Below are 71,562 nucleotides of genomic sequence, written 5' to 3'. Positions count from 1 at the left end.
AGGGGACTGGTGCCTGTGTTCTGGTGGATGAGGCTGGATCTTGTCTTTCTGTTGGGCAGTACTGCATCCGGTGCTGTGTTTTGGGGTGTCTGTGAATTTAGTATGATTTTAGGTAGCCTCTCTGCTAATGCGTGGGTTTGTGTTCCTGTCTTGCTAGTTGTTTGACATTTGGTGTCCAGCACTGGAGGTTGCTGGTCGTTGAGTGGAGCTGGGTCTTAGCATTGAGATGGAGATCTCTGGGAGAGCTGCCGCCAATTGATATTATGTGGGGCTGGGAGGTCTCTGGTGGTCCAATGTCCTGAACTTGGCTGTCCCACCTCAGAGGCTCAGGCCTGACACCCGGCTGCAGCACCAAGACCCTGTCAGCTACACAGCCAGGTACGTGGGGAGTTTCTTGCCTTTTGGGAAGTCTGAGATCTTCTGCCAGCACTCCATAGGTGTTTTGTAGGAGTTGTTCCACGTGTAGATGTATTTCTGGGGAGGAAGATGAACTCCACGTCTTACTCCTCTGCCATCTTGAAGGTCCCCCACATTTGTCTTTATATTATTGAATTGTAAGACTTCTTTATATATTCTAGGCGCAGATCCCTTATCAGGCAAGTGATTTGCAAGTATTTTCTCCCATTCTGTGGGTTATCTTTTCACTTCCTTGACTGCACCATTTGAAGCAACAAAGTGTTTAATTTTGATGAAATCAAATTTATCTATATTTTTATTTGTTGTTTATTCCTTTGGAATTGTATATAAGAAATCATTGTCTACTTCAAGGCCATGAAAATTTACTTATGTCTTCTTCTGTAATTTTAGTTCTCACTTTTTGGCCTGTAACCCATTTTGAGTTAATTTTGGGGTATGGTGTGAGATAATGGTCCAATGTCATTTTTTTGCATGTGGATATCTAGTTATCCAGGTACTATTTCTTGAAAAAACTAGTGTTTTCCCCTTGAATTATCTTGGCATCTGTGATGAAAATCAATGGACCATAAATGTGGAGGTTTATTTCTGTACTTTCAGTTCTATTCCACTGATCTATATGTCTGTCCTTGTGCCAGTACCACACTGTGTTAATTACTGTAGCTCTGTAGTAAATTTGGAAATGGATAAATGTGAGTGCTACAACTTTGTTCTTCTTTTTCAAGATCACTTTGACCATTCTCGGTCACTGGCCCTGCATTTCCATATGAAGTTTAGAATGCATTTGTTTTTATCTACAAAAACAAAAAACAAGACCAAACAAAAAACCACAAGGGCATCTGAGATCTTAAGTAGGATTGTGATGAATCTGAAGATCAATTTTGGGAGTATGCCATCTTAACGGTATTAACTCTTCCAGTTGATGAACCCGGGATGCCTTTCCATCTATTTAGATCTATACCCCTTTTGTTAAATTTATTCCTAAGTATTTTATACTTGTTGATGCTATTGTAAATGGAATTATTTTCATTTTTAAAAAATATTTATTTATATCTTGGAAGTGTGGAATCTTAACCAGTGGACAACCAGGGAAGTCCCTGTCTGGTTGTTTTTTAAATTATTTTATTTATTTATTTATTTATTTGCATCAGTCTTAGTTGCAGCAGGTGGGCTTCTTAATTGTGGCTTGCTGGCTCCTTTATTTGCAGCATGCAGCATGTGAACTCTTAGTTGCAGCATGCATGTGGGATCTAGTTCCTTGACCAGGGATCAAACCCGGGCCCCCTGCATTGGGAGCATGGAGTCTTAACCACTACACCACCAGGGAAGTCCCATGGAATTATTTTCTTAATTTTATTTTTTGGATTGATCATTGTTACTGTATAGAAATACAATTTAATGTAGACATACAATTTGTATATTGATGTTTTACCTGCAATATCACTTATTAGTTCTAATAGTAGTTTTGTGGATTCCTTGGGTTTTCTATATACAAAATTATAACATCTGCAAATAGAGATAGTTTTACTTCTTCCTTCCAATCTGGATACGTTTTATTTCCTTTTCTCACCTAATTGCTCTTGCTTAAACCTTCATGTTGAACGGAAGTGGTGAGAATAGACATCCTTGTCTTGTTCCTGATCCTAGAGAGAGTTTTCAATTTTTGCCATTAAGTATAATGTTAGCTATGTGTGTTACATAGCTGTCTTTTTTCAGGTTGAGGAAGGTCCCTTCCATTCCTAGTATGTTGAATGTTTTTTTCATGGAATGTATTAGATTTTGTCAAATGCTTTTTCAGCATCTATTGAGATGATCATGTAGCTTATGTACTTTATTCTATTATTGTAGTCCATGAAATTAATTTGTTTTCATGTGTTAAATCAGGCTTGCATTCCTGGGATAGATCCCACTTGGTAATGATCCCTTTTAAATTATTGGATTTGGTTTGCTAATATTTTATTGATGATTTTTGCTTTTATATTTATAAGATATATTGGTCTACCATTTTCTTTCTTTTCTTTTCTTTCTTTCTATCTTTCTGTCTGTCTGTCTGTCTTTCATTCTCTTTCTCTTTTCGTATTGTCTTTGGTTTCCTTATCAATGAAATACTGACCCTCATAGAATGAGTTGAAAGTGTTCCTTTCTCATCTACTTTTGGAAAGAGTGTATGAATGATTCATGTTAAGAATTCTTTAAGCCTTTGGTGTAATTTGTCATTGAAGCCAATTTAGGCTAGGGTTTTCCTTTGTAAGTAGTTGCTGGGTTTTTTTTGTTGTATTGTGTTGTGGGTTTTTTTGTTTTGTTTTGTTTTTGAGCTGATTCAATCTCTTGTTATAGGTCTATTCAGATTTTCTAATTCTTCATGAGTTAGTTTTGGTAGTTTGTGTCTTTCTGGAAATTTGTGCATCTCATTTAGATTATCTAACTTTGTGGCATACAATTGTATTCCCTTATAATCCTTTATATTTCTGTAAGGTTGGTAATGATGTTCCCTCTTTCATTTCATTTTCAGTTTATTTTATTTTATTTTATTTTTGCGGTACGCGGGCCTCCCACTGTTGTGGCCTCTCCCGTTGCAGAGCACAGGCTCCGGATGAGCAGGTTCAGCGGCCATGGCTCACGGGCCCAGCCGCTCTGCGGCATGTGGGATCCTCCCGGACCAGGGCACGAACCTGTGTCCCCTGCATCGGCAGGCGGACTCTCAACCACTGCACCACCAGGGAAGCCCCATTTTCATTTTATTAATTGGAGTCTTCTCTCTTTTTTCCCCCTTGGTAAGTCTAATGAAAGATTTGCCAATTTTGTTAATCTTTTCAAAAAACCAATTTTTAGTTTTGTTTATTTTCTCTAATACTTTTCTATTTTCTATTTCATTACTTTCCACTCTATCTTTATTATTTCTTTCCTTCTGTTTCCTTTGGGTTTAGTTTTATCTTCTTTTTCTAGTTTCTAAGGTGAAAAGATAGGGTATTGATTTGAGATCTTTTTTACATGTGTAAGTTTCCCTCTAAACACTACTATAGCTGCATCCTTAAGTTTCGGTATGTTATGTTTTCATTTTTATTCACCTCAAAGTATTTCTAAAGTCCTCTGTAACTTCTTTGACCCAGTGGTAATTTAGGAGTTTGTTGTTTAATTTCCACGTATTTAAGAGTTTCCCAAATTTCTTTCTGTTATTGCTTTCTAATTTCATTCTATTGTGGCTAGAGAATATACTTAGTATAATTTCAGTCCTTCTAAATTTATTGTGGCCTTGCCTTATGGCCTAGCATATGGTTATCCTGGAGAATATTCCATGTGCACTTTAGAAAAATATGTGTTCTGTGCTTGTTGGATGGCATGCTCTACAGAAATCTGTTAATTTTTTCAAGTCATTCTCACCAGCACATGGTATTGCCTGACTTTAGAGTTTTTGCCAGTCTGATGATGTGAAGTAACATCTCAGTGATGCTCTATCTGGTTCTTTTCTGATTGCTGGTTAGGTTGAACTTTATCTCGTCATATGGTTATTAGCCACTCAGGATTCCTCTTCTGTGACATATGCATATCTATTGTCCTTTTTTTCTATCTTTTTATTGCTAACTTGCACTAATTCCATTAAATTCAAGCAAGATCCTATTTAAATTTAACCAAAAAAAAATAAAGAAAAGAAAAAGCATGTATGAAATTATACCATTGTGCAAAATTATTTTTCTCCCATTGCCTAACTGTCTCTCCTTCTGGTTGTCAATGTGCATAAAGAGATAACCAGAATGATATTCCCCAAGTGTTGGCCACGGTTATTCTGGATGATGGAATTTGGGAAATTCTGTTTATGTTTTATTTGTTATTTATTTTATTCTCTTAATTTTTTATGTTCCTTGAGTTTTTATTATATTTTTTGTCTTTTTCAATGACCTTACTGAGATATAATTTATATACTGTAAAGTTCACTCATTTCCAGTCTATACTTCAATGCATTTTAGTATATTGACAGAACTGTAAACTATCACAACAATCTAATTTTAAAACATTTCCATCATCTTAAAAAGAAATCTTAAGCCCATTTATAGTCACTCCCAATTTCCCCTTCCTACCCTATGAAAACACGAATCTACTTTCTGTCTCTAAATATTTTCCTTTTTTGGACTTTTTGTGAAAGTGAAATCATACAATATGTGGTATTTTGTGTCTGTCTTCTTTCACTGAACATGTTTTTGAGGTTCACCTATGTTGTAGCATGTACTGGTACTTTGGTCCTTTTTATTGCGAAGTAGTATTTCATTGTATGGATATATACTGTACTATTTATCCATTCACAAGGTTTTTCAATGATTTTTTCAGCTTTAATGAAGTATAATTGACAAATGAAATAGTATATATTTAAAGTGTACAATATGATGATTTGACATATATATAGTTTGTGAAATGATTATCACACTCAGGTTAATTAATATATTCATCACCTCACCTTTTTAAAAAAAATTCATCAGCTGATGGAAATTGGGTTGTTTCCATTTTTTGAGTATTGTAAATAATATTGCTATGTGTATCTCTGTAAACACGTTTTTGTATGGATAGATATTTTTACTTCTCTTGGATAAATACCTAGGAGTTAAATTGCTGGGTCATATGATAAGTCTATATTTAACTTTTTTTTGTTGTTTTTAAAGAGGCATTGGGGCAGCACATAGTATTTTTGTTTGTTTGTTTGTTTTTTTGGCTGCGTTGGGTCTTTGTTGCTGTACACAGACTTTCTCTAGTTGCTGAGAGCTGGGGCTACTTTTCATTGTGGTGCATGTGCCTCTCATTGCAGTGGCTTCTCTTGTGTGGAGCACGGGCTCTAGTTGTGCAGGCTTCAGTAGTTGTGGCACACGGGCTTATTTGCTCCACGGAATGTGGTATCTTCCTGGATCAGGGATCGAATTGTGTCCCCTGCATTGGCAGGTGGATTCTTAACCACTACACCATGAGGGAAGTCCTATATTTAACTTTTTAAGAAACTGTCAAAATGTTTTCCCAAAGTAAGTGCACCATTTTACATTTCCACCCGCAAGTTATAAATGTTTTGATTTCTCCACATTCTTGTCAACACTTGTGATTGTCCATCATTTTTATTATAGCTATTCCAGTGGTTGTGAAGTTGTATTTCATTATGATTTTGATTTGCATTTCTTAATGACTAATGATATTGAGTCTTCTCCTGTGCTTATTGACCACTTGTAAATCTTTTTTTCAATATGTATTATCTTTATAACAAACAAAACTATCATTTAAAAACACTTGGTATCTAGCATTGGACATAATCATCTGGATGACGTCTGACCAGCGTAGAATACAGTAAGTGTGGATGCCTATGACTTACGAGCTGCACTTTTACTAATGCAGGCAAATATTGAGCAACTTTTGTAGAAGGCACATCATATTATAGCCTCAAATTAAGCCTGCACTTAACTAAATTCCCCAGATCCTGTTCTCACTGATTATCGTGGAGCTGGGTTTCTCCCATTCTCTATTTGAGTAATTGATTTTATTGAGCTTAAATGCTGGAGCTGACATTTATCCCTGTTGAATTTTATCTTGTCAGTGTAGACCTAATGTTGCCACCTGTAAAAACATTTTATATTGTCTGTCAGATGACAGACTTTACTTACCTGGCAACCTCATTTTTTATGTCAAAATATCTAAAAACGGGGGATTTAAAAAAATCATTACATTTTTGTCTTTTCAGAATCAAAATGAATTCATACCTTCCATAAGCAATATGAAGACTCAATTCCAGTGCATGAAATTTGTTAAACAAAATAAGTACCTCAAAAATAAAACTAGGGCTTCCCTGGTGGTGCAGTGGTTGAGAGTCCGCCTGCTGATGCAGGGGACACGGGTTCGTGCCCCGGTCCGGGAAGATCCCACATGCCGCGGAGCGGCTGGGCCCGTGAGCCATGGCCGCTAAGCCTGCGCATCCAGAGCCTGTGCTCCGCAACGGGAGAGGCCACGAGAGTGAGAGGCCCGCGTACCGAAAAATAAAAAAATAAAAATAATATAGGAGATTAATAAAAATCTACATTTTTATTTTTTATCAACACAGGAACATATCTCTAATATATGAAAAGTTGTTAAAAGTAAGCACTGACATTCAACTTTGTTTCATAGTAGTAGCCACTTTTAATGAATTTATGTTTTTTAAAAATATTTTATTTATTTATTTATTTATTGGCTGTGTTGCATCTTCGTTGTGGCGTGTGGGCTTCTCTCTAGTTGTGGAGTGCAGGTTTTCTCTCTCTAGTTGTGGCGCACGGGCTCCAGGGCACGTGGGCTCTGTAGTTGTGGTGCGCGGCTTCCAGAGCACATGGGCTTTCTTGTTGAGGCACGCAAGCTCAGTAGTTTTGGCACGTAGGCTTAGTTGCCCCGCGGCATGTGGGATCTTAGTTCCACGACTGGGGTCGAACCCGCAACCCCTGCATTGGGATGTGGTTTCTTTACCACTGGACCACCAGGGAAGTACCTGAATTTATGTTTTTAAAAATGAGATTGATGAGAAAGATATATAATGTCACTGAAGTGCAAACATTTCATATATAGGGTATTCTATTATATTTTGAGTCTTTCTGATTTCATTTTTAGTGGGAATTTTTTTTCTGGAAACGCTGGAAGTAATTTGTTGCCACTTTATGCATTAATTGCTTTACCCCTAACCCACTCACATCTCACATCTTCCTTGAAAAGTCTTTTGGGTCTTCCCAAACCACTCTGATCTTTTCCCTCTCTGCAGTTCCTATGCAGAATAGAATTCCTCATTCTCCTCAGTCCAAAGCATATCCTTCATGGTTTATCTTTGTTTATTTTCTCCCTTTCACTCTCATCTTCAATTTCCACTTCCTTCCCTTCTCCAGCACCCCTCTGATGCATTTAATGTGTGTCCTTCCAGTCTGACTCGTATATGTTTGTTTAGATAAATATGCATCCATAAAAACCTGTTTATATGTCTGTTTTAAAATTACATAAATAATATTGTGCTACAAATCTTATTTTAGTTCTTACTTTAATCCTTGAACATGTTTTTGAGAGATATCCATGTGCTACATGTAAATCTAGTATAACACTTCTGCCTGTTGCATACTATTCTATCAAATGCACATACAAAGTGTACTTACCTGTATTCTTCATGATGGACCCTCAGGTTGCCTCCAAAACACTTCCATGAACGTCTATGTAAATTGACTGTACTTGCAGTGGTCTCTATGCTGGTCAGAGAAACTGTCCATAGAGAGAAAGTTGCAGTTTCTCCTTATGGACTGTTTCTCTGAGGTATGTACCCAGGAGGGAGATTGCTGAGTCATAGGATCATGCCTACATAACTTCAATAACAATTGCCAGATTGTTCCTTACAAGAGCTGCAGTGGTTGACCTTCCCACACCAGTGGTGCAAAGGTTTGTTTCAAGTCATTCTCACCAGCACCTGGTATTGTCAGACTTTAGAGTTTTTGCCAGTCTGATGATGTGAAGTAACATCTCAGTGATGGTCAGTCTGGTTCTTCTCTGATTGCTGGTCAGGTTGAACATTTATCTCCTTGTATGGTTATTAGCCACTCAGGATTCCTCTTCTGTGACATGCCTTTGCATATCCATTGTCCTTTTTTTCTACCTTTTGTTTGCTGACTTGCACTAATTCCCTGTACATGCTGGCCGTTAATACCTTAAAGATTTTAGGTATTGCAAATATCTTCTACGCTGTCACCAGCCACCTGTCACTGTTAACTTTGTCTATGAAGTCCTTCATTGAACTCGTCTTTCATTTTTTATTATTGTCATATTCATCAATTTATTTATTGTCACCTCAAACGTATGAGGTTTTCTTTAGCAATGTCTCTACCATCCAAGGGCTAACAGATATTCCCCAATATTTTCTTCTATTAGCTTTATAGTTTTACTTTCACATTTTGAGGGCTTTTTAAAATGGGTCAAGTTAGGGATTCAAGTTTATTTTTCTCCATATAGTAAGATCATTTTCTCCCAAATTTTCTAAATAGTCTATGCTCTTACCACACACTTGTCTTTATCATATATTTCTCATAGATGCATAGTTTCATTTTGAGACTCTTCATTCTTTCCATTGATCTATTTTCTTGTTCTGCACCTAAATCTTATAACTTTAGTTACTATGTCTTTCTCAAATGTCTCATTTTCAAGTAGAATTGTTCCTTCCCTTTGTCCTTCTTTTCCAAAGTTGCTTAGTTACTCAAGATCCTTACTCTTCAATATAAAATTTAAAATCAGTTTATCATAATCCCAGAATTCCTGCTGTGATTTTGATTGGACTTACAGTATATGTAAATTATATCATATATTGATAGATATAATTTTATAAATTAATATTATATTTTCTATTTATACTCCTGTGGTCTCTTCAAGGTCGTATTTGAGGAGAGGCAGCCAATAGCTGAGGGAATATTTAATATATTCAAATACACATTAAATGTCTCTAACCTAATGTTTCATTGGTGGCTAGTGGCCCCAATGAGATCATAATCTTCATTAAGATGGATACCTGCCCATTTCACTTCACATTACTTTCCTCAAGATCTAGCTCAGTGCTGTGTATATATGCACATAGACAGAAGGAGACAGCTTCAGCCTGAGGGGCACACAGTGGACTTGGAATCCAAAGGCTTGAGTGTAATCCTTTCTCTATCTCTGACTTTGAAGTAGTCCCTAATCCCTCTGAGTCTCTCCTTCCCCATTCCTAGCACAGGACTAATGAAGTTATTACAAAAATTCAAAGAAGAAATAGATGTATCTTGCACAGAATTTGGCATGTAGAGGCAATACCTGCTATTTGAATCTAAAGGCAAAAAATACTTAAATCAGCTGTAGCCAAAAGGAGAGCAATGACAGGAAAGAATTATGAACTCCAAAAACTGTTCCCAACAATTAAAAATTCCTACCACATTTACACCAGCCAAGGACATCAACGACAATTTATAATTGTGTCTCCAGAAACAAAATGCTTTCATCAGAGGTTTTTAAAATTTGTGGCTAAAAGGAGAAGCTTCCATCCCATGAAGACGACCACTGGCCCTGGGCTTTCTAAAGAAGTCCAGAAAACACTTGCTCTGAAAATCTGGTCTTTTAGGTGTAGGAGGAAGCTGCTGTGGGTGATGAGATACTCTTCTGCAAAGAGATAGTTTGAGCAGAATCCCAAATACCTAGAGTTATCTGTATTCAAATGCAGATGTTGCAGGTGTTTAGAGCATAGTTGAAACAAATAGGAATCCCTCTTTTTGCTTTGTTATTGTTCATCTTTTCCACTAGGCTAGAAACTCCACAAGAGCAGGGACCTGGTCTGTCTTGTTAGTGTGCTTAGACCTGGTGCCATGCAGAGTGGACTCTCAATGAATGCTTTTTGAATGAATGAAGGGAGGCCCAGATCTATCAGAAATGGAGCGATAGCTCCTTCTTGTTTCCTCACATCACACACGGGCATCAGCTGACCTTTGTGGCAGGAAGTGGAGTTGCTGGATGGAACTTGCTATAATAAGCAACTACTCAGTTAAGTGCTATCTCAAGAAGCACTTTGAATTGCTCTGCCTGGAATTCTAGCATTAAGAAGGATGAACACACGTTGGCCCTGACTTGACTTTAACCCCTGGGTTCCTGGGAATCCACACATTCCTGAGTTTATCTTTCAGTAATCTGAGATGTAGAGCCTATGGCAATGGTCTTGAATGAATGAGTAATGCAACAAGTTACAAAGTTCTTAAAAGAAAGTTTGAGGATATGTCCTTATTCTCTTGGGCTTCTCCAGCCTCTATTCATTGCATATGGTGGGGGTTGGGGGTGGGGGGAGGAGGGATTTATATAAAGCAATAATCAGTTATTCTTTTTTTCCTTTGTTCCTACCCCTCTCACTTTATTTTTTGAGAGAAAGAATGAAGAGCATAGGACTGGAAAGGTGGCAGATTTCTAATGAAATCACAATATTTTTCTAAAAGAAAATGATAACACTACAACCATAAGGCAAACCAGTAGGGGGTATTAAAGAAAAAATTACCACTCAGAAGTCAATGGAAATGTAGTTATAGGAAACTATTGCGTGTTCTCTGTGTCCTTTGTAAGTGAATTGACCTTTAAAAATAAAATTGCTCTTGATTGTGTTTTATAAATCTCATTTTCTGTGCTTCTGAGATTGTTTCCAACTGTTATCTGGATATTTTTGAAATCTCCAAATATACTGTTATAAATAATAGTAACCAAAATTTCTTAGATTATTAACTTTCCCTTATATTTTTAAAATATTCATGTTGTATATCTCACCATGAATAAGCAAATCATGCTATTGCCATAAAATGGAATATTATGCAGCCATTAAATAGTACTTTTAAAGAAAATTTTAAGATTATGGTAATGTTCATTATATAATCTTATATTAAAAAACAGGATAGAAAACTGCATATAGAGAATGTTCTTCATTTGTGTTTTGTTTAAAATAGTGATTGTGGGATTATGAGTGTGAGTATGGGTGAGTTTTATTTTCTTGATTATATAAATATTTCTCTGTAATGTCCATATTCTGTTCAATAAATGTCAGTCTTATAATCAGAAAAAAATTATTAAAATGCTCAGATATCTTTTCAATAGAATTTAATTTGTCTTTAAAGTATCTCTAGAGGTAGGTAAGGAATAGACACAATTTTTCTATTTTAAAGTGGATATACTGAGGTGTCATGAAGTGCCCTGCTTCAGATCACATAATTCATGACAGAGAACTGGAATCTAAAAGAGAAGCCAGGACTTCCCTGGTGGTGCAGTGTTCAAGAATCCGCCTGCCAATGCAGGGGACACAGGATTGATCCATTGTCCGGGAGGATTCCACATGCCGCAGAGCAGCTAAGCCCGTGCACCACAACTACTGAAGCCCGCATGCCTAGAGCCTGAGCTCCAAAAAAAGAGAAGCCACTGCAAGTGAGAAGCGCACTCACCGCAGCGAAGAGTGGCCCCCGCTCGCTGCAACTAGAGAGAGCCTGCACGCAGCAACGAAGACCCAACGCAGCCAAAAACTTTTTTTTAATTAAAAAAATAACAGAGAAGCCAATCTCTTGAGTTTGTATAAGCTCCAGGGCTGGTCTCTCCTCGGAGTCTCTTGGTGGCTGGCTCTGGGGGACTGCCTTCCTCTCTGCACTGACAGCACCTGGAGGAGACCCCGAAGCTGAGCAGAGGCTCCCCTTCCCTGGGTCAGCCCTCTCCAGCCTTTTGCCAAGGGAAGGGAAGAATCCTGAAATGTATCTCTGGATTACCACAATTTCCAAATAACTGGATCTACCTGGTTGAGATCATTTCAGATATAAATGCTATCATCAGCAAAGGCCAACATTCCATGTTTTAAATTCCTGGAAGCCCAACTTTAGAATCATTGTGCTCTTGTCACCTTGAACACCTCCTAAGAACAGGGACTGTGTGTATTCTCTTCCAGAGTCTCCTAGGCAAATTCCTCATACAGTGATATTACACTTGCCGTGGAATCTTTCTAAATACTCATTAACTCATTGACCATCAGCCTTAGAACATTGTACCTTGAGGGCACGAGATCACATTCAGACTTGGTGGACCGTAGGTGCAATACGCAATGTCTTATTACCATGTGCGATGACTCATTCATCAGTGTGGGATCTCTAAATTTCCACTTGGAGAAGCAATAAATCTTATGATTTGCTTTCAGGTGGCTCTTTTTTTTTTTTTTTTTTTTTTTTTTCCTGAAGTGCCAAATGCCAGCTATTTCTTTCCTTTGGTTATTGATCTTGATGAACAAACGAAATATATTGATTACCTGGGCTCACCTATAAAGATTTGGCTTCAACTGGGTGCCAGCAGGGCCCAGGCACTGGTTTGCTTGTTTTTTAAATCTTCCTTGATAATTCTAATGCTCATCCAGGGTTGAGCACTACTAATTTAAACTCTGAATCTTTGCCTCTATGATATATTTAGTATCTCTGATTTATCTGATGCCAAGTCTTTGGTCAAGAATTCAACATCCAATTAGAACACAGATTCCGTGGGTAAGATCAGATTTAGGACTTTCCATGTGGTTTCCAGAAATGTACTGCAGCAACAACCAAGTAATTTTGGATATTTTATATTTGTCTAACACCCCGGTACCTTCAAAAGAAGCACCTGGGAGAGGCGTGTTTTCTTAAATCTGTAGCTCAGTTTAGGGAGAATGACTTCTTTGCAATAGTGAGTCTTCCAATCCATGAACATTATTTATTCCTGCATTTATTTAGGTCTTGTATCAGTCAGAGTCCAGTGAATTGCTGAAAACCAGACCAGTACTTTGAACAGAAACATTTTAATATAAAAAATCTCTCACAGCTAGTAAAAAGGTGAATAACTACTCAAAAGGGTAGAAGATGCATCTAAGGGGTACAGAAGGAGCCACTGCAGAGAGCAGCTGTGACCTCTGGGGCAGAGGGATAGCGAATGTGAAGGTACTTGGAAACTTAAAAGGACCCCCTTAAGGGCTTCCCTGGTGGCGCAGTGGTTGAGGGTCCGCCTGCCGATGCAGGGGACGCAGGTTCGTGCCCCGGTCCGGGAGGATCCCACATGCCACGGAGCGGCTGAGCCCGTGAGCCATGGCCGCTGAGCCTGCGCGTCCGGAGCCTGTGCTCCGCCACGGGAGAGGCCACAACAGTGAGAGGCCCGCGTACCGCACAAAAAAAAAAAAAGGACCCCTCCCTTAAAAGAGGCTGAGATTCAGACTTCTTTGGAGGTGTGGCTGCCATAGAAACCTGCAGTCCACCAGTGATGGAAAAACAGGAGGGTCTGAGCTACAGCTGAGTTTTAGGAATAGCCTGCCACGGAGTGGAGGGGAAAGTTGCTAGAGGCGTGGGCTGAACAGCTGGTCTCAGGACTTCTGTTATGATGGTAGAAGTGGTGGTAATGGGTAACAGTCACTCATTCCCAACCTTAGGGTGAAAATGTTCAATACTTCACCAGATCTGTTTTCTTGATGTTTTTAGAGGCTGTGGGCAACACCCAGGCAGAATCACAATATGTTTCTACCACAAAAAGGCAACCTTTTATTATCAGTGGGGTATGATTTATGGTAAGAAGGGCAGCTTTAAATAGGAAAATAAGGTTACCAAAGAAATCTCTGATCCCTGCGTTGAAAAAGGTAGGAATTTTGCTGCTACACCAGCAACTCTTGCCCCCAGGGTACTGGGGCTCATAGGTCCCACCAGCCCCCCTGCAACAGGATCTAGAATCAGTACTTCACCATCCACCAGCACTATTCTAAAGTGTGGGGATCTGATTTTCTGTACATCAAGCATGATCCAGATGCAGGTAGATGGAGTTCTTCTGATTAGAATTTTCAGAGGAGCCAGGAGGAGAGGCTGCTCTGTGGAAAGGCAGGGCTGTGGGTAGCTGGCTGTTGTAGCAGCAGAGAGAGAAACAAGAGTGGGCGAAGGAACAAGGAGATCTGAGACACTGTCCATTTGGCAAGAAACAGGAGAGTAAAGAGACAATAATGCCTTAGAGGCTATAAAATGTTAGTGATTCTAGATCGATATCAAAAGAACCCTATCAGACAGAAGCTAGTTTTGAAGAGGAAATTGGAGCTTAGCTGCTTCAGGACAGGATATGGTGGATGAAATAATCTTATGGCAGCTTTTCAAATTTAGGCAAGCGCCCCTTTATTGGATTAAGAAAAGAGATCTAAGCCAGACCAAGGGAGCAGAACGGAGCCTGCTGGGAGTTGGACCAGGCTACTGGAGGCTGCTCTGGCTGCCTCGGACTCCCCCCTCGGCCTCCACTGTCTGCCCAAGCCTTACCCCAGCTCCACGCCCAGGCCCTTGCCCCCATGCTACTGCCCTCCATGTTCTTTTCAGCATGCTCCTCCATCAGTTGGCAGAAGGAAGAGAAAAGTCTGCGGATGTTGGAGCCAAGAGGGCCATGGAGTGGAGCTGGTCACCCAGCAGCTCGAGGAAACCCCACACAGGTGTGATGCAGAGTCCAGGAAACTGTCATCGGACACAGAGCGGGCTTCCCAGGAAAGGAGCTAGAGGCGTCTCGTCCTGAGCCTGGAACCCCTGCAAGAGATTTTAATTTAATTTTACCTTGACACCGTTCAAGGCTTCCTTGAATTTTCTCAAATTCAAAACAATAATGTGTGTATTTGTGTGTGTGTGTGTGTGTGTGTGTGTATTCAGACATAGCTCCATTGAGACATGAGTGAAAAGAGGTCGAGCGAGATTTTTAAGATGAACCTATATGAGTACCCAGAGCAACATGGAAAATTCTATTTTCAAAAAGTTGATCCTTTAAATTGCATGTTTTGGATAACCCTCAGTTCTTGGTTTGGAAGCGAAACATCTCTGTCCTTAAGTAGATGTTTCCGAGTTGTCCTAAAGCTAAGGAAACGGCACGATGTAGTGGAAAGAGAAGCGGCTGGGGTCTCGATTTGACATTAAGCAGGTGGTTTGTGACCCTGGGAAAATCACATGCAGCCTCACAGACTCAATTCCTCTGTAAAAGAGGAGAGCAGAACAGGTTATCTGTGGTGTAGAATTCTCATTTCATAAGCTCAATGTCCCTTGTAAAACCCAAATTGCCTGCGAGTGAGATTTCTGTCCAATGCAGAGCTCCCCTCCCAACTCAAGCATCCCATGTTGCCTGAGCACAGGCTCCTAATTGTACTCAGTTCTAGACATTTCAGATCCAGGGAAATGGACTTGAAGGAAAGTACAAGGACTTGCTCAAGACCACCCAAGTTCCCAGCATTCTGTTTCCTTTTATATCTTGTCCTCGCCAACCATCCTGCTTGACACCAGCTCTGCTGTGCACGAAACCAGAAGGTGAGGCTGCGAGTTCTATGCAAAGCTAGTGACTCTCTTCCTGCCATGCGGGCATCTCAGGTCAGGGAATGGGACTGCAACCCCATTCGTGCTGCTTGATGGTTCCTCCCTTTGGGGAACAGGGGTGGCTGGCAACCGTGAAGCCTGCTGAGAAGGGCAGGACATGGCATCCAACCCATAGATGGACACCTGGTATTCCTCCCAGGCTGCCCACCCCTCTTTCCACTATTTGAGGAGTTGGAAACACTCAGACTCCTGAATCCTCTAAGAGAGCAAGGTGATTTCAGTCGTACATATTTCTATCACGCGGTTGTCCAAACAGGAAGACAAAGAAACCTGGCTTTTCATTTTTCGTTTTCTTAAGGCAGCATATGACCAGGAATGGATGAGACCAACATGACTGCTTTCATTCTAAATGTCTGCATTTAGAACCTACCTAAGAAATCTACCATGCATTGAGGTAACCTGAGAGAAAACTGCTTTCGCTATTCAGGAATTAAGGTTTCTGTATTGTGCATGGACCACGAGCTTGCGTTTAGAAGTCAATGCAAGACTTCGGCTGACACTTGCATACCTGTCAGGAGCCACTGATGAGAACCCGGTGGGCTGCTTCAAGCAGAAGTCAATTACCCAGATGGCAACTGTTTCTTAATTCAAAACTTTAACATCACCTTTTTTTTTTTTTTCTTCCATTATGAAAAAAGCAAAGGGGAAAGAGAATACATTGAGTTTGAGCACTCTGGTTGATAAGGTTAAAGGCATGAGAGGGAAGTGGGTCCCTGGGCCCACCTAGCTCCCTGCAGCTCCAGTCTGCAGCATGGTGCCTGGAAGACTCAGCTGCTTTTTCCAGGATCGGGAGTGATGGCCCTGAAACACAGCATTCTCTTGGGCCTGTTCTTAGGAAGAGGAAGAACTCTCCCTTGCCGACTAGCAACTGCATTAGCAGATGGTATCTATCTTTCTTTCTTCCTTCCTTCCTTCCTTTCTTTCTTTTGTTTTTTTAAGTAAAAAGGAAAAAATAAGAAAAGGCTTTGATGGTTTTAAGTTGCACTTCCAAGTGCTTTCTTAAATGCTTTCTTTTTCCCAAGGAGGTTGTGCTGTATCAGCCCCTGCAGTCCAGAACACGGATAGTCAAGCTTCTTATTCTGAAGGTGAAAATTTCTCCATGAGGCCAGTGCTGCAACGCTTTAGTGCAGGGCTTATTTCCCTGGTCCTCACCTGTGGTTTGGTGATAACTAGACCAATTCAGATAGGTGGAGTGTTGCCCTAACCTTGCTTACCTAGCTCCTGCACTCTGTACTCTGGTTTCTGCTACAAGCTGGCTGTGTGTCCGCAGACAGGCCCGCTGTTGGATACAGGAGGTTGGTGGGGGCAGAGGAAAGCCAACAAAAAGCAGATTCTGTTCTCACTCCCTCCTCCTCTAGACAAATTTTCATGGATGCTTTCATCCTTCCTTGAACCTTGTTTCTCCCAGGCTGAATAGGAATTTGAAATCAAGACAAGATCATTCCTTACACTTTTTGAACAGTTACTATGCAACAGGCCTGATGTTTCCTTAAGAGTATCATGTCAGTTGACTCTCACGGCAGCCCGGTGATATGGTTACAGATAAAATAGACTCAAAAGCTTCATGTGAGGAGGAAGATGCAATTGCTTGAAGGAATTATTCGATTGGGAGCCTGTTATTGGATCAGCTGTTTTGGGTCCACCCCCTTTAGCATCGTTGCCACCCCTACCCACCACCTCCGTCATCACCACCCCACCAGCATCTCCACCCTGTCTCTACTGCCATGCCCACTACCAGATGCGAAGTGTCAAAGCGACAGAGAGTTGTCAAAGAAATAAAGAGCTGAAATTTGTTGACACGGGGACGTCTTTTATTTGAACTGTCTCGACCATGGAAGCCAAATTATTCATTCATTTGCCCTCTTACTCTATCATCACTATCCTTTAGATTGCTGGTTCTTATATGTGAGATGGGGAGCCAGGCAGCTTAAATTTTCTTTAGTCAGTGGAACTGCATCTAGAACTGGTCTCTTAGGGAGACGCAAGAGGGACGAGATATGGGAACATATTTATATGTATAACTGATTCACTTTGTTATAAAGCAGAAACTAACACACCATTGTAAAGCAATTATACTCCAATAAAGATGTTAAAAAAAAAAAAAGAACTGGCCTCTGGGAGAAGTGGAAGCCAACCAAGTCCTTCGTCTATTTGGAATTCGGCATAGCAAAAAAATATTAGGAAAACTGGGTAAACTGCTGGTACCATCCCTGCAGATTGAATCATCTTCCAAGGTCAGAGACTTGTATACTAACAGATTGTTAAAATTATGTCCAAATCCCAGTTTTCCACTGTGTCCAGCAACTTGAAATCCTCTGTTTGGGAGAAGCGGTGAATGATTGGGATTATAATGGGGATCAAGACATGCATGTGTGTACACAAAAAAGGAAGAAAATAAAATTAACATGCCATCTCAAAGCTATATGGGGAAACGTGGATGTCTTGAGATTCTGAATTCAGTAATACCATCAGAAGAGATTTGGTAAATGCACTGATTGGGAAAGCTTATCCCACGGTTCTGGTACTACCAGCGGAATATTTCCAAAGCGCACATCTGATCATGCCACCTCCCTGCTTAAGATCCTGCAGTGTCTCCCTGTGGGCTACAGGATAAAGTCCAAGCCCTTAGAATGGGCATCCAAGTCCTCCACAATCTGGACCCTGCTCGCCTCTCCAGGCTCATCTCCTGCTGCATTCTCTCTCACAGCCTACGCTCTAGCGATTTTAAACTACCGGCCAGTCTTCCAACAGACTAAGTTTGCTTAGGTGCTGAGAGTCTTAACCCATGCTGCTGCTTTTGCTTGCAACCAACCCCTGCTACACAAACACATACACACGTGCACCCGCACGAGGCTCCACTTAATGAACTCCCACCATCTTTCAAGATCCAGCCAAGGGAGCCTTTCCAGCTCCTCAGGCAGAACGGACCACTTCTTCCTTTATGCCCCCATGATACGCTGCATAGATATAGCACCTCTCACTGTGCTGCTAATATCTCTTTGCGTGTCTTTCTCTATGCCAAATGGTGAACTCTATGAGGGTAGAGAATGCGTCTTCGTTGTCGTTTTATGCCAGCAGCAAACACCATGTTAGGCTCAGAGTAGATGCGCAGTAATGGCTATTCTTGGGGGTTTTCTGTTTTGTTTTGTTTTTTGTTTTGTTTGTTTTTTGCACGAACTAGCTCTTACTTCTGTTAAACAGTGTAGAGTGCCAGAGGTAGGGGCTGGAGAAGGGAAGAAAGAGAGGGGACTTTCTTAGGGGCTTATCAGTAAGAGTTCACATGTAGAGGTTACCCATCAACCAAATGGCAGACTCCAGAGTAAAACCTAAGCTGTTAGAAATGAATTGAGCTGGTTACTATTTTTGTACCTGACCTATTTTGGGGTTACTTTCTGCAAAAACTCCCAGACTCTTGTAAATGAACCAAACCACTTTTGGATGGTTTTGTATTCTCTCCTATTATGGTGGCTTTTCACTCCGCTGAAGGGAAAATCTGCACAGTCCCTGAAACCCAATTTTAGTGCAAAGTCATCTAGGGAAGAGTGCTGTTCTCAGTGGAACCAGCTTTCACAGAACTTTCTCGATTGTTTTTCCATGCAGGATTTAAAGGCCAAGAATAGCAAATCTATCTACCCCAATGGTAGCACTCATTTCCTTAGTGCTCATGCTGTATTCCCCTGAGAACAAGAAGGGTTCGATGACACTTATCTGCTGCCTCTTCTCTGCCTTCGGCTTGCCCGTGCTGGCTTGTAAGCCTGCCTGAAGCCACGTCTCTACTGCCTGGACACAGATAGGACTCTGGCAATAGACTATTTTAAGCTCCAGATCCCTTGTTTGTTGCCATTTAATTTTTGTTTGCAATGCCCCAGTGGTTGTTGATTTATAGAGAACAAGGGATGAGTTTTTACATGGGTTTTACAAGGGATGAGTTTTTACATTCCAGGATATTGTAAAATTTAATAATGTTTTGAACTGGGGTGAGGGGAGTAGCAGTGTACTGTGGGGAGAGTGCTAGAAAAGAAGACTCAACGTGACTCTGAATTTCAGGACTCAGTGTAGAACACCTGGGGAACAACTTCATAATTGTTTCATTTACAAAGACTGCTATTAATAAGAGCAAATTATTTAAGTGGCAGTTGTATTAAAGGAATGCTGAGGAAAAGACTGATGAGGACTTGACTCTGTGTGTTTAATAACAGCCTCCAAGACAGGGACCAAGAAAACGTTGACTTTTCTAAATAACCAGAGGCAAAACCTAAGGGCTTCAAAAATCATTAACAGAAGAAAATATGTTTACAAGCATACTAAAGAGCTCTGATAGGGAGTTAAGAGATGACTGGAAAACAGAGTCAGGGAGGAAAAGTTTCAGGGGTCAGAATTCTTTAGCTGACAGATTTCTGATGGTCAGTGGTCTGCCTAGAACTGTGCTTTTAAAGCAGGAGGTAAGATGTCTGCTGCTAGACAGGAAAAAAGAGATTTGCAATGGCGAGATAGACGTTGGCTAGGAGGAACTTTGGAATGGTGTCAAGGGTTGGCTTTAATACAGTGATAGTGGCAGCTAAGTGGCTTTCTGGGGTACCAAGGGAATGGTAAAAGATAAAGATGCATGCTTAAGATTGTTTCCATGCAACCTTTAGTGCAAGCTGGGCCAAAGAGACTTCTGTCCTTCCAGATCCCCAGCTCATTGATCTCGCAAATGTTTGCTTCCAATGGAAAATGCTAACTTCACGTAGGTTCCAACTCTTATTCTAAAGCCCTTAATTGCAATGGCATGTTTATTCATTTCAGCAAGTACTTACTCAAAGTGCTAGCACACTTGGCTCAAAATACTGACTTGCATCATATTTTTCAGACATCTGCTGACTATTCACAATGACTGGGCCAGCCCTCCATGGTGTGTCAAATCCTCCTCAAAGCCGTCCACACTTGGCAGCCTTGAGGGCTGTAAATGCTGAGTCTCTGGACCAATCAGTTTAATTGTTTCCCAAGCTAGGAGTTTAATAAGAGCTGATAGAGTAAGAGGTAGATAGAATAGAGAGGCAGAATTTGCCCTACCTTCTCTTCTGGAAGTTTCTTTTATCCTCAGCATTGCTCTGGGAGTTTGAAAAGATGCACAGTAGTGCTGCCAGTGTCCTGGGACTATCCAGTGCCAATCACTCCCTGGGCCTCAGTTTCATCATGTAAAATGAGGGGAATGTTTGCTCTCCAAGGTTCCATTCAGAAACCTCTCCCAAGAGCAGGAAAGAAGCCTGTCCCCCAAAAAGGATATTTCCCCCTTTGGTCACCTATGTTCCAAAGCATCTCTCTCACATCTGAGATGTCTGCACCTCAATTCTGGCCACAATGTCCCTTTGTCTTAATTTTATAGGCGTGTTCAGGGCTCCATAGTACAACCTGGCAGGCGTTCTTTACAACATTCTTTCCCATAAAAAGTTTTCAGCTCCTGCTTCCTTATCATGTTTTTTCCCTTCACCTCTTAAAATTTGTCCTCAACACCTGGCAATAAACTTTACCCCTAAAAACACCCCTGAAAATTGCCCATAAGTGCCGAGACCATAACACTTGGCTGTAGCATTTGTAGAAACATCAACTTTAGAGGAGTAATAGCAAGGCCCTTTCTGATATTCTGACCTGTTTTTGTCGAATTATGTTTCGTTCAACAGGACTGCAATGAAAAATGGATTATCAAATGACTTGAAAATGGAATGGGATTTGCCTCTAGAGGTGGGATCAGGTGGGTCAGAACAGTGGGGGAGGAGTGTTTGTTGAGCTATATCAGTCATTTTTATAAAAGAAATGGTTCTCTGCCTCACGATGATGCACACAGTAGACTGATGAAGAGCAGAAATTTGCAGAAAAGGCTCTTGCCGAGAGGAGAGGCACGTGGAAACCCTCTCTCTGTATTTGTGAGGACAGCCATGTTGAAAGCAATTAGTATTCTTCCACCAAAACTTCCTTGGTGCTATGCTCAGAGACCACATTTTACAAGCAGGAAGATGGGTTCCCATCTTGCAATTTTGAGGCCAGGCTCCCCCATTGCTAGCTGAGTGGCCTTGTTAGAAGGAAGTCCTCAAACCTCCAGTTTCCCACGCTGGAAAGTGCGGCTAAAGCCCTTTACCTTTTGGACTTGTGAGAATTCTAGCGGATTTTATATGTAAAAGTGCTATGTGGAGGTGATGACAAATTTTGGATTTTAATATTTATTTTTATGCCTTTTCCCCTCTCTGGCACATAGCTAGAACTTTGAGGTCCTCCTGAAAGGACCTTCGGTAATCTTCAGCTACCAGATGAACAGCTGTAGAGACCAAGGGAAATGCCTTGATTTATCAGGTTTATGTTGTTGAATGGGGGAAAAAATTGATAATTTTACTTATGAAGGGAGGAAAAGGTGATCCGCTACCAGGAGAAACCTACATTGTTCAGACTTTTGCTTTCTACATTTTGTTGTTGTTCTTGCTGTGTTTTTTCCATGCAGACCAGGGCCCAAGGGATAATGAATCTCAAACAAGCTGAGAGATCTTTAGCAAGCAAAAGCTTCCTACAGGTTAGCGGTAATGGTGGATGTAGGGCATGTCAATAAAGCATTTCCTAGACCCTTGGAGACAGAGCCCTGAGAACTCTTCATAAATTCCTTCTGTTGAATTAGCAGCATTGGGAACTCTGTTCTGGATTTGGGGGTTCTTTCCCCAGCAGTCACGAATTTGAATTCAGTTGGCCATTCCTCTGCTCTTCAGGGCCCGCACTGATTTAACCAAGGTTGAAGGTCGCTGGAGGAGGCACCAGCCCTTAATGCATTCTTGGGCAAGAGGAAAGAAACAGTTTCTTCTAAGAAGGAACAAGACTTAGGATAATGGTCTAACTGATAACACAGTTGCTACTTTTTCCCCCTTTGTTTTTCTTTCTTCCATCCCCCCTTCCCCGTTTCTTTCAAGTTTCACATCTTTACTCACGTTAAATTAATACTTGGAGTTGATAGGGCCGGTTTTAACTTGCTTAGGAAGTTAATGTTTTCCTTGTTTCTAGTCGGAATTCCCAGAGACATGGAGTGACTTTCTCCTGCAAATCGTGCTTTCCCAGAGTATGCTTGACTTCCCCAAAACATTGTTAATAATACTTCGCTTTTTAACTGTAGGAGACCTTCAGCCATTGCAGCCTCTGCAGAAGCTGTAATGGGAGAAAGCCACACAGCGCAGCCAGGCCAGGGCCCTCTGGGGGGTTCCTGGACTCCTCACCACACTCCAGGCCCAGGTCCCTCACAGCACCAAAGGCTGCGGTGAAAGAGGCCTTGCTGTGCCAGGTTGGGGCAAGGAGAGGCATGAGACAGGCCCTCAAACATCTCCTCCTCGGAGGAGCCCCTTTTGCTAAGGATATGCATTCCCTTAGGTTTCAGTTATTCCTCCCCCCCAAAATGAATCCCCAAACTGGAAAAGCATCTTTCATTCACACAGTAGCATGAATGAATTCACAGCAGGCCCTTTGGATTATCATTTGGGGGTCTTGAAGCAAAGGAGGGAGAAGGCACTTGGGACCTCCGGCAAGGCCAGCTCAGGCCCTGGGGGGATATGGATAACGGGGATACCAAAACCACAGGAGGCATTCGGGAGGGCACCAAGAGGCTGGCCGGGGAGGCCATCGCAGGTGGGCGCGGGGGCCTGGACTCCGCAGGGGGGGGCGCAGTCCGTCCTGCGGGCGCTGGCTGCAGGCACATCCGACCCCTCACCCCCATCCCGGTACTTCCCTTAATCCCAGAGGAGCTTTCCGATGCCCAGAAAGGCCCCTCCGCGCAAGGTTTCTGCCCCGGGTCCGCGGAGATTCGGGGACCCAGTTCCGTGGACGTCCCCGCACCCACCGAGGACCTTGCGTGCCCTCCAAAGCAGGCCCGTCACGCAGGGCGGCGGGAGGGGGGCGCGGGAGCTGCATGGCCGCCGAGTTCCCGCTGCCCAGCCAGCCGGCGCGCCCGGGAGTGGCGCGGCCGCGGCCTCCCGGGACGTGGGCACACGCGCCCCAGGGCCCGGCGCCCTCCTGCCGGGAGCCCGGACCGGCCGCAGCCGGCGCGGCCCCGGCCTGGGGGGTGGGGCTTGGGGCGGGGGCGGAGCCAGGCCCGCGGCCGGTGTCAGGTTGCTCCGGTAACGGTGACGTGTCGCGGCGTGGGCGGGGCTAGCACGCAGGTTGCATATTTTAGGAAGTGAGGAGGAGGCGCGGGCTTGAGCTGCGGCTGGGTCTGGGGCGCAGAGCTGCGGCGGGAGGAGGAGGACACGTGGCAGCAGCAGCGGTAGCAGCCCCGGCAGCGGCGGCAGAAAAGGCATCGGCCCGAGCCGCCGGCCGTCTTCCCTCCTTCCCGCCCCGCAGCAGCCCTAGCTCCCTTCTCTCCGCTCACCCGGTCGCGCTTGCTCGGCCGGGAGCCGCTCTCTTCGTTTCTTTCTGATTCTCAAGCAACAGGACCCGGCGCGGGGCACAGACCACCGCCAGTATGGGGAAGGGGGTGAGTGTCCGGGGAGCCAGGGGAGGGGCACGGGGAGCCCTGGAGGGGAGGAGGAGGAAGAGGAGGAAGTCAGGAGGGCGACCACAGCCAGCGGGAGGCGGAGGAGGAGGAAGCGGCGGGGCGCGGAATGGGTTGGCAGAGCGGTGAAGCTTAAAAGACGACGCACTTTGGAAATGGAGGAAGCGCAGTAATGAGGGGCGGGCGGGGGAAGGGAGCGCTGGGGGGACGGAGGGCGGCAGCGCCGGGCAGCGCTTACACCCTGGAGAGGGGCTGCGGGCCCTCGAGTCCGAGCGCGCCCGGGGTCCGGGCTCCTGGAGGCGGCGCTCGGGAGCCGCGGGCCCAGGAGGAGGAGGGAGGACGGCTGCTGGGCGGCCCCGGCAAGGAGCGGGCCGCCGGCGGCATCCCCAACCCGCTCCTTCCCTCCCTCCCTCCCTCCGCCCGCCCTCACCTCGCGTCTCTCGCCTTCCTTTTTTTCTCCGCCTTTCTTGCCCCGAGGAAAGGCGTGCTCCTCCCCTTATCCTGGGGCGCTCTGCTCGGCCACTTCCCGGACTGCCGTTCCCGCCGCGGCTCCTGCCCGGCGCTGGGGGGCTTGCGACGCGGGGGCGGCCTTAGGGTCCCAGGCTTCTTCTGGAGGCTTCGGTCTTAGCCAGTTGCCCGCAGAGGCGGCCGCCCTCCCCTAAAGGAAAAAACTGGCTTCCCCTTACTGTGGAGCCGGTTGGGCAGGCTGGTGCCAGAAAGGGTGTGTCTTTGCCCTAGGTTGGCCTTTAAGGTATACTTTTGAGAGCTTCAATGGGCCCCTTTCCATAAACATGCGATGCGCCCGGGGCAGCTGGAGCAACTGGAATGGTTATCTTAATGGTGGGGAGGGTGTGTGTAGATTTTTTTGAGGGATGATCCAGGAAGGAGCACAGGCTGATCTGCCAGGGTCTCCGGGTACTATAAACACGAAAAAGGACGGGAAGTCGGGGCAGTACGCAGTAGGAGTGCCGACCTGCGGAAGAGGGGTGTTCCCGAAGGAGCGAGGGAGGTCCCCTGGGCAGGAGAGGCGAGCGCTGTGGGGATACCAGAACGACGGCTGGTTCCTGCATTTCTGTAACTTGGAGCTGTGATAACCCGTGCCCACGGCAAGAGACTGGGTGGCAGACCCCAACGGGGCCAAAGTCCAGTCGAGAAAAGTTTATACAAAAGAACAATCAGAAGTATCAGTTGATGGGATAAAATGACCAGGTCAAGAGAACACTGGTAGGAGAGAATCCGCTCCATTGTGTCCAGGGCTTGCACAGTGCCTTGGCGGTTAGTAGGTCTTTGAAGGTTCTGAGGGCTCCTCGGTGTGGAGTGAGTGATGGGCGAAGAGGGACGGTGCATTCTTTGGGGACTCTAAATGGATTTTGAAGGAGGTCATTGAAAGGCTTGGACCTGGTCGAGAAAGTAAGGAGAGGTGGGAATGCACAACTGGCATCTTCTAAAAGCACAAAATGTGGAGGGCTGGCTCAGGTCAAGTAGCTGAAAAGAGCTGAGTGCCAGCCTCTGTACTTCCAGGATGAAAACTGGGTTAGTGGCCTGTGCTTGTACCACACTATCAAACCCTAAGTCATTCCAGTAAACAAGCTCTTTAAAGCTCATTTCTTTGTCTCTTTCCCCTCAAAAAAAAGTTTATTTCTTGAGCCTCACATTACTGACTGGGGGGGCTGTAGAGATCGTAGATATGTACCCGGGGCCTAGGAAGGTGAAGTGATTTGCTCAAGGTCAAATGGTTGGTTAGTGACACACCAGACGTTCCTGATTCGTGAACAGCCTGTGGTCTCCCAGCCTGAAAACTCACTCACTCCTTAACATTGCCTGATACGCAGAACTCTGAAGTTATTTTTCAGATGAAACTGGGTGTTTGTGAGGCTGGATTAATGGACCAGAGAGATGTTTGAATAAGTTACGTCCATAGATCTATATGTCCCTTTTGTAACCACACACATGCACAGTGGTGGTAAAGAAAGCAACATACCTGGGTCGTGGAGGTTCAACCTAGATGTCTTATGGATTTTTAATAAAATGCCTAGTGGCTGGCAAACACAAAATTGAATTGTAACTGGTTAACACAGGCTGATATGCTGCTTATCTGCTGGGTTGTAGTTAGTATTTTGGGTACTCTGATAAACAAGGGGGGGTGGTGTGTGTGTGTGTGTGGGGGTGATTCCCCTGGGATAAAGTTACCCCTTTGTCCCCAATGACTTACGGTGATAGTCCAAATGTTCAGAAGGATATTTTATGCTCAAATGTTGGGATTTTTCCACATGGGGATTAGAATGTGGGTGGAGTGGTGACTGAAGCCCTGCTGATAATTGGTTAACTAGGAAGCCAGTGCTGGCAGCTAATTTTTAAGGTCATTGTTAATTTCTTCCCCTCCCCTTCCCATTACTGTTGGGAGCCCAGGTTTTGGTGATATTTCAGGTGATTTTATTTCTCCTTAAAAATCGATCTCCTAAGCTTTTGGTAAAGAAATGGAAGAACAGCTCCTGCTGAATCATTCCTGGATGAAATAGGATTTTGTCCTTTTTTTCATACTGGGTGTTTTTGCCAGTCACTTGGCTTAAATCCACAGCTAGGCCTACCACCCACAATCCTTTAGCTCACCAAAGGTACGCAAGAAACTTTCTTTTTTCTCAAGTTTACAAAAAATGAGGGGAGGGGAGATGTCACCTGCTCCTTCACTGCAGTTCTCCATCGTTTGAACATTAACTTAGTTACCTAGAAAAGAAACCATGGTTTATGGGTAGTGATTTAAAGAGGAGCCTGGAAAAAGGTGCAGGTGAAGGTTGCACAAGGGATACAGATGTCAGCAGAAATCCTGGTTGTATGGTAGCACTATCAGCTGCCCTTTGGGAGCTCAGCTTGAAAGTGTGACTAAATTCCCTCTGGCTGCTATAAAGCTAGTACTTTAGACTGAAAACATCGCACGGCAGAGTCCTCAGAGTGGAAGGTTGCCCAGGCCTGGCCCGAGCAAGTGGAGTGGTTATGGGAGGAACTGGTTAACTAGCCCTAGGGACAGAGAAGAAGGTCGGGGGTGCATCACACCGTTTGCCCCTGTCAAGTGTTCAGTGTATAAGTGACGAACAGCCCCCACCCCCCTCGCCTTTCTGTACCCTGCTCTGAGGGTGTATTCTCTTTGGGTAACTTACTGTTTGTTAATTTGTAGTTTTCTCTGCCAGGAAGTTTGTAACACTCTGGTGACTCACCTTTGGGTGGGAGGGTAGGAAAGGGGGAGGTCTGCATCATAAGTCTGAGGAGACTGAGAGTAGGCTAAGCCTGACAACCCCCATCCGCAAAAGGGGACGAGGAATTTTTTAAAATCCAGTAAAATGTTTATTCAGGTGAGGAATAAAACTTAAAATATCCAGACCCCTGGAAGTGTTATTCCTAAATTGCACTTAAAAAAAGTGAATTCGGGCTTCCCTGGTGGCTCAGTGGTTCAGTCCGCCTGCCGATGCAGGGGACACGGGTTCGCGTCCCGGTCCGGGAAGATCCCACATGCCGCGGAGCAGCTGGGCCCGTGAGCCATGGCCGCTGAGCCTGCGCGTCCGGAGCCTGTGCTCCGCAACGGGAGAGGCCAAAACAGTGAGAGGCCCGTGTACCGCAAAAAAAAAAAAAAGTGAATTCAACATTATAAAGCCCAATAGACTGGGTACCCATCCATTCTCCATCCCAGAACCCTTCTAAAGCATTGTTTTCTGATTATTTTAGCAACAAATGAACAGATAAGTGACTTTCTGTTCAGTCAGGCTACGTTCCTTTTTTTGGGGGGTTGCATTGGGTCTTCGTTGCTGCGCGCAGGCTTTCTCTAGTTGCGGCGAGTGGGGGCTACTCTTTGTTGCGGTGCGTGGGCTTCTCATTGCAGTGGCTTCTCTTGTGGAGCATGGGTTCTAGACATGCGGGCTTCAGTGGTTGTGGCGCACAGGCTCAGTAGTTGTGGCTCGCGGGCTCTGTAGAGCACAGGCTCAGTTGTTGTGGTGCACGGGGCTTAGTTGCTCCGTGGCATGTGGGATCTTCCCGGACCAGGGCTTGAACCCGTGTCCCCAGGCGGATTCTTAACTACTGCGCCACCAGGGAAGTCCAGGCTATGTTCTTTCACATAGCATATCCAAACTTAAGAGTGAAAGAGGCTTTAAGGAAAATAGTTTTCGAAGGATTTTGTATGGAAAAGTAAGTAAAATTAGTTTCTTTATTTAAAACAAAGTTTTTAAAGCCCTGAAGTGTCAGTTTCTCATCTGGCCCTTAGGTAGAGTACTCACCCAAGTGGAAGTCACCTGTGTTCCGTTTAGAGAGGGTACAGGGGAAGTGTGAGCGGCAGCTGTTGTTGGGATTTTAAAGCATTTGGCGTTGAGAGATCTAATCTTTATAAACTATGGGTTTTTGCTGTTCGTCAGTCTTAAGTCTTTTCAAAACTAGAAAATGGTTTTTCTTTCAGCTGAAAAAAAACTACTGAAGATTGAAAAGAATGGGAAATATTGAATACTATGAATTACCCTCCAAAGGGAAGCTGAGGGGAAGTGTCATTGGACACTGCTGGGATGCTATTAACGGCATCTTCGCGTTCTCGTTTACTTTCACTTTCCAAGTAAAAGGCATTTTTAGAGTCTTGGTCAAAGTCTTGTGAAATAAAATGGGCTTTTCAGCCCTCTGTGAGGGACAGGAGGGTGAACATTTGTGCTGTGGTACCTTCTTCTAGACGCCCAGGGCGCTCTGCCAGCCAGCAGGCCAGAAGAAGAAACACGAGTGTCAGATCAGATGGGCTCACAGTAATCAGAGTTGCTGCTTTTGGCCAGCAAAGCACTGGGCAGAATGTTTCCCCATCCCTGCCAGAGCTGTCCAATTTTGGATTCCGCTGAAATTACGTGTCCAGTAAGTGATAATGTGAAGGACAGAGAATTTTAAAATCCACTACTTTTTTTTAAAACTCTCCTTCGTTTATATATTTTTGGAAAAGGAGCCATAACCAAGTCAGGTCTGAACTTTCTCACGTTGCTATGAATCGAATGTGTGTGAGAGGAAGTGTGTTCTTTGGCTGTAGTCATAGAGAGACTGTTCTTTGCCTATGAGTCACCTCCTTAGTTGTGTTTAAATCTGTCGTCAGGAATCCACAAGCAGTTCTTCACATTTATTTGACTAATGTTTCAGATAGCAGATTCTGTCAGTGAGAATAGAGGCACCCCACTCTACCCCCCAACCCACCCTGCAGTTTTCCTCTCTGGTTTCATTTGGATCCGGAGCCAAGGGGATTTTGGCCAGTGGGCCCCATTCCTTAGTTCCTTTGTGACTTTGCAGTGGATTATATCTGAGCATTAATTATCTCTGTACCTGGTTTTATTCCAGCCCTGTTCAGTAACAGCTGGTAGACGTTTTTGGTTGGTGATCTGAAAAGTTGACCCTTGATGGCTTGTGTTTTTGTCTTTGGGACCTGGGTTGTTTGGGGGCCTGATGACCAGCATGTTAAGGTTTTGTGGATCGTTGAGACTTAGTGCTTGGTTTATCCTTCCAGTTTGTCATCGTGGTGAGGGCAGGGCCTCACGCACTTGGGGTGTTATCTTCTTGTGTTTTTCCTTTATCCTCCACATGATGCTTAGATGCTTGCTAAGGTGCCATGTTGGTTTTATTGGTTTCAACTCCGGTGGCATTTCTCTAGTGACCCACCAGACGTTCCTGATTCGTGAGCAGCCGGTGGTCTCCCAGCCTGAACACTCACTCACTCCCTAACATTGCGTGATACGCAGAGCAAGTTATTTCTTGAGAGTTCTATTTCCCTATTTCTCTAGGGCCTGTCACTGCCTTTGTCCTCTTCAGCCCTGCAGCTGTTTTACTTCCCACTCTAGGCTTCAAGGTACCAGTTGAGGAGTGATCAGGACTTACTGGAAACTGATTCAGTCCCCTTTTAATGCTTGTGCTGGTTACTAAGCCAGGGTCTCTCAAACCAACAACATCTTTTGAGTAGCACCAGCTAAAGAGTGGCCTGACAAAATGAAAAAAGGCATGAGGAGGGCAGCAAATGGGTGGAAACAGGCAGAACATTTTAACTCTTCATTACCCAGGTACCTAATGTAGAGGTAGAAAACCCCATTGAAAAAACAAGTTTTTTTAATTTTAATTAACTGAAAAAGCACATTTTTAAAGAGGTCGTAAATCTAAAGTATATTGATTATTTAGATGTTTTAGAATGGTTTTTTTTTTTTTTTTTTTTTTTGTGGTACGCGGGCCTCTCACTGTTGTGGCCTCTCCCCCTGCGGAGCACAGGCTCCGGACGCGCAGGCTCAGTGGCCATGGCTCACGGGCCCAGCCGCTCCGCGGCATGTGGGATCTTCTCGGACCCGGGCACAAACCCGTGTCCCCTGCATCGGCAGGCGGACTCCCAACCACTGAGCCACCAGGGAAGCCCCATAGAATCATTTTGAATGATCATGGATGTATACTAACTATTGCAGGTAGGGTGGACTGGCAGTCTCGTTGAAATTTCACATGCAGGCAGATTGGGGAGGAAGGTTAAGCCTTGTTCATTTTGGGCTGAGGGAACCCGCTGGCTAGAACTGGAGCTGTTTTCTTTGCCCCCTGCTGGCTGATGGGCTGCAGCCCAAGTTTGGAGGGACTGAGCTGGGCTCACAAAGAGACCCACTGCTTTGGCCTGGCTACTTGATATTCCCCACCTCGCGGCAGGTTTAGGTGAGTGAGAGAAGGACTGTGAAGGCCAGGTGTCCCTCGGGTCACGTCCTCTTCCTTCTCTGCCCTAAACGCTGCTCTGGGCTGCAGAGCCCTGCAGTGCCATCCTCTTTCAGCCCCAGCCGTCTCCACCCTCAGCTCCCTGGATGGAAAATCCTTGTACATAAACTAAACTACTTAATCATTTAGGAGCCATCGGAGGTGTGATGAACTGCGATTGGTCATGTCTTATATCTTTATAAGTTTCAATTGACGATGAAATAAAAAATGCCCCAAATGAGGTGTTTTTTTTTTAATTCATAAAGACTTTTCATAGTAAGTGACGAGTGGCAGTGATTTACGTGTTCATTAAAACCAAGTTATAATAACCTTTGTGTAGTGCCTTGCAGAGTACCTTCACATACACATTTGTATTTGATAATGATTAATCGTATATCATCCCAGGGAGACTGGAAAGCCTACCCGCGCCCCCCTTTTTACATAAAGGAAAGATGTAGCCCAGACTAGGCAGTGCCTCTAGGTAACCAGTGAGGATCGGAGACCATCCCTCCAACTTCCTGCTAAGGTGGAATTTGCCAAATTGGGTTCAGAGGTATCCTTTCTACAACCCTCTTGGCCAGCTTTGAAATGCGCTGCATTTGGGGCAATTACTTTTACCCTCCTGGCCCCTCTTGATAGTCCAGAGCTTTGTCAGTTTTGGAAACAGTGCTGTTTTTAGGTGTTTTGTCTTTGGATTTGATGGCAGCCCCTTGATTCATCTATCAGAATGCCTCTCTAGAGTCTTTAGTAGTTACACCAAGTGTTATTCCCATTTTAGGCAACGAGGAACCTGAGGCTGACTGTTCAGGGTCGTATAGCTGGCACATGGCAGAGCTAGAATGACTTGGGACTGACTTAAAAGTACCATCCATAGTCCTGTCCAAAGGGTGTGGACATCTCTGCTTGCAGGTACCCTCCAGACTTTATCAGCAGCAATTTCGGAAGTCTGAAGACCTCTGACCTCCCGGCTGGCCACAGGGCATTGTGCTGATGTGGTGGGAGCTGTGGCCAGACATCACACTGCACAGTTGAGAAAGCCTCTAAGGCCTGATGGGGGCCGGTTGAGATGGGTCCGAAGGCCTCGGGGCAGCTTCAGCTGACGGAGACGTCGGGTGACTCGCGTCCAGGATGGAAACTTGTCTCCTAAACTCATTGCACCTTCTTTGTGTGCCTTTGTAAAAATTTTTGGGATGTTTGTCTGCACCTGTCATATCCGCTTCCCACTCCACCCCCTTTAAATTGTTAATTACTGAAGAAGAGGAAGGAGCATCTCCAGCCCTAGCAGGCCTTGCTCATTGTAAGGATTTGGTCTGTGTTTTTAACAAAGGGAACGTTGGGGCCTCAGCCCTGGTGGCTGAGGGTGGGCACCTTCCCAACGTTGCACACCAGCCCCACTCTGTGCGTAAATTCACAGACAGACGTGAATGGATGACAACAGAAAATAGTGTTAGAATGGTGGGAATCAGCAATTTTGCACAGGAAGCTTTGGGAGATGTTTACTGACTGTAGTCTCCCTGAAGCTGGGACAGAATTGAACAAATGAGGAGTTTGGTGCTTTGCAAAGTGAAAAAGCTGCTAGTGAACTCTCTTCTCCTCTATCAGGAGAAGTAACTGAAATTAATGAAGCTTTTGCAGAAAATCCAGGGCTTGTCAACAGATCTTGTTATGAAGATGGTTGGCTGATCAAGGTGACACTCAGTCACCCTTCAGAACTAGATGAACTAATGAGTGAAGAAGCATCTGAGAAATGCATAAAATCCATTGAGGAGTGAAAATGGAACCCGTAAAGAAACTAGTTTGAAACAACTAAAAAAAATAATAATAATAAACAAGCGCACCTTGCTCCAGGTTTCAACCTTGGTTCCTCCTGTCAAGAATTTTCTCACTCCATCTCCTGAGCACCCTTGCCCTCTACCCAGATCAACTGGTGGCAAAACTCATAGTGAACCGTTGAGAGGATGAAATCCCCAGGAAGCACAGGGCGAAGTAATGACACTTTATTTTAGGCTGTGTCACACTGGGCAAGCCCCTGCCCTTGTTGTGACCTCCCACTTCCTAAATTAGAATGGGATAAACAAATGTTCACAAGTGGCCCTTTTGGGGGGGCGGTATGACAGTGGCCTTGAGCCTCCATTGTGTACCCTTCCCCTTTCTCAGAGACGGCACAGCGGTGCCCAAGGGTGCTGTTGCAGGGAGCCCGGTCACTGCCTGTCTTCCGTGGAGGAAGGAGAACTGACCTGCATTTCCTAATGGAAACAGTGGGAATTGTGTGCCCAGTGCCCAGAGGAGTGGGCAGGTCATCGCAGTAGATGCGGGAGACCATATTATCATTGCCCTTTTCATGACCTTTGTTTTTCCCAAATGCTTTTAAAAGAAATAATAAAGAAAATGCTGTCTACCCAATTTTAGGTTGTTCCCTGTCCTACCCTGCACCACTGCACCCCACCCCAAACACACACACACAGATTTTTTTCTGCTTTGAAACTAGTATTTGAGATTGGTAGGGACTCGAGTAATATTTGGTTCCCATCAAGATAAGCTAGTATTATTGTTTTACTTGTAGGGAAGCACTGAATTGCATAAGCTGCCTGGTCTTCTGGACATTGCCTAGTGAAACAATTAAAACTTGAAGGAGAAGAAATATCACTTGTTAGCACTTCCCCTGTCTCTTTCACAGATATCCTGTTTTAAACCACCACCCCTTATATGCCATGAAGGGATGAAGAATGGGGAGGGTTATTAGGGAATCTTGATTTCCAGCTACCTTAACCACTGATAACTGAGAAGCTTCAGGCAGGAGATCTGTTTTGTAAATGGGGATAAAACTCTGGAACATGTCCAAGGTCTAGCTGCTCCACTAATTCTCTCCCCCTCTTTTGGAGTGGAAAATATTGAAAGTCGGAGAATAATCAAAGCCTACAGATGGTGAGGCAGAGGGCTTTTAACTCTGATTTTCATATCTTGAAATTAGATATGTTTTAATGATACTCAACTTGCTTAATGAGAATTTGTGAACTGGATTTAAGAAATCAATACAAACGGGCCATGTGAATCTTTTAGAGATCCCTAGTCAATGTCTTTGACGTGCTTCCTTATTAAATATATGAAGGAAGTATTGTGCTTCCTTATTAAATATATGAAGGAAGTCCCACTTTAGTTCCTCTCTGGTGGGAGCCCCGTCCTTTGTTTTGTTTGTCTGTTTGCTTCTAGTGTGTGTGGTGATGTTTCATTTTAACTCTGGCCCCAGAGCTCTCCCAGAGAGGCTCTCAGCAACGTGTGGTTGCCGTGTAGTGGAGAGAATGTGGAGAATGTTGACTATCTTTAGACTTGCTTCATTCTTAACAGATAAGATACAGAAACTAAAGAACACTCTGAAAGAGTTAATGGGCAGGGAACACTGTAAATGTGACCACACAAGTTGAGCAATGTGAATACTGTACATGTCTCTGTGTTTTGGCAACACTAACTAACCTGGGGCCAGGATCTCTTTAGAGTCTTAAGAAGGTATTTTCAAATTCAAGTGAATATTGTATTTATTTGCAACCATATCAGCTATGACTGAAAGACACCTATATGCTTTGATTTTTTAAAATTTCTTTTATATTCAGCACAGTACAATTTAAATCTAGACAGTGTTTCTACTTGTTGCTTTAGTAGCTGGTGAGGCACTCCTGAAAATCAGAAACGATTAAGGGAGAGCCGCAAATGAATACGGACAGCACCGCATAGCATCCATTGTAAGAAAATTGCTACTATAACTGCCTTTGTTTGCCCTTCTTAGGTGATATTATCAGTTTGTGGGCTGGGGGCCTCTGGAGTGAGGGGCGCCTTCTCTCCAGGGACTACTAGCCTTGGGAGCACCAAGTTCAGGCTTTGTGTAGCTGAGCTCAGGCGTTTTCAACAGGAGGTGGGGGAGTGGAACAATCTAAATTTAAACTGTGGAATCAACGTTTTCTCTAAAAATTGTTCCAGTTTTCAAGAGGCGTAGGTGGATCCTGCGAACTGTGAGATAATGCACATGCTTTTCCTACATCCTGGTTGTGTCAAAATATTTCCAGGGGCTTGCATTTGGGGGCTTTATTCTCGGGCTGCAGATTGGGGTGGGGACTCCCTTTTTCTGTCTTTCACTTGAAGAATTTGAAGGATCCTTGGGCTGACTTTTTTTAATAAGATGAAAAGGTCAGTGCTCTTAAGGCAAACCTTAAAGATATTTAAAGTTGATCCGAAATGACTTCTTTGCAAAGATAAGAATTTAAACGTCATAATAAAAGTCATTCGCATTTAGGTGTGTGTATCAGTTAATCCTCTCAATCCTCTAAGGAGGTAGGCGCCATTAGCTCCATTCTAGGGAAGAGAACAGAAGAATTTCAGAATTAGTGACTTGCCCAAGGACACACAGCTATTAAGTGGTGGAGCCCAGGGTATGAACCTGTCTGATTCAGAATCCAAGAGCATAAGTACTATACTGTACTCTAAGTTAGTGATGTGAAGATAGTTTCATTCTTTCAGTGGGGAAGATGGAGGGCCATGGCATGGAAATGTTGACAGCACAACCCTCTCCCCCCATTTACCCCAAATGGAAGCAACTGGCAGGGCCATTCTGAGGCCTGACAGGACTTTCCCATTGGTCTTAATGCCCTAGGGTGCAGATGGCCTGACCTGAGCTAATGATGGCAGTATTAATCCTAGACTGCTGTTGCGTATGCAGCCTTAGAACATGTATTTCCATGGATAGTAGCCCAGTGACTCTTCAAAACGATGGCTCTCCTAAAACTGCTGAAAATCCTTTCTCCACAATCTTGAGTTTCGAAATGCTGTTCTGAATTCACAACCACACGTTTCCCACATTCCTCTGTAGGTTGGACGTGATAAATATGAACCCGCAGCTGTTTCAGAGCATGGCGACAAAAAGAAGGCCAAGAAAGAGAGGGATATGGATGAGCTGAAGAAGGAAGTTTCTATGGTAAAGTACCAGGAGGAAGGCTGCTCTTTGTTCGTCTTAAAAATTAATTGTGTCTTACCTCCTTTGAGTGTTATGGTACCCCTCCCCCCAGCCATCCTTCAATCAGAGACTTGCTTCATTTTCAAAGTAAAGAGATTACAGCAGTTGTACAGATTTTTACTGAATTGTAGACGTTGCTTGGAAAAATTTCATTATAAAAGCCGTTAGAGGGTTGGACAAGTTACTCAACACTCCAGCATAACCAAAGGTCCACAGAGGAACTGTGGATGATATTATCGTGGGCCTTTGCTTTTGTGTTTCTGCATCATACTGAACACGGAGAACTTCCAACCTCTGCAGGCCGCGGAGGCGTCCACAGATGCAACCTGTCTATAATCTGCCTTGTCATCAGAGAAGGTGGATGAGGTCTCGTAGGTCTCTAAGACTGTTGGGTTTCTCTGATGATAGGTGGCAGACAGTCGGGCTGCCATCACACAGCTTGGGCCATTCTCCAGTGAAGACTGTTCAGTAGGCAGCTGTATGGTTGCCAAGCCATTGGGCAGCAATGGTGAAAGTACACTAACTTGTGCGCTGAAGAAAAACTTGTCTTCTGAGCCTAATGATAGTGAGGAGTGATGATATTAATGCTTTTTAAAATCTTTCTGTTTGTTTTTAACGGTACAGTGATTAATTCTTTTCCTTCTGTTTTCCCTTAGGATGACCATAAACTTAGCCTTGATGAGCTTCATCGCAAATACGGAACGGACTTGAGCCGAGTATGTTCTCATTGGTTGTATAGAATCCTGCTTTTCCCTATCCCGTTTTCCCCAGTATCACAGGCCTAACATTAGGGACTCAAGGAGAACAACGACAGCCACCATCTGAGTGTCTGCTACATGACGTGCACAAAGCTTGGGCCCTTATTTTTTTGTTGTTACAACATTGCTTCTGTTTTACGTTTTGGTTTTTTGGCTGCGAGGCATGTAGGATCTTAGCTCTCTGACCAGAGCTCAAACCCATACCCCCTGCATTGGAAGACCAAGTCTTAACCACTGGACCACCAGGGAAGTCCCAGGGCCGGGGCTCTTATATGCTGTTTACTATTTTGTTTCCCCTGAAACTTTTTGGAAGTGCATGTTACTTTCCCCATCTTATAGCAGGTGACAGCCACTAGGTGGGAGTCCCAGGATTTGAAACTGAAAAGCTCCAAAGCCATGCTCATCCCCTGACCTTGTGATTACACATCTTCTCTTTACTCTTCTACATTTGTGAAATTGAGTTATTTCAACTAGTTGAATCTTGAACGATTCAGATCGTTGCACTTTTATCAGCTAGCTCATTGCTGTTTGTCAGAGCCTTTGGTTTATTCTATCATTTATTTGAAACTTGTTTTTTGAACAGCTCAAAGAAACCTTTAAATAAAGTATGTATTGTGTATCCTTGTTATCGAGGGGATTTTGATATTAACTTTGCCACAGACAATATAAAAGTAAACAGTGAGGCGCAGGGGTGGAGTTTGTTATTTTCTAGACAATCACTAGAAAGTCTGAGGAATGACTAGAGCGCCAGCTAATATGTAGCTATTGTTTCAATAAATTATCAAGAAGTTCTGAGAAGTCTGGGGGCCTTAAGCTCTGAGAGGAGGCCTGACTCTAAGACCCAGCAGGCAGTTCCTCTCTGCGCACATCACACGGGTCATCTCACTGGAGTTTTCATTAGATTCCTATGAAGTATGTTCTTTGGGACCCTAAGTTACTTAGGGTCTGTTTTCTTACTTGTAAAATGGGTTGTGGTGAGAATTAAGCAATTAATTGGAAGCACTGGATTGACTCAGTGCTCGACAAGTAGAGACAGCTCAGATGGCTGGTGGTGGTGGTGGTTATTCTGTCCAGGGACCACATCACGAACTTGAGGCAGGGGAGGGTCCTAAATAAGTCCTTGTTTTCCTTGAACCATTTCATGTTCTTTATCCCTTTCCCTATACTCCCTAGTTAACTCCAATATTAAAAATAACATGAAAACAAAATATATGTACACACTTCAGGCAAAAATGTGTTTTATGTCTTTTTTATGAGTTGGTAGCCTATGATGAAAGTAATCACATTTTCCCCTCATGGCCGGGAGCCTCATGTCTCTTGTCTGCTGTCATTGCATCTTGGTTTTAAGGCCCATTAGAAAACAGCAGGGCCTCAGTACAGTGGATGCTTCTTCCAGTGAATACTTTTCAACTGACAGGTGTCCGGGGGGTTAGCTCAAATACGCACATGTGTGAACCCTTCCCTGCCAGACAAGTTCTTTTTTTTCGGTACGCGGGCCTCTCGCCGTTGTGGCCTCTCCCGTTGCGGAGCACAGGCTCCAGACGCGCAGGCTCAGCGGCCATGGCTCACAGGCCCAGCCGCTCCGCGGCACGTGGGATCCTCCCAGACCGGGGCACAAACCCGTGTCCCCTGCATCGGCAGGCGGGCTCTCAACCGCTGCGCCACCAGGGAAGCCCCAGACAAGTATTTTAATTGCTGTCCAAAGAATAAAGTTCTATACTGAAGCTTGGCAAGTTAACCCAATAACAGGTTGGATTCTGACAGATATTTTTTTTTCCTCCTTTGATATTAATAGAGTGATTCCCCCCCCCCCCCGCCCCTGCCGTCCCTGACAGATTCAATACATAGGAAACTCTTAAGCTCTTAATTTGCAAAACTGAATCGATTAGTTAAGATTGATATCTTTTTGGTAAAAATGCAGTTTGGCATGAATCCCTTATCTAAAACTCGGAAGAGACCGGACCAGATTCCGGTCTGTCCGTGGATCAATTTTAAAAGAATTTTAGTTTGGGTGTTGTAGGTTCCTCAGGAAACTTGGGCTGTTGTCTGCCTGAACCGTTGCAGACGTGGGCGGGGGTTAGGCGGGGAATCATCAGAATTTTCCAGCTTCTACATTGCCCTGGGACATTTAGTTTTCTCCTCAACTCTTTTATTGCAGCTTCCCAGCTGTCAGGTGGCTATATTAGCTTGTAAGTCCTGAAGCAGTTTGTCTTATTTATGTTCCTCTATTTCTCAGGGCTTAACAACTGCCCGAGCTGCTGAGATCCTGGCCCGAGACGGTCCCAACGCCCTCACTCCTCCTCCCACGACCCCCGAGTGGATCAAGTTCTGTCGGCAGCTGTTTGGGGGGTTCTCAATGTTGCTGTGGATTGGAGCAATTCTTTGTTTCTTGGCCTATGGCATCCAAGCTGCTACAGAAGAGGAACCTCAAAATGATAATGTGAGTGCCGTCGTTTCTAATTTGGATTATTAGGTATGCATAAAGTATCCTCTGTCTTTGCCACCTACTTATTTTCAGTTACCACTGGTTACTTGATGGTTTTAAACACTGGGGAAAAGTAGCATCAGCAGCGATTGCCTTCAAGGCCCATCCGTTCTTCCTTCTTCGTTTCAAGTTCTCTCTCCCAACTCCTGCCCTGTGTGTAGATGTTCTTCCAAGCTGGGCCTCCGCCCTGCATGTTGTTTCTGTGAACAAGCAGCTCTGCTCGGGCCCTGGCTCAGGTCTTGCTGCCACAGAGCGGCAGAGCACAGCTTTTAATATTGGAACATTACACACGTCCAGAAATGTTTGGTAGCCGTTCTTGAGAAGTCACAAGTTGTTTTGAAAATATCTCTCTTTAATAAAGCAGGAGAAACTGATTCATGGAGAATATTTCCCAAAGTCTGTCAAGCTAGTGACCAAGCGTCAGTGTGACTCCATTTCTGACACTCTTGTACACCGTCTCACGGAAGATAAACATGAAGACATGAGTTCTGTATTTCTGAAGCCTTGATCTCTGTTAAAAGTCTGGTTTTTACTCAGTCGAAAATTAACTGAATGTTCCCAATTCTTTACCAAGAGCCGTGCATCCTAACTTGTTTGTTCTGTCCCAGCTGTATCTTGGTGTGGTGCTGTCTGCCGTCGTCATCATAACTGGGTGTTTCTCCTACTATCAAGAAGCTAAAAGCTCAAAGATCATGGAGTCCTTCAAAAACATGGTTCCTCAGGTACCTGCCGCTTTGTCCTTCCCCATCAGGTGACTTGACAGCCCCAAGAATGTGAGCTGGTGTGAAGTTAAGGTTTTCCAAATACGCAGTGGCTCCATCAGAGAGAGGGGGATGCCTTCTCCCCACACCCAAAACCAGATCTATTTTTCTTACACCCCAAAAAGTGCGTGTCTTCCCTCTGAATGTACACAGCACGATGGCAACATGCGGACTGCCTCATAGATAACTTGAGCAAGCTTTTGTAACTTGTATAAGTAAACAGATTGATATCTTTGCTGTACATTCAGATAATTAGGATTACAGATCATTTTGTAATTTTGACACTACCTTCTTGCTGGTATTGGTTTTTATCTGATGGAATGGTGTAAACTGTATTTTCCTTCCAAAAGCAAGCCCTCGTGATTCGAAATGGTGAAAAAATGAGCATAAATGCAGAAGAAGTTGTCGTTGGGGATCTGGTGGAAGTGAAAGGAGGGGATCGAATCCCTGCTGATCTCAGAATCATCTCTGCGAACGGCTGCAAGGTAGGTTTAAACAGAGTCTCCACAGTTCCGGACAGAGTGAGTTGAGTGGGCCAGTAGCCCACGATGAGGCTCGTGTTGCTCACATGACGCGTCTTACTTTTCTCATGGGCAGGTGGATAACTCCTCACTCACTGGAGAATCAGAACCGCAGACCAGGTCTCCGGATTTCACCAATGAAAACCCCCTGGAGACACGGAACATTGCCTTTTTTTCAACCAACTGCGTTGAAGGTAGACCGTTTTCAAGCACTCTACAGCACGGCGTGGCATTTATTTTGGGCATTAACAACCACCACCAAAATAAACCCACGGCCACAATTTCTCTTTTTGTCTTATTGGCCCCATTTCTGACCACTTCAGTTAGGCACAGAGCAGAAGCAGTTGACTTGCTGGCAGGAAGACCCAGGAGGCCTCGGGGCTGTTTTTTCCCTCTTCCCTCCACCTCTGCGTGCCTCTTCTGTTGGCAGTGCTAAGCTAGCATGGGGTTTGGAGCCGCTGTCCTGCTAATGGAGAGAAATCCCTTTGCCACAGTCCCTATAGTTTAGAACAGATGGCGTGTACCACCAAGGAGCTGGCCCTTAAAAACGTGTGTTTCTGTCTCTTTTTTTAAAACCCTGCCAGGTAATTGTGCAGATTCTGCGGCTTCATTGGTAAAATTTAGTACAATTCCCCTTCCTCCTCCTTTTAAGGTACTGCACGTGGCATTGTCGTGTACACGGGGGATCGCACCGTGATGGGCAGAATCGCCACGCTCGCTTCTGGGCTGGAAGGGGGCCAGACTCCCATTGCTGCGGAAATTGAGCATTTTATCCACATCATCACCGGTGTGGCCGTGTTCCTGGGCGTGTCGTTCTTCATCCTTTCTCTGATCCTTGAGTACACCTGGCTTGAGGCCGTCATCTTCCTCATCGGCATCATTGTAGCCAACGTGCCAGAAGGTTTGCTGGCCACCGTCACGGTAAGAGGCTTGGGGAAGGCGATGCTCGCTCGCTCTGACGGCCTGCCTGAGTGTGAGAGTCATCCGCTACCCTTTCCTCAGGGACTGCGGGGGCTGCCGACTTAGGTTTTTTTTGCATGTGTTTGTATGTGGGTTTTCTTCAGAGCCACCTGGTAGGGTTAGACAGTGAAAAGACCTCAGCATGTTTTTATACGGAAGATAGTAACCCAGAAGCATACTTTTTTTTTCCTTGAATTTTATCACATGATCCAGAACAGTGTAGCACAGAAAGGAGAAGAACTTGGGGGTAAGTAGGGAAAACAGACTATGGTACATCCTGGATATTTTCACTTTTCTTAATCTTAATCTTAATCTTAGTCTGCTTTTTGGAGAGGGGTGGGGGAAGCCCCACGTACACGTTACCATTATTATTTCCTCCAACTTCAGAGGAAGCTTGGAGAGATTTAGTTTTAGGCAAAACTCTCCCATGTTAGGGGGTAGCCAGAGTTAGTATGGAGCGGCCGCCTGGTCAAGTTAGAAGTAATCTGGCCCCAACGCTTTAGGTGTGCCTGACCCTGACCGCCAAGCGCATGGCCAGGAAGAACTGCTTAGTGAAGAACCTGGAGGCTGTGGAGACCTTGGGGTCCACGTCCACCATCTGCTCAGACAAAACCGGAACTCTGACCCAGAACCGGATGACGGTGGCCCACATGTGGTTCGACAATCAGATCCACGAGGCCGACACAACGGAGAATCAGAGTGGTAAGACCAGGGCCCGGCCCACACCTGAGCCTCACCTGCTTGCTTGCTTTTTATCATTCGGTAAAGAGTCAGGGTTTTAGATGGTTTAGGTTTTTTGTCTTTCGGGGTTTTGTTTGCATGTCAGTACAAACATGGTTGGAAAATGCCTAAAACCTGACTAGTCTTGTTCATTGGGAAATGAGACGTGTCACCTCACATCTCTGTGGGCCCTTAGTACAAAGCCAGTGCATTATTTTCCTCTCTTTTTGCTTCCACCAGGTGTCTCATTCGACAAGACCTCGGCCACCTGGCTCGCTCTGTCCAGAATTGCAGGGCTTTGTAACAGGGCCGTGTTCCAGGCTAACCAGGAGAACCTGCCTATCCTGAAGGTCGGCTCAGCAGTTCTGTTAAGGTTGCCTTTGAGGTGTGCAGATGCCACCCAAGAACCACCACCTGAGGGTTCTGTTTGAAGAGCACGTGACCTTTGGGGGCTGTAGAGTAATTGGGACACTTGGAATGGTCCATGGGATGCTTTGCTATGTGTAACTTGAGTTGTGTTGCCTGTAGACCCCAAACACTTTCAGTACCCTGCGGTCAATATAGGTCAGTAAAAGTGGAATATACAGTAAAAACTGACCAAAGAGGAGTTGGGGGAGGTGGGAGGCAATCTTTACTACTGGTGAAAAACCTAATTAGTAAAATCCAGCTTTACTACTCTTTTGAGTTTATGTGATGATCACCTAACCTAGCAGACAGTGAGGGCTACTTTTGTGACTTAAGAATTGCATTTGCATATTAGGATACAGCAGATTCCAGTCAATCCCTTAAGCCATTTATTTTCTTAAAATAGCTCAGTTATTTCTCTTATCTTATTTGTTCTTAGCTGGCTACTAATGTTGCAGAAATAAGCTAAGCGTAGCCCGGTGGAATTTGCATGAAATTTGAAATGACTGAGAGATTTTTCTGTGTGGCCCAGTAAAGCCTTGGTCCCAGAAAGGTCACGAGTTGCACAAGGTCCTTGCGGACAAGAGGAGCTGCATGGGGCCCTCTGGGCGGCTCCCTCTCCCCAAAGCTGCCTGTGGTGGTTCTGGGTCGAAACTGGGTTGTCGAAGAGAATGTGGCTCCGACGGAACCGAGATGGCTTCTGTCGTGAAGATAGGATTCCTTTATTCTTTAAAGGAGATTCTCTTGGCATTGAATTGGTGTTGTTTTGAGGAGGACGTTGTTGATCTTGGGATAAAACTTGAGATGCCAGCTTCATCGTTTATCTTACCTCAAAGTGGAAATTTTCTAGTCTTTGAGCACAGGGACTCATAAATATCCAGTCTTGCTCATTTAAAACTCCAGAAAGGTAGCATGAGATGTTATTTCTAAGTTATTTCAGGGGGTTGGGGCCATGTTATATTAGTGGCATTATCAAAAAAAAAAAAAAAAAAAGGCATGCAGCCCTATTCTGCTTTAGTAACTGGCCTTTATTAAAGTGATCCCACTTATTTCATGCTCCTTACCAAACTTCACCAGATTTCTCGTTAAACAGGGCTACTATATTTGTAAGTGAGCATTAACTTGCTATCTGCACGTGCGGCCTGGCATGCCAGAGTTCTAAAATGTTTATCTGTGTAAAAGTTTGCTGTAGCCGAAAATGTTTTTAGTATGTCAAAATATAAGTGTTACAGTGTATCACACAAAATATATGTGTTACCGAACATGTATGCATTAACTAAAATGGTGGCTGATTACCTTACCGTTGGAGCTAATAATAGCTTTCAGTTCTCATCATTCAGGCCCAGACAATCCTGCACAATTGAATTAGTTTAGAATGTGAAGTCCTGTTTTGCCCTTGACACAGACAGCTTGCCCTCCGTCCTGAGAACCCAAGGCGTTTTCTTTTTTAAATCGCAGGGCAGTGAAGGGTACCGTAAATATTTACATTCTCACTCTGTATTTTCAGATTCATAACTAGAAATAGGTGGTTGGGAATGGTTGGCTTTGAGACTTCTCAGCAGGCCCAGGGAAGGTAAAAAAAAAAGGCCAGAGTAGGCTGGAAGAGTGTGTTGTGCTTCTCCCAAGCGTAGGTGACACCTTCTTGCGCCGGTTTGGCGGGGGGGGGGGGGGGGGGGGTTGGCCAGGAGGCTGGCAAGGAGGAGGTTGGAGTTTAGGGGCTATGACGCCGTGGTCACTCGCCACAACTGTGCTCCTCCTTGCCAGCTCCCTTCTCCTCCTGACAGGTGGGAAGACACTCTGAGTCTTCTCTGGCTTTCAGGGATGCCTGGGTAGAGCGCTTTCAGGGTGACTAACAGAGGCGTCTCTGTTCACAGCGGGCTGTTGCAGGCGATGCATCCGAGTCTGCGCTCCTGAAGTGCATTGAGCTGTGCTGCGGTTCTGTGAAGGAGATGAGAGAGAGATACACCAAGATCGTTGAGATACCCTTCAACTCCACCAACAAGTACCAGGTCTGAGGGTCTGGGGAGCTTGGGGGGGGCCCGAGGGGACAGAAGAGAACGACATACGCTGGAAAAAGAGCCATCATCCCTTTTGGAATTTTCCACGCTGAACTGCTTTCTAGAAACGAATGAGTCACAGCCTTTATGAATGCTTTAACTTTACATCTTACCCTGACTCCTCCGTATAGAAAATCCTCATTTATTTGAGTATTAGTAGGATAAATGAAGCCTCTTCTAATACGTTGTCCGGGCCCTTTTAAATTCTCACTTGTCGGTTGGAGTGGGTGTGGGCGTTTGGAGAGGGGCTGGGTGGGGCTGCAGGTGCACACACGTGTGCCAGTCCCGTTTCTGAATTTTCTTAGGAAAAATTGTGTACATGAACACGTGTCAGGGATGTATGAGCACCTCGCCACGTTTGTTTCTTCTGTAGCATTCGAAGTGTGTTACAAGGTGCGAGACACTTCGAAGTTCAGAAATAGGGCCTCTTGGATATTTTTGAAAACAACTACTAGGGACTTACCTGGTGGTCCAGTGGTTAGGACTCCACCCTTTCACTAACAGGGGCCTGGGTTCCATCCCTGGTCGGGGAACTAAGATCCCACAAGCTGCGCGACGCGGCCAAAAAAAGAAAAAAATTCCCTCCCTGGGCTGTCCGGCCCAGCCGTCCATCGTTTGCATCTCCACCATCCTTCACAGTTGTCCATCCACAAGAACCCCAACACAGCTGAGCCCCGGCACCTGCTGGTGATGAAAGGTGCCCCGGAAAGGATCCTGGACCGCTGCAGCTCCATCCTCATCCACGGCAAGGAGCAGCCCCTGGACGAGGAGCTGAAGGACGCCTTTCAGAACGCCTACCTGGAGCTGGGTGGTCTTGGAGAGCGCGTGCTGGGTATGCAGATAGCCTGGCAACAGGGCCGCAAACAAGTCTGGGAGACGATTGCAAGTTACTGGGTTAACCTCTCTTTCTCGTTAACTTCCCTTTACTTGCCCCCTATTGTTTTGAAAACAATAAGCGCTGGAGACACTGGGCAGCAAAATGCTGCTGGTTTGCTTCTGACTTGGACTTTGACCTTTGGTCTCATGCTGGTCAGTTCTGTTTGCTCAAAAAAAGAGGGGAAAAGAGTTTTATGATCTGGCTTTCGTTGGCTGTGCCCATGATCTGTAAACTTAACGAAATGAAAAGGAATTCCCTAGGGCATCTAGAATAAAGCCACTTCCTGACTGCCACGGAATGGCTGTGAATTTACACGGGCACTTGTGCCGCCAGCTCATAAATTAGATGAACGGTAAACTCGGGGCCCAGGATGCCACCTGTCCTTCCTGCTCTGTCAGCCACCTCGGATTAGAAGTACATTCACCCACTGTGTCATTGAGAAAGTGGCATTTATAATCTTGTAGGTTGACAGATAAAAATTCATATTGATGTAATTCTTCTGTTCTTAGTTTGGGTAACTTAGAACTGGTCCCTTACTCATGTTCTTACCTGCTCTCGTCTAACTTGAGGTGTCTTAAGTCTCTATCCAACTGAAAGGTCGCTCTTAAGTGGTTTTTGTTTCTGCACCTCCCACCCCAGAGTAGAAGCAGCCTCTCTTATATGAACTCCACTTGATACCACTTTAAAGTACACTGTAACCTTCACACAACATTGAAAGAAATATCCTGAATATCATGATTCTTGTGTGAACAGTAATACTAGATATAAACCCCTTGGGCAGAACGTGTCTGATCTGCATTTATCCTCAAAGAAGCTGGCACGATGGCCCACCTGGGTGCTCAGCGGTATACTTTGGTTAGATGAACAGTGAGCAGAGATGTGGCCTTGATTTTTCCCAGAGACGGAAGTGGAGACAAATAATGACATGACGTGCCACGTCTCAGTAACTGAGTGGGCAGGTCTAGGAGCCGGAAACCCTGGTGCCAGAGTCAGTCTGCTCTACATTGAACAAAGCCTCTTCCTCTGAGGCTTAGCGATGGATTCTGTCTTTTGCACAGTTTTTCTTCTAGGCATTCTGTGTTATTTATAAACGATCGATAAAACTCACTTGGTTATAAAAGTAGACTTTAAAAAACCTTCCAAACTAAGTGAATAATAAGCCGCTGTCCTGCTGCTGCCTCTGTCACTAGAAGTCCTCACAGGCTCCCTGCCCTCCTGCAGGTTTCTGCCACCTTTCCCTGCCAGATGAACAGTTTCCCGAAGGCTTCCAGTTTGACACCGATGATGTGAATTTCCCTGTTGATAATCTCTGCTTCGTGGGGCTCATCTCCATGATCGACCCACCACGGGCTGCCGTCCCTGATGCCGTGGGCAAATGTCGAAGTGCTGGAATTAAGGTAATGCCCCGCCCCCCTTTTTGGCATCACCTCTCAGCAGCTCGGGGCACCCTACTTAGTGACGTTGCCTTGTGGGGTCCATGTGGCAGCTGGTGTTTCTCACCTGGAGTATCAATTTCTCATCTCCAAAGCTTTTTAGTTACCACCAGAGAAGACCAAGTGGTAATAAAGTGTTGGTGTAAACTGCAGAAGAGGGATTAAAAAAAAAAAAAAAATCAGCTTTTTAAGGGAAATGTAATGTAGCAAATTAAAAAGAGCAGAAGACTTGGTAAGTTTTTTTTTTTTTTAATAAAATAAATTTATTTTAAAAGTAGTATGGTTTAACATATTCAACAAAGTTACATAGGCACTTTTTTTTTTCTTTAACATCTTTATTGGAGTATAATTGCTTAACAGTGTTGTGTTAGTTTTTGCTGTATAACAAAGTGAGTCAGCTATACATATTCATATATCCCCATATCCCCTCCCTCTTGCATCTCCCTCCCACCTTCCCTATCCCACCCCTCTAGGTGGTCACAAAGCACCGAGCTGATCTCCCTGTGCTATGCGGCTGCTTCCCACTAGCTGTCTGTTTTACGTTTGGTAGTGTATATATGTCCATGCCACTCTCTCACTTCGTCTCAGCCTACCCTTCCCCCTCCCCATGTCCTCAAGTCCATTCTCTACGTCTGTGTCTTTATTCCTGTCCTGCCCCTAGGTTCTGAAGAACCTTTTTTTTTTTTTTTTTAAGATTCCATATATATGTGTTAGCATACGGTATTTGTTTTTCTCTTTCTGACTTACTTCATTCTGTATGACAGTCTCTAGGTCCATCCACCTCACTACAAATAACTCAATTTCGTTTCTTTTCATGGCTGAGTAATATTCCATTGTGTATATGTGCCACATCTTCTTTATCCATTCATCTGTCAATGGACACTTAGGTTGCTTCCATGTCCTGGCTATTGTAAATAGAGCTGCAGTGAACACTGTGGTACATGACTCTTTCTGAATTATGGTTTTCTCGGTATATGCCCAGTAATGGGATTGCTGGGTCGTGTGGTAGTTCTATTTGTAGTTTTTTAAGGAACCTCCACACTGTTCTCCATAGTGGCTGTATCAATTTACATTCCCACCAGCAGTGCAAGAGTGTTCCCTTTTCTCCACACCCTCTCCAGCATTTATTGTTTGTAGACTTTTTGATGATGGCCATTCTGACCGGTGTGAGGTGATACCTCATTGTAGTTTTGATTTGCGTTTCTCTAGTGATTAGTGATGTTGAGCATCCTTTCATGTGTTTGTTGGCAATCTGTATATCTTCTTTGGAGAAATGTCTATTTAGGCCTCCTGCCCATTTTTGGATTGGGTTGTTTGGTTTTTTGATACCGAGCTGCATGAGCCGCTTGTATATTTTGGAGATTAATCCTCTGTCAGTTGCTTCGTTTGCAAATATTTTCTCCCATTCTGAGAGTTGTCTTTTCGTCTTGTTTATGATTTCCTTTGCTGTGCAAAAGCTTTTTAAGTTTTATTAGGTCCCGTTTGTTTATTTTTGTTGTTATTTCCATTTCTTTAAGAGGTGGGTCAAAAAGGATCTTGCTGTGATTTATGTCGTAGAGTGTTATTTTGAAATATTTGCCTTGTTCTAAATTAATACACTTCATGCAGTAAATGGCATGTGTTGTGTGTTTTCAGTTAACTGGTTTTGGAAGGAATGTTTGGTGTACTCTGTATTGGTCTTAAGTTGCAGCGTATTGTTCAGGTGCGCTGATACAGCGTGGTTCAGTGTAGTTCGTGTGGTCTGTCTTGTTGCTGGCTGTTTGATTCTCCGCCTTCTCATTCTCATGAGTACTACTGCCCTGAAAAGCTTTGTAAAAATTATCCTCCTACCACCTCGACTGTATTCTAAATATAATCTGGGGTCAGAAAGAGCAGTGAGTGATTTGAATTCTTGTTACTTACTGCTTTCCCTCCAAATTGGGCCAGTTTCAGAATGCTGACCCTTTACTCACCAGTATCAGATTTTTATTGTTTTTTGTTGTTGTTGTTGGTTTCAGTAAATTTGAGTATTTTTCTGTGATGGTGTAAAAGGACAAAGATACCGTTTATTCTGTGTGATTGTGCACCAAGATAAAGACTGGGTATTGCTTTGTGTCTTCTGTGAACTCACGTCTATATTTCGGGCTAGTTCGTGTTTATCGGTTTTATATTTGCGTTTCTTTCCCTTTGATATTACAAGCCGAATCATCCTTGACATTTATTCTTGCGTACTCGTAAGACTTCTCAAGGTCATTTGCTAGGCAGCTGCGTTTAGTAAATCGTCCTCTTCCTTGTCACAGGTCATCATGGTCACCGGAGACCATCCAATCACAGCCAAAGCCATTGCCAAAGGTGTGGGCATAATCTCGGAAGGAAACGAGACTGTAGAAGACATCGCTGCCCGCCTCAACATTCCAGTGAGCCAGGTGAACCCCAGGTAAGGCAGGAAGGTCAGACCACTGTTGCCTTGAATGTGCAGGTGCTGGAAGTTGGGCATCTTCAGCTTGGTTCTACACAGTTTGCTTCTAGGCTTGCTCTGGGTTAGGGACGCCCCTCCAGTGCCAGAAAACAGCCTTGTTCCTAGGGAGGGTTTTCAATAAGAGCGGTCACCATAAGCAACGCTTAGATGGTGCCTGCCGTTCTAAGCACTTGCTACGGTACCCACGAAGGTGGGTGATACTCCCACCTTGCGGAGCAGGGAGCTGAGGCTGAGTCACGCAGTACACCCGGCAGTCTAGCTTCTGAGTTCACACTGTTAACCACTGCGCTACGGCCCTGCACCGAGCACCTTGTCATTTTCAGGGCCACACTAACAAAATAAAATGGGCAAGGCACAATTGTCCAGGTAGCTCAGGCCAGAAAGGGAGATTTTGGTAATAAAGTAGAATAGATAACTTGAGACAACTTTGTTTTTAATGTTCTGTTCAGGTTTAGGGCCACCCCCACTCACCCCCAGCCAAACCCTACTTTGGGTTTGGTTTTCGGTCAGCTCTGTCACCGCCTAAAACTTAGTTATGTTATTTCAATGCGTCTTATAAAGATGGGGAAAGGAAGATGAGAGGCAGGCCTGCCCAGTGATTATTGTGAGTCTTGAATGAGATACTATATATGAAAATGCTTTGTAACCTGTAAAACACTGCACAGATAATACATGATGGGGACAGTTCCCTCTGGCTTCGTGGTGTTTACGAAGTGTTCTGCGTAGTGTGGCAACATTCCTTCTTGGGGATGAGCACCGTGCTGGTGAAGTGACAGGTGACTTGTCTCTCGGTCCTAATGGTAGGGATGCCAAGGCCTGCGTGGTACATGGGAGTGATCTGAAGGACATGACTTCCGAGCAGCTGGATGACATTCTGAAGTACCACACGGAGATCGTGTTTGCCAGGACCTCTCCGCAGCAGAAGCTCATCATTGTGGAAGGCTGCCAGAGACAGGTCAGCGCACAGCCGGGGCCGGGCTCTTTCAGGCGCCACTGACCTCGGTGATGGCAGTTCCAGGAAAAACAAAAAACAAAGCAACAGTGGTGGAAACACGAGCCAGTTTCTCTCAGTCTCAGTATACACGTGCCAGTGAGACACTCCAGGCATAGAGAGAAGGGTGGTGACTGGCTCACGGCTCAGCCGAGACACGGACTCCACTGTGCAGGTCTTCGCTATGGCCCACAGCCGGAGCTTCGGCACTCGCCTGGAGTAGCAGAGCAGGGTCCTAATGTGTACACTGGAGATGTGACTGTCCAGGAGACTCGCATCCCATACCTGGGAAAGACCTGGGGGTGGGGGTGGGGGGGCTTTCCAAAGCGCCACTCACCCAAGTCATGACTTGGAGTAGCCCTTGTGAACAAGGTGAGGGACACATCTGCTGTCACTCCTGGACTCTGGCTGTGTGCATTCCTGGCTGAGATGGTTCCGCGTCTCTGTAGAGTCTCAGTGGGAAAGGAGCAGTGTCTGTCTTGAGAGGCGACTGGAGGCTGCACCTTCCTTATACCCATCGCTAGACTACACGATTCCTAACCCGCATCCCTCCTTTTTCCGGCAGGGCGCCATTGTGGCTGTCACTGGCGACGGTGTCAATGACTCTCCGGCTTTGAAGAAGGCTGACATCGGGGTTGCCATGGGGATTGCTGGCTCAGATGTGTCCAAGCAAGCTGCCGACATGATTCTCCTGGATGACAACTTTGCCTCAATTGTGACTGGAGTAGAGGAAGGTGAGCGTGCTGCGTGTAAAGCGACCACCAAAACCTCACCCGGATGCTGCCGAGCCGTGTCCGTGTCTGTGAGCTTAAGGGATGTGTGCAGGGTCTGGTCCCTCCCATTAAGCTCTACGGTAAAAACAATCTTTTGCTTTCGTAGGTCGTCTGATTTTTGATAACTTGAAGAAATCCATTGCCTACACCCTCACCAGTAACATTCCAGAGATCACCCCCTTCCTGATATTTATTATTGCCAACATTCCACTACCCCTGGGGACTGTCACCATCCTCTGCATCGACTTGGGAACAGACATGGTGAGTGACTGTCGCGGCTTCCACACATCATAGTGTTACGGTGTGGCATTAGCATTCACCGCTGTGCTCTCTGGGTCCCCGTGGCCACTGTAAGGAAAAGAAATTCTCGGTAGCGACATTTCCAACGTGTGGTAGCCTCAGCATCAAAGACTGAGTGTTATTCCTCAAGACAGCTGACAACATCTATTTATCAGATAGAAATCTTCCCTTTTGTATAATTTTGCCCCCTTTTTTACTTTTTTTGAAAGTGGGACTCGTAATATCTCATGTTATGAAAAACTACTTTTTTTATTTTTTTGCGGTACGCGGGCCTTTCACTGTTGTGGCCTCTCCCGTTGCGGAGCACAGGCTCCGGATGCGCTGGCCCAGCGGCCATGGCTCACGGGCCCAGCCGCTCCGCGGCACGTGGGATCTTCCCAGACCGGGGCACGAGCCCGTGTCCCCTGCATCGGCAGGCAGACTCTCAACCACTGCGCCACCAGGGAAGCCCACGAAAAACATTTTTTAAAGGGAGGGCAAGAATTTTAAAACAAAAGGTTCACAACATCAGCTTGCTGGTTTCTGATCATTTTAAATCCCTTCTCGCCCCTCCTCCCCAGGTTCCTGCCATCTCCCTGGCTTACGAGCAGGCTGAGAGCGACATCATGAAGAGACAGCCCAGAAACCCCCAGACGGACAAACTCGTGAACGAGCGGTTGATCAGCATGGCCTACGGACAGATTGGTGAGCTGGCGGATTTAAAGTATCTGGAGGGGTGGTGTCTGCCTTCTGAGACTTCACGTGTTGGGTGACTTTCAAATCTAGGATGAGCCATGACCTAGGGTGAGACTGGGGATTTTTTTTTAGATTCCTTTCCAAGTGAGAATAAATCTTTTGCCGTCTGCCAAGAACCCATAGTTCTCTAGACTGGGCACCTGCGACTGAGCTCATCTGCCCTAGGACTGAGGATGCCCCTGCTCACAGAGCCTTTCCAGTGCCAGGCACAGTTCCTGGGAGCTGCACCATTAACTCAAAGGCGGCTTTTCCTGGGGAAACCTAGTATCTGTCACTCATTTGACTCTGCAAATCCTAACTCACTGTCCAGAGTTTGCAGGTTTGGCTAATAGGTCACTGCCAAGTGGCTACTCCGCACACCCACTCTCCCCACCCCCAGTGCTTGATTTCTGTTCCACCAGTGGCGCATGACCAGCTAACAGGTGGTCTAGGCGGTGGGCAGTGAAAATACCCTTTGATCCTAAATCCTCTGCCTTTAGGAAAACTTGGTGAAGCCACCATTAGCAACTTGTTCTTCTGGAGTAATGGGTTACATCACTGCGAACCCTCGGGTAAAATGGGACAGATGAGTACATTACGGAAACGTGGAAAAGATTGATTTGACAGTTGCTGACAACAAAGTAATTGGCTGATGGCCAGAAAGACCTAATTTTGAGCAGAAGGAAGACTGTGTCCAGAGCGTGGGCTGAAATCCCACCCCAGGAAGTTGAGGGCATAGTGATTGGATTGGGTCCTGGGGAGAACGACCCTGAAAGTGGGGGAGAGGAGGAAGATTAGGTCAGAAAGTGCCGCTTTCTTGATCTCCACGGCGGCTGGGAAAAAGGCGGTGTGCAAACATGTTGAGACATGGGAGGGAAAGTCATAACTTTTCAGAAATTAAAATGTAGGGAAATGGATTTTTACCCCCAAGGGTCGTGCCCTTATAGAAGCAGATGATTGAGTAATAGAGATGGGTGTTTAAGAGCAAGGCCCGGGTACTGTCTTTTAAGCTCTAAAAAGTGACTCATAGTGGAGCAGGTGTGAGCGAGGAGTGTGTCCCGGGTTGTCTGTCCCACCGGTCATAGCCTGTGAGTGACCAAGACCTTCCTCCAGGCCCTGGCATTCAAGTTGTCTTTCCAACCTCTCAGGTATGATCCAGGCCCTGGGGGGCTTTTTCACTTACTTTGTGATTATGGCTGAGAACGGCTTCCTCCCGACGCACCTGCTGGGCGTCCGAGTAGACTGGGATGACCGCTGGATCAACGACGTGGAAGATAGCTACGGGCAGCAGTGGGTGAGTGAGGGCTGCCCGCCTGACCAGTGCTGGACGGAGCTCCTCCAGCCCCACGGGGTGGGGCCACATGGCCTCCGGACACGCATGCTCATCTGTCTGCCTTATGCATTTCAGACCTACGAACAGAGGAAGATCGTGGAGTTCACCTGCCACACCGCCTTCTTTGTCAGCATCGTGGTGGTGCAGTGGGCCGACTTGGTCATCTGCAAGACCAGGAGGAATTCTGTCTTCCAGCAGGGGATGAAGTGAGTAGGGCACAGTCAGGGGGTTCTGGCTCAAAGAAGGGGTCTGGTGACATCTAAACCCTTCGCCAAAAGCCCAGCACCTGACACCCAGGGCAGAGTTTCTGGAAACTTATTTGTGGAGCAAATTGAGGAAGCAAAATGTTTTCTAGGTTTTTTTCATCTGACCTCAGTCAGGTTCCTAAGTACAACTAATAATACATAAAGACATCGACCTGCCATTTGACACGTAGCATTAGAAGATACACTTCTGTTTGTGTTTTTTAACTTTTCCCCACTCCTTGTTTTTTTAGGAACAAGATCTTAATATTTGGCCTCTTCGAAGAGACGGCCCTTGCTGCTTTCCTTTCCTACTGCCCTGGAATGGGTGTTGCCCTGAGGATGTATCCCCTCAAGTAAGTCCATCCTCTTCTAGCTCCAGAAAGTGGGAAATAGTAAGTGTGGCTTTTCCTCTCATGACACACGTTAGTAGCTGTTATTTTGGGAACTCTTGGGTGATGTGTACAAGAGTTCCTCTGGATTGGAAAATGAGGAAAGGCTGACTCAGTAATGCAGACCAGCAAATCCCCAGACTGTGCTTAGGATTTGCTGTCACTAGGGCCAGCCGGGCTCTGGCCCTTGGGCTTGCCCACCAGCCAACTGCACTGAGCGCTCAGGTCCCCCGTGGCCACAGCCCCGTCGTCTTGAGACCAGTGGGGGATATGCTGGAGTTTGGGGGCACAGGTTCCAGTCTTGATTGGCCCACCCAGTCACTGCGTCGCCTGGCAAGTCCCTCACCTCTGTGGCCCTCTGACTCTTCTGCTCTCGAAGGACAATGGTGGAGCAGATCCGAGGTCTTTTTACTTTACAGTCGAGCACGGGTAGTGTTAGGAGATCATGGGTGGAGGATCAGAGGAGACTGACTCCTAGTCTTTGGCCAGAACCAGACTGGCCTTAGACATGGTGAATGACTGCACTTTTGATACACCTGACTTTTCACATACAGGATTTGCCACAAACTCTAGTAGTATTTTGAAGCATTGAGTGCGTTTGTGGTGTCTGCCAGCTGGTTAAGGTTAGGCAGCTGCAACCTATTAAAATATGCTAAACCACAGAAAATGGGACCCTACGAGTCAAGCTTTTGATCTAAACATCAGTCTTCCCATGCTCGCTCAGACCCATATGGACTCTCGACTAGCCTGTTGCCCTTCACCTCCTCTCACTGATCTCATCCCAAAAGTAACCAAACCCTGTTGGCTTCCCTGACTGCCTATCTGTGGTGCAAGGGGAGCCTGGCATCCAGGGTCTTGTTACTGTGCCAGCCTGTCTTCCTAGCCTTATACCCATCCAGGCTTACGTTAGGTGAATTCAGTACTTCTCTTCTGCCTACATGTTTGGGAAGGCTGTTCCCTTCTCACCCCATCAATCCCGATCGTTCTTCAAGGTTGGTTTTCTCAGGGCTTGTCCCCATGTGATCTCACCCTCCTGGGCACGTGCAGCAGCAGCCCTCCTTTGCCATTATTGTCACTTCTGCTCGCATAGATTGTTATTTTCAGAGCATGGACCACGACATCTGTTTTGACTTTGTGTCTCCAGCCCCCTGCACAGAGCTGGCACAAAACAGGGGCAAGTCTTATCCAAGGTGAATCCTGTCATCTTGGGCCATTGTTTGTTAAGAGGAGGCCAGGAGGATCAGAGCTCTGTAAAAGGCCCAAATGGAAAATCTCTGCCTACAACAGGCTGGTGGTGCCTCAGGGCATCTTTTGCTATGACTAGAGAACTTGTTCCCAATAGGTTCTACCCAGTGTGGAAGGTGGCTTAGTAACAAGGGTCCCCAAGTCAAACGAGGTCATCTTCTAGCATGTGGAGGACACACAAGACAGGAAGAGGAGGAGGAGATGCCAGAGCTCTGCCTTGGGACAGTCTTCCTCCAGTGGTTGCTGCGGGAAGCTGGTAGTCAAGAAAGCGTCAGCCTCCTTTGGAAGCTGCCTGGGGAGCCTGTTTCCAGGCTGGGGGCTGTGGCAGCAGCCCCTGGGCCCCCAAAGGCCTCGGATCTCTGCTAGGGTTCAGCTTCTTGTTCCCCAGGTCTGGGACTCAGTGCACTCCTGACTGCCCCACTGTCAGAGACCACATTCGGGGGATGATTCAGCTGGTTGTGACCCACACTGGCAGTTCTTTATCTTCAGGTGCCAGGACATCAGACAGATAAACTTGAGTGAGCTTCTTAAATACTTCAGAAACGGAAGAAAGAAAATGTCCAGTTGCTCTGGAATCGTCAACAACAAAAAAAAATCTAAGCTGACCTACAAACCAGTTTTCATGGAAAACCCAACTGAAGGTGGCAGTCCGCTTTCTTCTGCCGCTCCGGGCCCTGAGCGCGCAGCAGCGGGCTGTTTTCATTGTGTGTTCTGTGTCCGTGCTCGGCCGGCTACCCATGACTGTACTTGGCTTCTCCTTTCAGGCTGATTAGTTCATGATCACTATGCTGACGTGCGGTTTCTTTTTCCTTTGAGTTGCGCGTACACGTATAAACTGTCACTTGCTTCTACTTCCAGACCTACCTGGTGGTTCTGTGCCTTCCCCTACTCTCTTCTCATCTTCGTGTATGACGAAGTCCGAAAGCTCATCATCAGGCGACGCCCTGGCGGTAAGAACAGGCACTTTTAGTTGGGGGTGCGGGCTGCGGAGGGGTGCCTGTGGGGCCGCTGGCTTTTGCTCTGTTTCCTTTGAAGTGTTTGGGCTCCTCCACAATCAGTCTGCTTGGCTAAGTCCATTGGAAGCCAACTGTAAACTGACTTGAGTCACAGCCCAGCTTCAGAATGGAGATCTCAGTTGAGGTTTCAGAACTGACCAAATACAAACCGAATAGGATGCAGTGGAAACGTGGTCAGAAATCAAAACCATCTTTCCAATTAACACATTACTCTTAAAAGCATTTAAATAAATACAGTTGAGGGCCCAGATTGAATTTGGGTCAAACACCCCGCCCCGCCCTTGGCTTTGTTCCCCTGAGGTCCATTCTTTCTGTCTTTCCCTCTGCCCCCTCCCGAGGAGGAAGACTCACTGTCGCTTCTCTCTCTCTTTTTCTGTGGCCCCCCCCAGGCTGGGTAGAGAAGGAGACCTACTACTAGACCCCCTCCTGCACGCCGGGGAGCATCACGCCACACACTCTGCACCCACCACCCACCCCCTCTTTGTGTACTTCAGTCTCGGAATTCGGAATTCTACCCTGGTAGGAAAGCACCGAAGCATGTGGGGGAAGAAGCGAGCTGTCCCGGAATGAAGCATGTAGCTATATGGGGGGGAGGGGGGAGGGCTGCCCGAGAAACATCCGTCTGTGGGAACAACATCGGGGAAGGTTTTTATGTGCCTTGTTGTTTTTGTAAAAAGGAAAACTCGGAAAGACTGAAAGAATACATTTTATATCTGGATTTTTACAAATAAAGATGGCTATTATAATGGAATTGGTCTCATGCCCTCATCACTTCCATGGTCCAGATTGTCTTATGTGATCGGTCTGGAGCCGTGGTTCCCAGCACACGAGTCCCTGGCCAGGGGCTTCATCGGCATCATTGGAACTTGTTAGCACAGCAAAGCCGGGGCCACTGAACCGGAAGCTAACCAGCCATCTGTTTAATAAGTCTCCAGGTGACTCTGATTTCACATTCAAGTTTAAGGACCACAGATTAAGGGGAAACTTTCTGCCCGTGCTTTCGTGGTCTGAGTAGGTGAGCTTACCTCCCCATTTTCCCGTGGGCCACTGCGGGTGGTATGGCTGGAACTCCCCCTGCTGCCTTCACATCTGCTTCTTGACGGACACACCCTTCACTAGAAGGATTTTTCAGACCCTCAGGGGAGGGCCTCCTCTTCCCGTCCTGGTCACAGCCCCACCTGTGGTCTCTTAGATCATCACCGCCACCACGACAGCCTCAAGTGTCTCTAGACGAAGATCTGTCTGAGAAGCAGAAACCTACCTATTATGCACAGTCTGTTAGGACATCACAAAGAGCTTCCCTTCCACGTAACTCGTTCCTAATTTAGCATCGAATGGCTCCATTTCAGAGAGTGCTTATTTTCCAGAAGCTACTTAAGAAAAAAAGGTGAAAGATCTGTTTACTGCAAGGTCAAGTATACCTCCGGCTTTCAAAGAGTGAGTGTAAAAGGCCCCCTCAAGTCCCATCGCTCAGTAATCCAACCTGCGTGCTGTTAACTACCTGTACTTGAAGGCTGTCCTTGCTTCAAGCCAATGCAATGAGGAGTCCTTACTTCGGGCATCAATGATCATGGCCTGCCAGGTGGTCGTAGATTGGGTTCGAGTATTTTTTCTCTGAAAAGCTTAATTCATTGCTCATGCCTCTTGTGCTCACTTCCAAGCTGTGCAGATGGGAAGGGAACGGCTGACGCCCACATCCCAGCCAGTCATTACCCCCAGCCTCTCCTGCTAGGGGCACTGGGAGGGCCAGGTGGTCTGTGCCGCCTTAGTCCAACCCACCAGTCTTTCCCGGGGCACTTTCTTCCAGGATGATCTCTGTGCCTGTAGGCAAGTCATTTTTAAAGAGACACTTGTTCAGCCGAACATAAGGAACCTAGGATAAAGCTAAGAACTAACAGAGAGCTCAGGCTCAGGGCCGGTGGTTCCTGAGTCCTCCCTGAGGACATAGCTCTGAGAGCAAGAATGAGGCTGCCCCACGTGCTTAGACTGGCACAGCCTTGTCAGAGGCTTGCTGGCCTCTCCTCTACTCCCTGAGCGTCTGTTCCCTGGCACGCCTGACAGCTGACCAGTGAACACACCCCAGATGAAGGTCATGGGTATTCCCTACCTAGAGGCATTTGAAGCAGCCTGAGACCGTAGACTCTGGAGGTGACCCCGGATAGCTTTCTGGCCAGGCCTCTGTGCAGCCCTGGGCTTCTGGGAACACGGCGGGGAAGGCAGAGCAGGACAAGGGCAGAGCGGAACCTCCCGCCGTCTTTCCACCAGAATACCTCTGCCCTTTCTCTGTTTGACAATCCCTTGAATAAAAAGTTTTACAAGCCAAACGTTTGATCTAGAGGCCGCAGATAAGCAACAGGCAAAGCTGGCACCAAAGCCAGGCCTCCCAAAGGGCCAGATTTTTCCAGGCTTCCTACACGCAGCAAGAGTAAGTGCCCGGGCCTCCTCGTACGCCTTTACATTCACCCACTAACTTCAGCCCCGTCCGGAGGAGCTAAAATTTGCTCCAGAACAATGGAAACGGTCTAGCCCACAAATACGCAGCTGAGCCCCCTTGACTCCCCCCCCTCCCCTCCCCTGCAATGCCCTCCAGACATCCCCAGGGCCATGCCCTCTTGGTCACCCTCTGTGATGCCCTCCCAACACTTTCGACCACCTGCCCCTTTGGCCACGTCGATAATCTGAGCTCTTGCCATTTTCAACATCCTTACTGCTTCCTTATCGCTTTAGCTCTCACCCTCCTTCCTTTGATGGACAAGCTTCTAAGGAGAGTGCCCATCACTTCTTCATCCCTCTGCCTCCTGCCGGCTCCCATTAACACCGGTCCACCGAAGTTGTCCTGGTTGAGGTCGTCACCGATCTGACTGTTAATCCACTGGGCACTCCCCGGTCCTTCCTTGGCCTCTGCAGCACCTGTGACTCCATCACACGCCTCCTGAAACAGCCGCCGTGTCTCTCCGACATCACCTCTGCCCTCTGCTCACCTTTCCCCTCATCTCCACCTGCCCCTTGGCTGCTCGGGAGGTCCTCACCCACTCCCGCCTCATAGTCTTCCTGGGGTTTCACAACGGACCACCTCCATGATGCTTCCTGACTCTCCAATCTGGTCCTCCCTCCTGAGCCCCAGACCCATAAATCCAGTTGTCTCCTGGACATCTGTATTCTTTCAGAAAGAGCACAGCACACGACAGAGCCTTAACCCCAGTAGCAAACCCGAGTCTGAGGTCCCTCACAATGAACATGCTCTAGGCAAAGGCATCTGTCGCCCTGTTGCCACTTTAGAACCCTGGAAGTCACGGGAGGCTTCTCTCCCCTACCTTGCTGTGGCCCCGCCGCCCTGCCGGTCACCGACCACTGCTGGTTCCAGTGTGGTGGCTGAGAGCCTGGGCTTTGTGTCTTAACACCCTGGACACAGTGGCCCTGTCGACCACAGGCACGGAATTTAGTCTCTTTGTGCTTCACTTACTCTAGAATAAGGGTGGTGTTTCAGAGTTGTTAAAAGGATTATGTGAGATTATATGTAAAGGGATTAGCACGGCAGCTGGCACTATAAATCCTTTCTCTGCCACCACTGCCTTTCACATCTGGGCATCAGCAACAGCTTCCTGACTGGTCTCCTTACTTTCTGCCTTCCTCTAATTCAGCAGCTCTCAAAGTGTCATTTCTAGGTCAGCACCACCTGGGAACTTACTAGAAAGTGCATTCTAATTCAGATCTCCTGAATCAGAAACTCTGGGGAGTGGGGAGAGAACGAGGGATCTGTTTTAATAAGCCTTCCGGGTGATTCTGATGCACGTCAAAATCTAAGAACCACTGCCCTACGCCATCTTCCAAACTCCCCTTGGCTGCCTCTCACCAATGCATGTCTTCATCCTTGACCTCAGCACAGAAACCCATCTCTGCTCAGCCATCCAAACTCCCGGGCAGTACAAATGTGCTCCACACTGCTTCCCCTGCCATCCTACAAGTCCCCTTGGCATCCCCCTTCCAACCCAACCTTGGCCCAACCTGCATTCTCCTGGCTAATCGACTCACCTTTGCAGATACTATTCAGGCCTTTGTTCCCTGGGAAAGGTTCAACGGGCCCTCGTTTTTGCACACCTTACTGTTAGCCCCTAGGCCTCTGTTTATCGGTTTGTTCCCTTATCAGGGAACTAGAGTTCCTCAGTGTGTGGATCAGGCCACACCCACCCCAACATCTGGCACAATCAGTGCTTGCTGAATGAATTCAAGCATGCTCTTTACCAGGCTTTTTTTTTTCTGCTGCCCAAGCAGCCATATTTTTAACATTTCACCCTCATCTCTTGAGTCTCTGGTTTCTGGATCAGAACTGATACCACCCAAAGGAAATCCATGCCCAGGCTTGCCAGAGATCTGAGTTAGGGTCTCTCTCCATCTCTCAAGTCTCTGAAGTTGGACATCAGAGAGTATTAATGAGTCATGGGGCTTCCCCGGTGGCGCAGTGGTTGAGAGTCCGCCTGCCGATGCAGGGGACATGGGTTCGTGCCCCGGTCCGGGAAGATCCCACATGCCACGGAGTGGCTGGGCCCGTGAGCCATGGCCGCTGAACCTGCGTGTCCGGAGCCTGTGCTCTGCAACGGGAGAGGCCACAACAGTGAGAGGCCAGCGTACAGAAAAAAAAAAAAACACCTCTTTTTCTAGCAGCTGAATGGGAAGGAGGACACCCCTTTCAGTTGTTATCTTCCTCGAAACTGTTCATTCTAAACGAATTCTCACATTTCCCTTCTGAATCTATCTACCATCTCCCTCTATGACCAAACTCCTCCTGATAGACAAATTTATTGAGCGCTTAAATGTATACCAGTTACTGTTTGTCAGTGGCATTTAACCCTCATGACATAACCCTTAGTCATGGAGGGAATTAGGATGGCCAGAAATGGACTAGGAGACCACGGCAAGTGACACAAGAAGGTAAACAAGGTGAGGAGATCTACACACAGACACTGAAAGAGACACAGGTCCTCGGACCTGCCTGGGTTCCAGAGCTTTCAAATCCCTGTCCTGAGCCTCAAATAATCTCAGAAGAAACCCTTCCCACCCTCCGACTAGGTTGGAATCTCCTGTTAGGTCGTGGCTTAGTACTCACTCTGCTTCTTCATAGAACTCAAGTTCTAACTATTTATTACTCAAGTATGTAATAATCTAACATCCATTTTTGCCTGCTAACCTATAAGCCCTATGAGGTCTGGGGGCTGGTCTGTTCTTTTCCATTTTATCCCTGGTGCTCAGTTCAGCGCCTTAAAAAGAGAAGTTGGCACTTAGCACAGTGGCCAACGCTCCCTATTTAAAGAGAAGGGCGGGTTCCGGCTCAAGAGGACGACGTAGGAAGATCCTGAATTCGCCTCCTCCCACAGACATGCCGAACCTACAGCTACATATGGAACAATTTCCTCTGAAAAAAAACAACCCTAAAAACTAGCTGAGCAACTCCTACACGTCAGGCAAAGCACACTGAAGCAGAGAGGAAAGGCTGAGACACAATCTGGCCGTAAACTCTACCCTCAGTGTGATGACCCACAATCAGGAAGGAATCTAAAGTCCAGAGCTTCTCCCTGAGCAGCAAAGGCACCCCAACTTTAAGACCTGCATCTGAGAGACAAGCCCGCAAAATGTCTAGCTTGGAAAACCAACGGGGCTTGTGTCCACAAGACTCACAGGCTATAATGAATGGAGAAACAGCTCTTAAAGGGCTCATATGTTTGGACTCACTTACCCCAGAGAACAGCGTGGAGCTGATTGGGAGGCGTCCAGACCTTATGTGAAAGAGGCGTATTTGCTTGCCTTAAAGCATCAGCCTGAGGGCAGACATCTAATTTAACACACACCTAAGGGCCTGCAGGGTTCTTCCTAGGGATGAAGGCTGCTGGCAGGCACCATCTGCGCTCTTCCTCTGCCAGCTTGCTAGTATCTCCCGGGAAGGAACCTGTACCCTCCCCTCCAACACCCTGATTTTTGTGGCTGCCACCCAAGGAACACCTTTAGACCACCTGGCTCTGGTGGCCATTGAGACTTATGCTCAAGGGTCCCACAAAACTCTAACCAAGGGAGAAAGAGTTTTTAAACAGCCACCACCTCCAGGGCATGGCATGAGGCAACAGTCCAAGGAGCCCAGTCTTCCTATGAAAGAGGCCTATAGGCTGTGGCCTGAGGGTTCTAATTAGACACACATCTAAGGTCCTACAGAAATCCTTTCCAGAGATCTCAGGAGACGGGCACTGGCTTTACATTCTCCATCTGCATACTTTAGAGCATCAGTATCTCCTGGAGGGGAGCTTCTGCACGTGACAGGTGCCCCAGGTTTTCGGTCTGGTGCCCAGGGCACATTCCCTGATGGCCTGGCTCTCATGGCCAGAAAGGCTTGCATCCTTGAGCTTCACAGGCCTATAACAATCAGAGAGAATACGTTTGGCTGGCTACCACCCCACGGCACAGCACAAACAGCAGACTGAAATATACACCCAGTCGCTCTGAGGAAGAGGCCTATTTTCTTGTCCCGGAGCTTCAGCCTGAGGAGCAGACTTCTGGTCTGGCACACATCTAGGAGCCCACTAAGGTGTATTTGAGAGACGATGGAGGCCATCTTTGTGCTCCCCTTCTGCCTTGTTCCAGGTAACTGGTTTCTCCCAGAAAGGAACTTATACAATCATTTAGCACCCCCATTTTTGCAACGGCTACCCAGAGGACATATCCACATCGCCTGGCTCTAATGGCCAGTGGGACTTACGTTTGTAGTCCTACAGGACTGTATAGTATTTGCATACTTTAAAATCTGCTGCCTGGGGCTTCCCTGGTGGCGCAGTGGTTGAGAGTCTGCCTGCTAATGCAGGGGACACGGGTTCGAGCCCTGGTCTGGGAGGATCCCACATGCCGCGGAGCAACTACGCCCGTGAGCCACGACTACTGAGCCTGCGCGTCTGGAGTCTGTGCTCCGCAACAAGAAAGGCCGCGATAGTGAGAGGCCCGCGCGCTGTGATGAAGAGTGGCCCCCGCTTGCCACAGCTAGAGAAAGCCCACGCACAGAAATGAAGACCCAATGCAGCCAAAAATAAATAAATTTTAAAAAAAATCTGCTGCCTGAGGGTCTGGCTTCCAGTCAGCCTGAATCTAGGTGCTGAGATACTTTCCTTTGGGACACTGACAGGTCTTGGCATACCTTTAACTACTGGGAGCCACTAAAAATAGACTGCTTAGGCAATCACAGAAGTTTGAGAGACAACCGAGAGCTAGGGAAAGTTTGAACAATAAGGTTCATCTCCTACATGAGGCCACTCTTTCAAGACTGGGAGAGGTGGCTGTTTTATCTAACGCATAAAAGTCAACAGAAAGTCAAGGGAAATGAAGAAACAGAGGGATATGTTCCAAATGAAAGAACAAGATAAAATCCCAGAAAAAGTTCTTAAGGAAATAAAGATAAGTGATTTACCTGAAAAGAGTTCAAAATAATGGTCATAAAGATGTTCACCCAACTTGGGAGAAGAATGGATGAGCACAGTGAGAACTTCAACAAAGACATATAAGAAAGTACCAGATAGAAGTCACAGAGCTGAAGAATACAATAACTGAACCGAAAAAAAACACTAGGGGGCTTCAAGAGCAGACTAGACGAAGTAAAGAAAGGATCAGTGAACTCAAAGACAGGACAGTGGAACCTACCCAATCAGAGCAGCAAATAGAAAAAAACAGGAAACAAAAACAACAATGGCTTAAGGGACTTATAGGAAAACATCCAGTGGACTAATATTCACATTAGAGAGGTCCAAGAAGGAGAAGAAAGGGAGAAAGGGGCAGAGAATGTATCTGAAGAAATAATGGCTGAAAACTTCCCTAACCTGTGGAAGGAAATGGACGTCCAGATCCTGGAAGCCCAGAAAGTTCTAAATAAGATGAGCCCAAAGTGACCCACACCAAGACACATTATAATTAAAATGTCAAAAGTTAAAGACAGGGAGAGAATTTAAAAGCAGCAGGAGAAAAACAATTTGTTGGTACAAGGGAAGCTCCATAAGGCTACCAACAGATTTTTCAGCAGAAACTTTGCAGGCCAGAAGGGAGTGGCATGATATATTTGAATTGCTGAAAGAAATACTTCTAAACAAGAATACTCTTATCCAGTAAAGTTGTCATTCAGAATTGAAGGAGAGATGAAGAGTTCTTTAGACAAGAAAAAGCTAAAGGAGTTCATCATCACAAAACTGGCTTACAAGACATGTTAAGGGAGCTTCTTTAAGCTGAAAAGGGTACTAATTATAACAGGAAAACATATAAAAGTATAAATCTCACTAGTAAAGGTAAACATATAGTAAAAGTGAGAATAATCTAATGTTGTAAAAATGGTGGATTAATCACTTATAAAGCTAGTATAAATGTTAAAAGGTAAAAGTAGTAAAAATGACTATAAATACAAAAATTAGTTAAGGGATATACAAAATAAAAAGATGTAAAATGCGACATCAAAAACATAAAATACAAGAGGAGGAGACTAAAAATGTAGGGCTTTAGAATGCATTCATACTTAAATTATTATCAACTTAAAATAGACTGTTATAATTTTTGGATGTAAGCTTCATGGTAACCACAAAGCAAAAACCTGCCCTAGGTACACAAAACATAAAGGACTTTAAGCACAGCACTAAAGGAAATCATCAAATTATAAAAGAAGAGAACAAAGAAGGAACAGAGAAACTACAAAACAGCCAGAAAACAATTCGCTAAATGGCAATAAGTACATACCTGTAAATAATTATTATAAATGCAAATGGACTAAATGCTCCAATCAAAGGACATTGAGTGGCTGAATGGATTTAAAACAAAAACAAGACCCATCTGTATGCTGCCTACAAGAGACTCACTTCGGATGTAAGTAACTGAAAGTAAAGTGATGGAAAAATATATTCCATGCAAGTTTAGGTAGCTATACTTGTATCAGACAAAACAGATTTAAAAACAAAGACTGTAATAAGAGACAAAGAAAGACATTATATAAAGGGGTCAATCCAACAAGAGGACAACACATTTGTAAATATTTATGTACCCAGCATAGGAGCACCTAAATATTAACAAACCTAAAGGGAGAAATAGACAGCAATACAATAATAGTAGGGAACTTTAAATACCCCACTTTCATCAATGGCTAGATCATCCAGACAGAAAATCAATATGGAAAGACTGACTTAAACAACATGTTAGATCAGATAGAGTTAACAAATACATACAGAATATTCCATCCAAAAGCAACTATCTTCTCAAGTGCACGTGGAATATTCTCCAGGAGAGATTATATGTTAGGCCACAAAACAAGCCTTAATAAATTTATGAAGATTGAAGTCATATCAAGCATCTTTTCTGGCCACAATGGTATGAAACTAGAAAACAATTATAAGAAGAAAACTGGAAAATTCACACATATGTGGAGATTAAACAACATGCCACTGAACAACCATGGGACAAAGAAGAAATCAAGAGAAATTTAAAAATACCTTGAGACAAATAAAAATGGATATACAACATACCAAAACTTATGAGATGCAGCAAAAACAGTTTTAAAAGGGAAGTTCATAGCAATAAATCACTATATCAAGAAATAAGAAAAGTCTCAAATAAATGACCAAACTCTACACCTCAAGGAACGAGAAAAAGAATAACAGGGCTTCCCTGGTGGCACAGTGGTTAAGAATCAGCCTGCCAATGCAGCGGACAAGGGTTTGAGCCCTGGTCCAGGAAGATCCCACATGCTGCAGAGCAACTAAGCCTGCGCACCACAACTACTGAGCCCATGTGCTGCAACTACTGAAGCCCTCATGCCTAGAGTCCATGCTCTGCAACAAGAGAAGCCACTGCAATGAGAAGCCTGCGCACTGCAATGAAGAATAGCCCTGCTCACAGCAACTAGAGAAAAGCCTGTGCACAGCAACAAAGATCCAATGCAGCCAAAAAAAAAAAAAAACACACAAAAAAACAAAAAACAAGAACAAACAAAGCCTGATGTTATTAGAAGAAAGGAAATAACAAAGATCAGAGCAGAAATAAAGGAAATAGAGACTAAAAAAAAAAAAGCGATCAATGAAACTAAGAGCTGGTTATTTGAAAAGATTAAAAAAATTGGTAAACCTTTAACTAGACTCATCAAGAGAAAAGAGAGGACTTGGATAAATAAAATCAGAAATAAAAGCGGAGATATTACAACCAATACCGCAGAAATACAAAGAATCATAAAAGACATGAACAATTATACTCCAACAAATTGGACAACCTAGAAGAAATTAATAAATTCCTAAAAATATAAACCTACCAAGACTGACTCATAAACAAATAGAAAGTCTGAACAGACCTATTACTAGTAAGGACGTTGAATCAGTAATCAAACACCTCCCAATAAATTTCCAGGACCAAACGGCTTCACTGGTGAATTCTACAAAACATTTAAAGAAGAATTAATACCAATCCTTCTCAAACTCTTCCAAAAAATAGAAGAGGAAGGAATACTTCCAAACATAATGTATGAGGCCAGTGTTACCATGACACCAAAACCAGACAAGGATGCCACAAGAAAAGTACAGGTCAACAACCCTGATGAACATAGATGCAAAAGTCCTCAAAAAAATTCTAGCAAACTGAATTAAACAATACTAAAATGATCATACACCATGATCAAGGACGATTTCTTCCAGGGATTCAAGGATGATTCAACATCCACAAATCAATAAATGTGATATACCACATTAACAAAATGAGGAGTTAAAACCATACGATCATCTCAATAGATGCAGAAAAGGCATCTGACAAAATTCAACATCAATTTATGATAAAAATTCTCAGTAAAGTGGGTGTAGAGAGAACGTATCTAAACATAATAAAGGCTGTATATGACAAGCCCACAGCTAACATCATACTCAACAGTGAAAAACTGAAAGCTTTTCCTCTAAGATTAGGTACAAGGATGCCCATTCTTGCCGTTTTAATTCAATATAGTATTGGAAGTTCTAGACAGAGCAATTAGGGAAAAAAAAAAAAAAGGCATCCAAATTGGAAAGGAAGAAGTAAAACTGTCACTATTTGCAGATGACATGATACTATACATAGAAAACCCTAAAAATGCCACCAAAAACTGTTAGAACTGATAAACAAATTCACTAAAGTTGCAGAATACAAAATCAACATAAAAAAATTTGTCGTGTTTGGGCTTCCCTGGTGGCGCAGTGGTTGAGAGTCCGCCTGCCGATGCAGGGGACACGGGTTCGTGCCCCGGTCCGGGAAGATCCCACATGCCGCGGAGCAGCTAGACCCATGAGCCATGGCTGCTAAGCCTGTACGTCCGGAGCCTGTGCTCCGCAACGGAAGAGGCCACAACAGTGAGAGGCCCGCGTACCGCAAAAAAAAAAAAAAAAAAATTTGTTGTGTTTATATGCACTTATAAACTATCAGAAATAGAAATTAAGAAAACAGTTCCATTTACAAGGGCATCAAAAAGAATAAAATACTTAGGAATAAAATTAACTAAGAAGGTAAAAGACCTGTACATGGAAAACTATAAGACACTGATGAAAGAGACTGAAGAAGACACAAATAAATGAAAAAATATTCCATGCTCATGGATTGCAGGAATTAATACTGTTAAAATGTCCATAGTACCCAAAGCAATGAATAGATTCAATGCAATCCCTATCAAAATTCCAATGGCATTTTTTGCAGAAATAGAACAAATAATCCCCAAATTTGCAAGAAACCACAAAAGACCTGGTATATCCAAAGGAATCTTGAGAAAGAAGAACAAAGTTGGAGGAATCATGTGTCCTGATTTCAAACTACATTACAAAACTATAGTAATAAAACCAGTATGGTATTGTCATTAAAAACAGACATATAGATCAATGAAACAGAATAGAGAGCCCAGAAATAAATCCATGCATATATGGTCAATTAATTTGCAACAAAGGAGCCAATGGTATACAGTAGGGAAAGGACAGTCTCTTCAACAAATGGTGTTGGGAAAACTGAATGGTCACATGCAAGAGAATGAAACTGGACTACTATTATACACTACACACAAAAATTAACTAAAAATGGATTAAATATTTGAAAAAGACCTGAAACCATAAAACTCCTAAAAGAAAGCATAGGTGGTAAGCTCTTTGACATCAATCTGATTTACTGGATTTGACACCAAAAGCAGAGGCAACAAAAGCAAAATAAACAAGTGGGACTACATCAAAGCTTCTGCACAGCGAAGGAAACCATCAACAAAATGGAAAAGGGAAACTACTGAATGAGAAAATATTCACAAATCATATATCTGATAAGAAGCTAATATACAAAATAAAAAAAGAACTCAATAGCAAAACCACAAATGATCCAATTATAAAATGGACAGAGGACCTGACTAGACGTTTATCCAAAGAAGACATACAGATGGCCTATATGTACTATTAAAGGTACTCAACATCACTGAAACATCATCAAGGAAATGCAAATCAAAACCACAATAAGTTATCACCTCACACCTGTTAGAATGGCTATTCTCAAAAAGATAAGAAATAGCAAGTGTTGGCAAGGATGTGGAGAAAAGGGAACCCTTGTGCATTGTTGGTGGGAATGTAAATTAGTGTAGCCATTATGCAAAACAGTGTGGAGTTTCCTCGAAAAATTAAAAATAGAACTACCATATGATTCAGCAATTCCACTCCTGGGTATTTATCCAAAGAAAATGAAAACACTAACTTGAAAAGATAAATGCATAACCTTGTTCACTGCAGCACCACATTTGACCCTTGAACAACATGGGGTTTGGGGTGACAACTCTCCACACAGTTGAAAACCCGAATAAAACTTCACAGTTCCTCCTCTGTATCCAAGGCTCTACATCCATGGATTCAACCACCCACAGATGGTATAGTACTGTACACATATTTAGCAAAAATAATCCACATGTCAGTGGACCCACACAGTTAGTTCAAACCCATATTGTTCAAGGATCAACTTGGTAGGTAATATATGGAAACAACCTAAGCGTCCTTTGATATACACACATACACATGCACAATCGTACACACACACACACACACACACACACACACAAATGGAATATGACTCAGACATAAAGAAGAGTGGAATCTTGACATTTGAAACAACATATATGGACCTTGAGGGCATCATGCTACATGAAATGACTCAAAGACAAATGATCTCACTTAAATGTGGAATCTGCAAACCAAAACAAAACAGTGAACAGAGCTCATAGATAGAGAATAGATTAGTGGTTGCCAGAGGTGGGGGAGGGGGGGCAGTGAAATGGGTGAAAGGGGTCAAAAGATATGAACTTCCAGTTATAAAAGAAATGTCATGGCAATTATAGTCAATAATATTGTAGACCATATTTGAAAGTTGCTAATCATATATCTTAAAAGTTCTCATTACAAGAAAAAAAAATTGTAACTATGTTAAGTCTAAATAAACTAGACTTATTGTGGTGATCGTTTCACAATACATACAAATACTGAACCATTATGTTGTACACCTGAAACTAATAATATGTTTATTATACCTCAATAAAAAATAAATAAAATAAAATCATTTGATGTATCATAAATAAAGAGAAGGTCAGAGAGACAGAGAGACTTGCCACGATCTCGTGTAGCTGAGAAGAAGAGGCAAGGCTTAGCTGGTGGGTCTCCTGCTCCCTGCCCTCCGGGAGGCCGACCCGGGCGCACAGAGCTGCAGAGGTGAAGAGCCTCCTGGGTGGGCTTGCGTTTGATTGTGGGGCTGCCTGGCATCTGGGCTCAGAGAGTTTCAGGAGCTGGGTTTCTTTTCTTTTTTTCTGTTTGGTTTGTTTGGGTTTTTTTAAATTAATTTTATTTTTGGCTGTGTTTGGGTCTTTGTTGCTGCGTGTAGTCTTTCTCTAGTTGCGGCGAGCGGTGGCTTTTCTTGTTGTGGAGCACGGGCTCTAGGCATGTGGGCTTCAGTAGTTGTGGCACTCGGGCTCAGTAGCTGTGGCTCACAGGCTCTAGAGTGCAGGTTTCAGTAGTTGTGGTGCATGGGCTTAGTTGCTCCGCGGCACGTGGGATCTTCCCGGACCAGGGCTCAAACCCATGTCCCCTGCATTGGCAGGCAAATTCTTAACCACTGTGCCACCAGGGAAGCCCGGGTTTCTTTTTTATTCCTTGTCCCTCTCAGCCCGTGTGCCTAGAGAGAAGTGGTCTCAGCAGTGGTTTGGGAAGTCTGTTTCCTCAGCTTGTTAATGGGAGATCTGGACAAGTAACGGACTTTCTCCAAACCTCTCTTTCTGCCTGCACAATGGAGGCAACTGCCTCCCCTACCATATGAGGGTGCTGTGAAGATTAGATGAAAAGAGCCCGACTCTTCATCAGCGTTCATTAAAGGGTAACTCACTTCCCACACTCGCCCACCAGCACATCTGCACTGTGCTCCAAGTGTCCCCTGAAGACAAACCTAGGAGAGCAGACTTGGTGTTCCCGGAATAGAAATAGCTACGTGGGCCAGGCAATGGCTCAAACTACAACCAGTTTACAAATGAGAAAACTGAGGCTCAGAGAAGTGGAGTCACTTGCCTGAAGTCACACAGCTAAGAAGTGGCAGAGGTGGGCGAGTCTGCCTTGAACCCAGACAGTTGAACTCGGAGCCCAGACTCCTAAGACTCTGTACCTGGTCCATATTTAGCAAGTGCTACGGATGTGTTGGCATTGTGACAGAAGGCTAGTGCCGGGGCCAAGAACTGGAGAAGGGCAGTTTTTATGGAAAACAAAGAATAGGGAAGGTTAGAGTTGGTGCTAAAACATAAGATCGTGGAAAGTTTCTTGGAAATTAAGCACACACTGTTGAACAGTTACTCAAATGGATTTGCCCCCAGGAGGTGCTGGGTAACTAAACCTGCAGTTTGCGTAACTGGGCAGCATGAAGGCAGGCAGCTCTAATCCCGGCCAGCTCTGTGCTGCCCCTCCCGTTAGGCTAGCGGCAGATCTGCTTCCCAGGCTGTGGCAGAACTGTGAGCTGAAGGATGGCGGGTCCCTTACGTCCTGCAGGTTCTGCGTTGATGACTGCCCTTCCCAGCTCTGCCTTCTAGAGAAAGGAAGGATCCCTCCCTTCCAGCATTCCTGGCTGCCCTGGTGTGCTTAATTTGTGCGCAGGAAAGCAAAGCTGTTTGAAGAGGTTGTTGAGTAACGCAAAGAATCTTTTTGTAGTGTAAATAATTGCTCCCTTTAAAACTAGTTGCAGGGTTTTAATTTTTTCCTAAAATGACAGACATGTGAGGACATGATTGCCAACAAAATACTGTCCCAGAAATATAGTTTCATCCTTTACTATAATGAGTTCTGTGAGGGTTTCTCTCCCAAAGAACAGAGAGCGAAACACTCACAGCCAGTGCTTCCCTGCACATGCGTGTGCTGGGGGAGAGACCCAGGGTCTCGGCAGGTCACCTGTTTCAGTTCCCTTATCTCTGGTGCTAACAGGGCAGTATTTTCTAAAGGAAAGGGAGCTGATGTTTATGGGACAGATACTATATGCCTACAGCACTCTTTGGGCTTTATACTAATTTCACTTAATCCTCTGGAGCAGATGGAT

At 45.1% G+C, this 71,562-nt stretch overlaps 1 protein-coding gene across 1 annotated transcript; it reads left to right on the top strand.

The window, feature by feature from the left end:
* The first annotated feature begins 23,503 nt into the window (after positions 1-23,503).
* Positions 23,504-56,716, top strand: ATP1A1 (ATPase Na+/K+ transporting subunit alpha 1). The gene is made up of 23 exons (XM_082832350.1): positions 23,504-23,790; positions 35,387-35,491; positions 36,187-36,246; positions 38,525-38,728; positions 39,382-39,495; positions 39,885-40,019; positions 40,132-40,249; positions 40,708-40,976; positions 41,519-41,717; positions 41,976-42,085; positions 44,015-44,149; positions 44,837-45,029; positions 46,296-46,471; positions 48,787-48,923; positions 49,770-49,920; positions 50,522-50,690; positions 50,836-50,990; positions 51,590-51,713; positions 52,892-53,037; positions 53,152-53,282; positions 53,573-53,674; positions 55,814-55,905; positions 56,361-56,716. The coding sequence occupies exons 1-23, from the start codon at positions 23,779-23,781 to the stop codon at positions 56,387-56,389; spliced, it is 3,066 nt and encodes a 1,021-aa protein (XP_082688476.1). The 5' UTR covers positions 23,504-23,778; the 3' UTR covers positions 56,390-56,716.
* The last annotated feature ends 14,846 nt before the right edge of the window (positions 56,717-71,562 follow it).

This window comes from Leucopleurus acutus (assembly GCF_964270905.1).
Source record: "Leucopleurus acutus genome assembly, chromosome: 2".
Classification (NCBI taxonomy): domain Eukaryota; kingdom Metazoa; phylum Chordata; class Mammalia; order Artiodactyla; family Delphinidae; genus Leucopleurus; species Leucopleurus acutus.
This window is presented reverse-complemented; position numbering and strand designations above follow the sequence as displayed.

Excerpts from the sequence above, each read along its gene's own strand:
- ATP1A1 (XM_082832350.1), top strand. Across the intron at positions 44,150-44,836 it reads ACTCCACCAACAAGTACCAG|TTGTCCATCCACAAGAACCC; the intron begins GTCTGAGGGTCT and ends CATCCTTCACAG. Across the intron at positions 50,991-51,589 it reads TCGACTTGGGAACAGACATG|GTTCCTGCCATCTCCCTGGC; the intron begins GTGAGTGACTGT and ends CCTCCTCCCCAG.